This window comes from Mytilus edulis, chromosome 9, assembly GCF_963676685.1.
Source record: "Mytilus edulis chromosome 9, xbMytEdul2.2, whole genome shotgun sequence".
Classification (NCBI taxonomy): Eukaryota; Metazoa; Mollusca; class Bivalvia; order Mytilida; family Mytilidae; genus Mytilus; species Mytilus edulis.
The window spans coordinates 74,042,892-74,114,980 of NC_092352.1; the positions used below are offsets into that span (position 1 = coordinate 74,042,892).

Here is a 72,089-nt window from a genome sequence, read left to right on the forward strand (position 1 = left end):
CCACCTAGTGTAGGTTAGTATCACTATAATATAGAGCTTTATCAACGATCAAAAGTACCAGGTAGTGCCACCTAGTGTAGGTTAGTATCACTATAATATAGAGCTTCATCAATGATCAAAAGTACCAGGTAGTGCCACCTAGTGTAGGTTAGTATCACTATAATATAGAGCTTCATCTATGATCAAAAGTACCAGGTAGTGCAACCTAGTGTAGGTTAGTATCACTATAATATAGAGCTTCATCAATGATCAAAAGTACCAGGTAGTGCCACCTAGTGTAGGTTAGTATCACTATAATATAGAGCTTCATCTATGATCAAAAGTACCAGGTAGTGCCACCTAGTGTAGGTTAGTATTACTATAATATAGAGCTTCATCAACGATCAAAAGTACCAGGTAGTGCCACCTAGTGTAGGTTAGTATCACTATAATATAGAGCTTCATCTATGATCAAAAGTACCAGGTAGTGCAACCTAGTGTAGGTTAGTATCACTATAATATAGAGCTTCATCAATGATCAAAAGTACCAGGTAGTGCCACCTAGTGTAGGTTAGTATCACTATAATATAGAGCTTCATCTATGATCAAAAGTACCAGGTAGTGCCACCTAGTGTAGGTTAGTATTACTATAATATAGAGCTTCATCAATGATCAAAAGTACCAGGTAGTGCCACCTAGTGTAGGTTAGTATCACTATAATATAGAGCTTCATCAATGATCAAAAGTACCAGGTAGTGCCACCTAGTGTAGGTTAGTATTACTATAATATAGAGCTTCATCAACGATCAAAAGTACCAGGTAGTGCCACCTAGTGTAGGTTAGTATCACTATAATATAGAGCTTCATCTATGATCAAAAGTACCAGGTAGTGCCACCTAGTGTAGGTTAGTATTACTATAATATAGAGCACCATCTGCTTGGGGGTTTTAAAGCCATGAGAAAGTGCCACTCAATGGTGGTTACTCTTTATGTTTTTATACGAACGCAAACATTCTTTGGGGTTTGTATAATGCTATAACAAATGCTGTCATTGTCGTAAATAAATAAATAAATAAAACTTTAGTTAAAGTTAATGGATCTCTATGAAATTTTACAAGAAGGTTCAATATCACAAAATAAAGGTTGGGATTAAATTCGGGGGTTATGGTACTAACATTTTAGGAATTAGGGGCCAAAAAAGGACCAAACACATTTTATTATGAACCGTTTTGTGGACTTTGTATCTACAATCTCTCGTTTTTTTGGCCATGGGGTTGTCTTCCACTTAAAAAGATTTGAATGGTTCCCTTAGTATCTTCTCTGCCTTATTTTAATCTTTCAAATAGCTTCATCAACATATATTTTTACATTGAAATATCATTTATGTACTATAAAATATTATTAGAAAAATTAATTTACCCACAGTGCAAGCAGAAAACTAAATAAAAGGAAGACCAAAATTATGTAATATTATTGTTGAGCCTGCAACTTTTGTTGCAGAAAGCTCGACATAGGGATAGTGAATCGGTGGCGGCGTTAGCTCACTTTTTAAAAACTTTATATTTTAGAAGGTGGAAGACCTGAATGCTTCATACTTTGTATATAGATGCTTCATGTTACGAAGTTTCCGTCAGTCACATGTCCAATGTCCTTGACCTCATTTTCATGGTTCAGTGACCACTTGGAAAAAAAGTTCAAATTTTTTGTAATGTTGAATTCTCTCTTATTATAAGTAATACGATAACTATATTTGATATGTGCGTACCTTGCAAGGTCCTTATGTCTGTCAGACAGTTTCACTTGACCTCGACCTCATTTAATGGATCAGTGAACAAGGTTAAGTTTTGGTGGTCAAGTCCATATCTCAGATACTATAAGCAATAGGGCTAGTATATTCGGTGTATGGAAGGACTGTAAGGTGTACATGTCCAACTGGCATGTGTCATCTGACCTTGACCTCATTTTCATGGTTCAGTGGTTATAGTTAATTTTTTGTGTTTTGGTCTGTTTTTCTCATACTATATGCAATAGGTCTACTATATTTGTTGTATGGAATGATTGTAAGGTGTACATGTCTATCGGGCAGATGTCATGTTACCTTGACCTCATTTTCATGGTTCAGTGGTCAAAGTTAAGTTTTTGAGTTTTGGTCTTTTTATCTAATACTATATGCCATAGGTCAACTATATTTGGTGTATGGAATTATTTTATGATCTTTTCAGTTGCCCAGGTTTTATTTGACCTTGACCTCATTTTCACGGTTCATTGCACAGTGTTAAGTTTTTGTGTTTTGGGCTATTTTTCTTAAACTATAAGTAATGGGTCAACTATATATGTTGTATAGAAGCATTGTTAGCTGTACATTTTTGTCTGGCATGGTTCATCTGACCTTGACCTCATTTTCAAGGTTCGTTGGTCTTTGTTTAGTTATCTTGGTTAATGTTAAGTTTATGTGACAGTTGTAATAAAGCTTAGCTTTATACTTAGGACTATCAACATAATATCAATGATTAGTATAGAAGGCGAGACATTTCAGCGTGTGCACTCTTGTAAATTCTTTAAATGAATTCACAAGACTATATAATCTAAAAATCTGATAACCATAGATTCTTTTCAATAATAAGGCACACATTTATGAAGACAGAAAGGGGATATGAGTGATTACAATTTTTATCAATCTCTTTTCATGAAAACAATTGTGGTAATTAGAGTTCTGTTTTTTAGAACTAAACATTGCATGTCATGTGGCCTGAATATTCAATAAACTGAATTTAATAAAGTTTCCCGCTGAACCGTTTAAGTTCTACATTGCATGTCATGTGGCCTGAATATTCAATAAACTGAATTTAATAAAGTTTCCCACTGAACAGTTTAAGTTCTACATTGTTATACATCACTAATCACAATGCACAGAATTTGATATGACATTAAAATAAAAAACAACATACAGGCTCATACTGATTCGCACCATGATATAGAATTAAATATTTATAAAGCTTCCATTAGATTATCAATATTTCTTGCATATTTTTAAGATTCAATATAAAAGTGTTTTATAATGTTACCGTACTGGGGTACCACAAAGGTGTATTTTGCTGTTAACAGGCTATTATTTGAACTTGGAATATTTTTAATTATGGAATTTGCTTGATTTCTTGTTATTGATATTTTTAATAACTTCCATGTTTATTCTGTACTGAAATGTTCTGTGCTGCACACAACACTTTTGATTACAAAGAAAATAGTATATTTTCAATAGAATGTACTGTGCCGTGCACAACACTATCTAACCAAAATACATTGTATGGAAGTGTTATTAACCGCTCAAAAGATTATAATACCAAATAAACATGGAATTTATCAAAAAATTTAAACACAAGAAATTATGCAAATTCCATAATTAGAAATAATTCCAAATTCAAATAATAGCCTGTTTGTTTTAGATTCTCAAAAGCAATGTTCATGATGTTTGTGTTCTTATATGATAAATGGTAATTTGTTAAACTACAGACAAATATGTCTGATTAATAATGGGACAACTTATGTAACATGCCATATGTTTTGAGATGAACATAAGTCTTTGTAAATACACCACTGTCTAGGCAGTTTGTCATGCTCTTATTAAGCTTCTTAGTCTAGAAAAGACGAGACAGAAGAAATTGATCAGACAATAAAAAATCATAAGTTGAAGAAAAACTGAGCTTAGATATATAAAAAAAAATGTGGACGACATGAAAGGACATTTACAAGTTATAAGTGTTACATGTCAAAATATGAAAAAGAGGAAGAAGACATCAAACAGCAAATTAGTCAAATAAAAACAGACAATTATATGACAAAATATGAAATATAGGCAGGAGACATCAAAATTCAAAGAAATCCAACAATAACATGGCAAAAAATGAAAAAGTCAAAAAGTTTAAAATGAAGTTAGCAGAGCTATATGTTCTTAAAGGGAAGATTTTGTTCCTACCTCCCAAATATGATGAATATTATTTTTTCTCTTCCCAGAAACAATGACAAATGAAGACCTAGCTACATTATCTGATGTGAAGACATTGATAGGTCAGCTTTACTCTCAGCTTAATGTTGACCAGCATCAGTTTGAACAAGAGAAAGTACTTGTCCAGAAACTAGAGGAGCTTAAACTTCAAGTGCAGCCTTATGAAAAAGTATGCAGATTTTTTTTTTTACTAGAGAGTGAAAAAAGCATGGAACATTTATGAGATGTCAAATTGCAATTTAGCTATTTCCAAATTTATTTAAAAAATTAGATTTCATTGCATTTGTAGTTTTATAATTTACAAAATTTTGTGTACTTCAAAACACAACAATTATTTTTTTTTTTAGTAAAAAAACAACAACTTAGGACTAGAGAACTTACCTAATGATATTTTAAAGAATATTTAAAGCCAATGATTCACTCAGGTGCTTGGATTTTTTATTTTCAAAACATGACGTATTACTAATAGTTTCTTAAAATGGAAATTACTTTTTTTTCATGAATATTTATTTCAAAACATTAAAACTTTTGAATGAATCAAAATTTAACCAAAAAAATTGCAATTTTGAAATCCTTTCATATGGCAATGAATTTATAAGGAAAAATTCAAATATTTTTTTGCACAGTATATGTATTGAAATTTGTGAAAAAGACCTGAAAACTGATATCAGGAGAAAGGGAATATCCAAATAATATGTCAACCTCTGATATATATACTGCATTGTAAATTTGTCCAAACATTTCAAATATTCACAATTATTTTTTTATATGGTATATACCAGCAAAACTAGTTTCATTGCAAGAAAACTATAAAAAATAATCTCCTTTTTTAAAACTGTTTTTAAAAGCATCTATGGTTGCTGTCTACTCTATGTTATTTCTATAGGCAAAGGGGAACAACTTCATTTTTCTTTTAGAAAATGCAATGGTAGTTGGATTCTAAATGGATGAATACTCTATTGCAAAAGCATAGACACAGTGATTTTGCTAGCGTTCGTCACTTTCGTAATTTAGGAAAAGATTTTCGAATTGACGAAAGTATTTCAAACAAATTTCGTCACTTAAATTTTGAAAGTGTAAAAATATTTTTCCATTAAAATACTATTAATGTATCTGTCTTTATGTTTTTGACAAGTGTATTACCCCCTGCAGGTAATTAACATTTACAACAGGTGTTACAAGTTATGATTACAACTAATCCGCTTATCGCCATCCGATGGGTCACTAATCATTTAATTATTAATAAACCTCATAATTGACCATCATAATTATTTTCCCAAGGAAAATCAGTCAGTCTGCATTTTAACAACATCCAGGAGTATCGTTTCGTCATATGATCAAAATTGTTTCCCCCGGACAGTTCGCATTTGAATTTCAATATTTCTCAAACGATTACAAATTGAAATTCGTTTGTTGTAGATTCGTCATATTTATTTGATATAAATTTTCATCAAAAGCTTTCAACAATTTCCGTTTAAAATACAGAACTATATTCAAAACGTTCAATGTTTTCACGAATCAAACAGGTGCTTCCTGTACTGTGTGCTACGCACGCATGAAAGTATTCCTATGGCTATTTATAGACACCAAAAATGTAAAATACGAAATTATTCAGTATCAATTACACGAGAGACAAATATATATCTGTTATTAAAGGAATTTAAATCGAAAAATGATAATTTCCTGATGAATCCAGACTCGTTTTGAATTTAGTATCCACTTGTCACTTCCCGATTTCATTTCATTTTATAACCGAAAGTAGAAAACGTGATTTATTGACTATTCTTGATTTGTTAACAACCTCCATACAGTCATTAAAATGGTTTTAAAAAGGATTTTATACAGTTCCAACTTCATAGAAATGTTATCCAAATATCGACTTGGACGTTTTATAAGGATAATGATTATGCCGTGAGATATTCATTGCAAGCTAATTTCTGCTGTGATTCCTTGTTTAAAAAATATGGAATCCAACTTTTGTTGATCAGGGATGTCCCCTGGAACAAACTGAAGAGAAATTGTAAACTAAATTTCAGGACCCCATGTCAGAAACTATCATAATAAGGGCCAATACAGTCAAATCATACAATAACTGCCAATCATGCCTAAGTCCTTTAAAATCTGACAAAGTCAAAGATGAAGCTTAGGTAATATACATCATTGGTCCCTTGCTGTTACACAAAAATAGGTTGAATTTAATACTGTGCAAAAGTGACTAAAGCCCTCAAAATCCTAGCTAAAACCGTGTAGACATGCTGTGGCAAAATTAACAACATATATTACATATTATTGCATAGCAATATAATATTTCCCACAGAAAGTAACCAAAAGTTAGCGTGCAATAAATTCCAATATTGCACTAGTGCAATAAATCTTCAAAATTCATGACGTCATCAACAACAAAATCTTAGTTTAAACCAATTTTTACTTTCAAATATTATATTGCTATACAATAAAAGGGTTATTTCATGAATATTGGTGAATATTGTCCCTCGTAGAACATACATTGCACTCGCAAGCTCGTGCAATATAAAATTCTACTCGGGACAATATTCCCCAATATTCATGCAATAACCCTATAATATGAAACATAAAGGTTGCACTAAATAAATACAGACAATTCATATCACAATAGGAATTTCTTTTATGCTTAAAAATGTGCCATTCAAAAATTCAACCCTGACATGAATACAATGTAAATAATATATGTTTATAATACAAAAAAACAAAGATGAGAGATTAAAATTATACAGATTTCAGGAAAATCATGTATCTGATATCAGAATACGATTTATTATTATTTCTACACTCACCCAGTCCCATTATTCACATTCAAAAAAAAAAAAAACTTTCTGGATGTACAGTTATGAGTTTCTTTAAAGTTAAAAAAGAAAGTCTGTTTTGTCTCTAAAATAATACATGACATTATTTTTTCCAGGTGAAAGTAGATATAGAAGGTAAAGCTCTGAAAAGGACAACTGGATTGGCATGGGTAGGACTGGGTTTGATGAGTCTACAGTTTGGTGTCCTGGCTCGTCTAACTTGGTGGGAGTACTCCTGGGATATCATGGAACCAGTGACCTATTTCATCACCTATGGTACCTCAGTAGCCATGTTTGCCTACTTCGTCCTCACCAGACAGGTATTTTATGCAATCTTTATCAGATCTTAAATTATTGAAGATGTAACAAACTCAGTGAATCAAAAATAAATGTAGACTTAATATTCTCCTAAGACATTTTAGATGTGTTTGAATATCGTGGTGAGAAATCTCCTCATGCATTCCTCTTGGGCCTTCAAATTTTTAATGTTTAGTTTTTCTAATAAAGTTTTTTCCAGAAAAGTCCTATATATTAAAGTGGGTCTTTTTTCTGGATTTTTTTTTGATTGGGAAACCTGAATATATAATGGCTACATACCAGTGTCTAAAAGAAACCTAAGAAGAACAGCAAAATCAATTTAGTCAACTTTGCCTGAGGGAGTTGGAACATTTGAAGGTTTTTATGCCCCTATGTGATGAAGGGACATTAATTGTTGTCCTCATATGGCCGTATGTCCCAAAATTAAGTTTCATTTTTCTAACTTTAGTTTGCCTACACCAAATAATATGAAACTTATACAAATACTTATTACCAAAATATACAGATCAACTTTGAATTTGGGTGGTGTCAATTTGACCATTCTAGAGTTTTGCCACCTTTCAATCTGAAAAAATGCTAAAAATTTTGTGTCTTGCTTTATTTGCTTCAACCAAATTTCAGGACACTTATACACAATGCTCATTACCATAAAACACAGATCTAGTTCAAATTTGGGTGGTATCCAGTGTTCTCCCCAGAAATTGCATGTAGTATCATGGTAAACAGGGAAATTTGAAATACCATCTTGCTTCTAAAGATTATAGTTAGAATTGGTTATAAGGTCAGCCATGTAGTTGTGAGGAAAAATAAAGAACTGAAGAAGGCCAATGGCCGAAACGTCTCAAAAAGTTGGTTTATTGATACAATAATATATAGTATTTTCCCTATTGAAATTTTGAAAACAAGGATCTAAAAATTATAAGCATCACATCTGTAACATAATCTATAAGAAAACCAATTCAGATAGCATCACATTCAAAAATATAGTATTACATTACCCTGATGCTAAAAGGCCCTGGGGAGAACACTGGACTATCCCTCTATTCTGTTTAATGTCCCTTTTTAAATTATTTTTATTTTATTTCTTATTTTATCAACTGAGAATTTAAGAAAGGTATATTGTCATGGTTATAAATCTTGATGTCAAATTTAAAAAAAAAAAGAAAAATCTGAATTTTAAATTTCTTTCTTGTTTTATTTCAGGAATACAACTACGAAACATTACGTGATAGACAATATTTAATAGGACTTCATAAAAACGCAAAGAAGTCAAAGATGAGCGTAGAAACATACAACAAACTAAAGGAAGAAATCGCTAAAGTAGAATATGATATCAAACGATTACGAGACCCCCTACAGCTTAGAGTTCCATTGAGAGAAGTTGAATACAAACCAGAGCAATGAAGATATTATATTAGAAATATGTTTTATTATAGTTTATAAAATTTATAGCACTATGTAGAGGTATATTAAGCTACAGATCTTCTGTGCAGATCTTCTGTTGGTGGGTGTAAAAGGTTTATGTATTCTTTTATCTGTTTTCTGATTGAAGGTACTTGCAGTATTCAAATACTTTTCGTCATCAGTGCTTTCAGCCATAAATCATCTTTATTTGTAATACATACAAAAATTGGTGAAAATAGCATCGAATACATGTTTCCATTGGTTTTTGGTTATATATCAAATATTGAATTTTAAGTCCTCCAACATATATAAATGTAAAAGAACATTAATAAAAAAAAAACAAGCCATATTCAGTTTTCTCATATAAAAAAATATTGTTTGTAAAGACATAAAATAAGAAATACTGGGAAGCATGTATTTTGTAGTGTTCATCTGTCATTAAAAAAATATTATAATTACAAATGTTTTGCTTGAAACCCTTACCCAAATTTTTTTCATTAATATATCATAAGAATTAGCAACATAAATAAAGCACCAAATCTAACTACAGCATGAGTGATCAACAAGTTTTCCACCAGTTCTTCATATTGCCAGAATAAACATTCATCTATGAAAGAGTACATTTAATCAGGATCAATAAAAGAATACATATGACTAAGATGACATAGACTTTTCTTCATATTTATAGTCAACCATATCATTATTGTTATTTTTTCCACTTTTTTAGAGATTATTTATATCTTTAGTTTCCATGGTTACAATGGAGTAGGTTCAGTAAGACCCCTTTTTGGCCCCAAAATTAAGCAGTTTTGTAAAATTGTAAAAATGTAATCTTTTAGCTATTTTTTGGAAAGTAGAATGCTTCTGCTACATAGATATGTGCTGTTTTTGATGCACAATGCACATATATCGTGTACTAGGATCATAAAGTCATGCTAAATTACTGAAATCTTCACAATTATAGCATTTTAGTTAAATTTTTAGACGGTTTCCGTCCTAAATGAAAGTGGCCGCATTCGCGTTCATTCATAATATTGAAATGTAAGTTGTATTTGATGATAATACATCATAAAAACATATATAAAGGTTGAGGATGAACAACTATGCGGCCACTTTCATTTTTGACGAAAACCATCTGAAAAGTGACGTTTTTTGGCATATTTGAAAGATTTTTCATATTTAAGCTTCAATCGGAGCGTTTTTAATGACTGAATCAGTTAAAATCATTAACAGAAACTAATCGAATCAATTGAAATAGACACTTAAGTGTATAAATAGTGTCCTAAATATCTCGTTAGATGAAACTGAAACTTGGGGCCAAAATCGGCCCTTACCGGACCTACTCCTTTGTTTTCCTTTATGTTATTTGAAGGTTCTCTATGTAATTTATTATAGAAAAATTTTAATGTAGTGCTTTTTGTTCTCCCTTTTTTTTTGTAATAGTAGAAAATACAATGAGTGTAAGAACAAATCATAGAAAACTACTTGCAGTATTCAAATATACATTAGGAACAAATAAATGGACTGTACACCCTTCAGAAAGTTGTGTTTTATACTCAAATAACTGATCTTTCTCAACTCTTCTTTGAATGATGGCTATTGTATTCACTGTCCAGGACTGGGTTGTATTAATGAATGGATTGATGATAGCTCTTTACGGTCAAGGTCGACATTGATGAACTCTTTCTTTTTATGTTTTGAAATGTCAGGTTTTTGTTCATGGTGATAAGAAGTATACAAAAAAGCAACATATATATTGAGAAATATGTGTATCCTTGTGATTTAGTAATAATTTATTACATGTATTATCATTTGCAAATATCTATAGATAATTACTTTGGATTCATTTAGTATTTGTGGATTGAAGAAGAATTGTATTTTCATTGATAGGATTTTTGTGTTTTGAAACCAATTTTTGTAGATTGAGAACAAAATATAGATTATGGATACATGTACCAATTTTAATGGATTGAGTAAAATCATATTTTGTGTTTTCATGGTACAAATGTATTGTCAAAGTCTGCATGCAAGGCATATTTGTATTTTGTTGAATTTGTAGTTAACCTATACCTATAAAATCTACAATGAAATTGGAAACCCACGAATAAAAATGAATCGCATTACTTTGTTGGTTATTGTATTAACAGTGAAACTTGTGTGTTATTTTAATTCACTTTTATTTTCTGCTAATTTAATGTTGATGATGATCATTGCTATCAATGATAATGAATGAAATCAATTCTGCTTAAAATCTCAGAATTTTAATACTGAAATATTGTAATTAAATGTATACAAGGGTATATTTTGTCTGTACAAGGGTATAAATCTAAATTATATTTTTATTTGACATTAAGAATGAAATTTTAGAATAACATAATGAGATGTGATATGATTGCCAATGGGATATCTATACAACTGAGTCCAAATAACATAGATTCAAGCAATTATAGGTCAATTTACAACCTTTAACTGTAAGCAAAAACCATACAGTAAAGTTTGCAAAATATGAAACAACAAAAAACACAAATTTTAATAGACAGATCTTGTATTGGCAAATTGCTAAAGGAATAAATATATTCCAAATTGCTGGCATTTTAACATGAATTTGTTTATCAGCCCTCACATATATTTAATAGCAGCAAATACATACTCTCAAAATCTTTTGAATCTCATTTAAAAGTATCTGTTTGCTGGGCATTATATTTGTTTGACCTAGCAAACATTTTTAAAGATGTAAGGTTTATAAGTGAAAATATCTATATTTGAGATTAAGAGTAATCTTTTATTGTTTTTTACTTTTTTTTAATTTATTTTTATGATTGTTCAAAGATGATTGTATCTAAAACATGTATGTGTTAAAAGTTTCATGTTCCTTTCTGGAATTGAAATCACCAACATTTCATTGCTTTAAACTTATACAAGCTTATTCAAAATTTGTTAAAATCATCATAAATGCTGCCAAATTTTATTTTAATGATTCATATTCATTTCATTGCCTACCAAGCTTTTTAAGACACGTCATAAAGTCTATCCAGCATGTTGCTTAATTCCCCCATATAGTCCCTCCTTTTATTGTCCCTTGCTTTCGGTTAATGGTACAAATTTAAAGGAGGGAGAACGATCCTGGGTCAAATCAACCATAAGATTAAGGGGGTAAATTAGAAAAAATAAAGGACTTGAAATTGGGCCTAATTGATAAATAAATAAAGAGACCAAAATTATGTACAAAGTACGGTTACATATATTTCTGCCTTTTCACTAAAATAAGTGATCAGTTATTTGGTGGTAGACTTTTTGAGAAATCTGAATACATCCAAACCATATAAATAAACTGATTGACAGATATGAAGTATAAGTTTTTGCCAATTTATTCAAAACAATGATTAAAGAGTAAATGTCTATTTTGGATTACAGGATGAACAAATAATGAAAAATCGTAAGTTTGTGATAACCCCTATGAAATGCCTTGTAAGGGTGAATTATTGTTAGTAAACCACAAAACTGTGTAAGAATGCTTATTTTGTTTTGTTGTTTGGTGTTCTTGTTTTAATGGTATTGATGTCTAAATTTTGAATCTGTTCTTAACTCCCCATCTCACCAAAGTGTTGTAAATGTACTTAATTTACCAAAAGCCAGGCTACCTCGTATTTGCTTACTATCATTGCCTTATTCAAATGTCACGCTTTGCTTAGGGACAACATCAAAAGTTCAATGTAGGATAAAAAACTTAATTCACATAGTTTTATCACTGACACACCCCCCCCCCCCCCCTCTCTTAACTTAGTTTGGGAAAAAAAATAATTTACCTTTATGGATATATGTAAAATCGATTTTGGATTAACAAAACTTGCAGCAATGTTGACCCCACCCCCACCCCCAAACTATTTGATTTAAGTTTTTTATCCTACATCAATCTTTTGATGTCGTCCCTTATGATCAGATTTTTATATCCATGAAAGTGAAAAACATTTTGAAGAAGATATCAAAAAAAGGTCACAATATTTGGTAAAATCAGTCTTGTTTCTTTCTGTTGGTACATAAGAAGGGAAGCAACTCACAGGCTTCTAATAATTTATTTCTAGATGTTGCCTTCCTTGCATACTTGTAAGATTTGTTTTCTTTTATTAAAAGAGAAAGGTTTAACTGCTGTAATAAAGAATTTAGAAAATAAGGATAATTTGAAAATCAATAAATTAACAGTAATGAAAATTTCGGTAAAGCTTATCTATCAAAATACTAAAAGTATGTTCCCTATTGGAATTTTGAAAACAAGGAAAAATACTAGCCATTAAGGAAAATAACTCTTGCTTTACATGAACTAAGGGAAACAAATAATAGTGCTTTTTCGTGAAGATTAACTAGTGCTTCTTGTTGTGCAATTGCTTTTAAATAGAAAAAGATCAGAAAATGTGAAGTAAATAAATGTAGATGTTTTGTCTAAAACATATCAGACAAGTAATGTTAATGAATCTAAGCACCAATTTGCTTATTTACCATAAGTTTGCTCAAGTTGTAAAAAAGTTTTGACTAGTCTTTTCCAAGTTAATTTTTTTTTAAATGTTGAAACATTTAAACAATTAAAATAAACATTCTAATTTGCGATAATAACTTCTGTAAATAATGTATATTTTTAGTTCTTTCACTCTGTATTAATTCATTCTATTTGGGAGTTATCAATTTGTCATTTAATAACTTTGTATATGCCAAGGAAACATATGAATCTTGTTTTTTGTTGTTGTGTGCAGTAAACAAACTAAAATATATCAGAGGAAATAACTATTTTCAAGTTGCACATTGTTATTTAGTTTTCATTATTATGTGTATTATACATATGAACAGTTCTTACTTTGTCCCTGTACTTCTGTCTGTAATTCCTAGGGAAAAGTTAAGGTTATTATTTTTTGTGAAGTTAAACAAAAGTAAACCACATAATTTCACTGAATGTTTTTCTGGGATCACATTATCATATAAAGGCCTCGTTGGTTATAAAGAGGTATAAGGTAGTTTATCTACAGAATCACTAGCATCTCAACACTGAAGTTGTGGGTTCCAAACACTGCACAAACTGCACATGGCACACTGTGTGTTCAACTAACATCTAAATTGGCCAGTATGTTGGTATGATGTAATGAAAAACAATGTAGAATGACAATTTCAAAATAATTGATTTTAAAATGCTTGTAAATTTTTTTTGAAGAATAGGCTTACACAAGTAAACTTGCTTTGTAATAGAAAACGTATATCTAGTTTGTTATATGTTAAAAATTAGTTTTCATTTTAGAGTGCTTATAGATAATTATAGAGAGCTTAAATGCACTTGAGAAAAATGGGTTGGTGATGTTTTTTTCTAAAGAAAATTCTGAATAGGAAATAATCAATTTAAATGTAATGCATGGTTCAGATTCTCCACATACATCCTTACCCCACTCCCTATCCCATCAACTAGCATTTACAATTCTTCTTTGTTTCTTTGATATAAATAGTGTAAAATGTGAGAGCATTTATTACATTTTATTTAGAAATACATTTAGTCTTCTTTTAAGGACAAAGCAACATTTTCTTGTCAGCAATTTGTTAGACTTCATAATGCTGCCATTTCAAGTTTCATTTCCATTGATTTCCAGTCAAGAAAAATTGAAAGAATTGTCACAAGTTCTTCTTTCCAAATTGACACTATAACTCTTATATATGTCCTCTATTTGTATGCAGGATATGATTTATTTAAAAAAAAAAAAAACTATGGAAAAGGGTTTGGTGTAGAGAAATTATACTATAATAGCAGTTTTATTTATTTAACTGATATATGATTTAGTAGAATCTATGAAGTACATATATATTTTCATAGGACGCTTATAAGAAAGTTATTACTAATTATGATATGTTATATTGCTGTAAATGCTTTCCTGCTTATTTTTATCATAAGTTATAAAAAATTACCACCGCTATCACAAAGATATGTTTATCAGTCACCAGTTAAAAATATACGACTCCATGGTAATGCATTTTTAAAAGGGTACACCAAATTGAGATTTGATAAAAAGGTCTTAAACAATGAATAAGACTATTGGCATACAGTGTAGATTCTGATACTTAAAATTGAGCCACATGTTTGGTAAACATCCATCTACAACACAGAAAAGTATAGGTAAAAACAAAAATATTTCTAGTTAGAAACTAACCTGAGAATAGTAAGCAAGTTCTTTTTGACTCTTAAATTGTTTTTTTTTAATAAGTAAAATATAATTCATGTATAAGTATTTAATTTAAAGTTTGTATTTCTGCATGTATTTCTGTTTTAAGAATAATTTAAGGAATGTTTTCCATACTATAATTGAAGTTAAATGGTTAAGAAAAGCCTAGCATTGTTATGTGAATATATGTTAAAGTTGGCTTATTTTTGTGTAACAGTTTTTGGATTTTTTTGGTGTAATTAAGACAATTATTTTCCAATTTTATTTTGATGAACATTGTTACCTGTTTATCTCAGGTCTTTAAATATATAGTTCTTATTTATAAAATTGTAATTTTAAAAGAATTAGTCATGGTTTAAAATTTTCTGTATTTTTTCTTTGGATAATTCAATAGTAAAATTAAAATATTTTTGCTCACTGTTGATTGAAATTGACAAATTTGTTCACTGTTACTTCATTATTTATATCTGTTACGTTCTGTTAGTAATCTTTATTCTGTGTGATTTAAACAAATCTATCATTAAATAATATTTTGTAAATATTCTGTTTATAATTAAAATACCATACCTCATGATTACTTGCAGCACAGAATAGAGACACAAGAAAACGCAAAAAAAAAACAACTTCTGAAGCATTTGAATGATTTTAATTTGCATATAGCATTACAAATCAGATAAAATTGAGAAAGGAAATGGTGAATATGTCAAAGCGACAACCACCCGACCATAGAGCAAACAACAGCCGAAGGCAACCAATGGGTCTTCAATGTAGCGAGAATTCCCGCACCCGTAGGTGTCCTTCAGCTGGCCCCTAAAATATGCATAATAGTACAGTGATAATGGACGTCATACTAAACTCCGAATTATACACAAGAAACTAAAATTTAAAATCATACAAGACTAACAAAGGCCAGAGGCTCCTGACTTGGGACAGGCGCAAAATTGATACAGATATACATGAAAACATAACAACAATCAAGTAATTGCTCATTTTTGTTCTCCTCCTGACTACCTTGTCTATTGGTCAAATTCGGACCTAAAACCAGAGTCAAAAGAACTAAGAACTAATATGGTGCTACTAACCCCCTTTTCAAAAATCGATCCCAGGGTAATTGCACACAGTTCGCACCAAAAGATGATGTATTGCGATCTGTAGTCATAATTGAACATTTGCAAATATGGACTGCACAACTTAAGACTTTACCTAATAGAATTGGTTCTCGTTAAATGTAAGCATGCTTTCATACTCTCTTGGACTGTGAGGTGTATCTAAGTTATATGATTGAATAAGAGTTTCTGTAAAGTACACTTACCAAGATAAAACATCGGATATAGAAGGGTAATTTTCAAGGTAAAGTGTAACTTAGGACATCCTGAATTGTCTTTGAACATGATGTGTTTGGTTCCTGGTGGTACCATCCAATTATAATTTTCTTGGAGGAAAGTTATGCTTTATCCCCAATAAACGAAGAATTGTGTATGCAGGGATCTGAGACAAATAAAACACTAAATTTATTAAAACTTTTTGCGACAACATACAAATGTATATTATCAAACTTTATGTATTCCCGTGTATATAATAGCCATAAGCATTGGTCAAGCACCAAAGAATTGTACACACTAACAGTTATCATAAACCATGAAAAAATGGATAGTTCTGGTCACCTGCCTGATGACTTGATGATGATATATGATTTCTGATCAAGCAATCTCCAACTATTTTTTATACGACCGCAAAAATATTTTTGTGGTCGTATATAGAAGAGGGACGAAAGATACCAAAGGGACAGTCAAACTCATAAATCTAAAACAAACTGACAACGCCATGGCTAAAAATGAAAAAGACAAACAGAAAAACAATAGTACACATGACACAACATAGAAAACTAAAGAATAAACAACACGAACCCCACCAAAAACTAGGGGTGATCTCAGGTGCTCCGGAAGGGTAAGCAGATCCTGCTCCACATGCGGCACCCGTCGTGTTGCTTATGTGATTACAAATCCGGTAAATAGTCTAATTCGGTAGGTCAAATTCATGAAAGGGAAGGGGATTGTAGTTACGACGTGAGGAACATATCCGATATCATTTGTGAAATGGTTATTCCATAACGGTCAACCAACTCGTGATGGCGTCCGTAAAATTTACGAAGGGATGATTTCAACTTCACCATTTGGAACTCTTGATTTAATAGCTGCCTTGTGAGCAGTAACCCTCTATCAAGAAAATCATGATAGGAAATGCAAGCACGGGAATATCGTATCAATTGAGAGATATATACCCCGTATGCAGGTGCTGCTGGAATGTTGCTACTTAGAAATGGAAAGTTCACAATTGGAAAGCTGAAATCATCTCTTTTGTCGTAAAGTTTTGTCTTCAACCGACCCTCATTGTCAATTTCTAGATGTAAGTCAAGATATGAAGCTGACTTAACTGTATCTGTAGTATCCTTTATCTCCAATTCGATGGGATAGATGCGTTCCACATAGTCACCAAATTTTGAATTGTTTAGTGAAAGAACGTCATCTATATAGCGGAAAGTAGTTATGACGTTGGCGTCGTCATCCGAAGACATTTGGTTTTCGAACTATAAATTTAGTTTAAGTAAATAGAAATCTATGAAATTAAACACAAGGTTTATGACCACAAAAGGAAGGTTGGGATTGATTTGGGAAGTTTTGATCTTAACAGTTTAGGAATTAGGGGCCAAAAAAGGGCCCAATAAGTATTATTCTTGGTTTTCGCACAATAACTTTAGTATAAGAAAATAGAAATCTATGAAATTTTAAAAAAAATTGAATTATTGGGGTTCTTTGATATGCCGATTCTAACCGTGTATTTAGATTCTTAATTTTTGGTCCCATTTTCAAATCGGTCTACATTAAGGTCCAAAGGGTCCAAAATTAAACTTAGTTTGATTTTAACAAAAATTGAATTCTTGGGGTTCTTTGACATGCTGAATCTAAACATGTACTTAGATTTTTGATTATGGGCTCAGTTTTCAAGTTGGTCCAAATTGAGGTCCAAAATTAAAGTTTGTTTGATTTCAACACTAATTGAATATATGGGTTTCTTCGATATGCTGAATCTAACCATATATTTAGATTTTTGATATTTGGGCCCGGTTATCAAATAGGTCCACATTGAGGTCTAAAGGGTCCAAAATTGAACTTTGTTTGATTCATCAAAAAATGAATTCTTGGGGTTCTTTGATATGCTGAATCTAACCATGTATTTAGATTTTGGATATTGGACCATAATAGGTAAATGCCCAATTTGAAATTTTTAAGTTTTTAAGTTTAAGTTCTTAGACCACATTCATTATGTGTCAGAAACCTATGTTGTGTCAACTATTAAATCACAATTCAATGTCAGGGCTGTATCAAGCTTGAATTGTGTCCATACTTGTCCCAAATGTTCCGGGTTCGACCTCTGCGGTCGTATAAAGCTGCGCCCTGTGGAGCATCTGGTTAAAAATTAGAACCAAAAGAAAAAACGATCTCCAAGGAAATTAAAATTCAAAAAGAGGAAGTCAATGGAAACTGAGCAAGTCAAACTCTTCCAATAGAAGGAGGAAGTGATGAAGCAGCTGCAATGCATATTCCTGACTTGATACAGGTATTATACTTTCCATATAAATGACTTTCCATAGGCATTTAACTATACCTTAATTTATGTACTGGTTTTTTTCCCCTTAAGTTACCACATAGCAATAAATGTAGATTTAGGATACGATCCGATGAAAAAACAACCGAACGACACCAAAAATAACAAACAATTACTTCGCGAGTGTTTTGCCATGTTTCATTTGGTTATTCCCGTTTCGTTTACAAAAGTACTAAATGGCCGAAAAGTTCTTATCTATTATGCTTATGTAACTTGTACGTACATTTAATCTTGAATTTAGGGTCTTTATTGGATTGAATTTGAAATACACAAGCATGAATTTAGGTTTGTATTTTCAACATGTTCAATAACCACCTCGGTGGTCGTGGTTTCAAATCGCGACCAGGTCTAAGCAAAAACCTTTAAATTTAAAATATTGTGTTCGGATGAGTTTACATGTTTTCCTGAAAACTGTTACCTTGTTCAGAGTGTGTGAATAGTGACAAAGCATATGATTATTATATATTAAATTTACATGTTGTTGTACTGTATATGCATAATTGTGTGCTGTTGGACATTTAGCAATAATTCATCATAATCGTCATCAAGTGTTCAAACATATCCGATTCATGTGATTTTTGTTCTTCATTGAAAAGCTATTACGACAAACTGTCGCTAGGTTTTTTCATGTAAATATGATCGTGGTTTCCTTTCAGATGAACAAATTTGACGATGGGTTTTAAAGAAAAATTACAGGCCTCAGAAATGTAAAATACTATTAAAGCAAATCAAAGATAAAATCAAGAAATGTAATTTGACAGCCAATGTGGCATGCTGCTGCAGAGTTAATTTTGTACTGTTTCCGTAATGATCATAAAATATAAAATAATGTTAAACGCACGTTTTCAGATTTGTTCAAGTTCTACACAAATTCGATAGCCTGATTAAATATTGATTCCAGCATAGACAATTTTTGCCAGTGTTTTTATAACGCTACATTTTGTAGCTAGCTGTTGAGACAGTTATCATCATCATTTCGATCAGATGTCGAATTAGTTAACTAGGACGAAGGTTTGCTATCTTATTGTTTTTTTGTTGTTTTTTTTGCTCCCGTTTATGTCAGTATCTCATCAAATGTCAAATGATGTAATACAAGGACGTTTTAAAATTGAATTGTGTACACGTTCGATAGCCTGAGTAGAATCATAGATTTCCTCATAAACCAGCTTACTGATGTGACATAAATCGTTCCTTTTTAGACCTGTTGGTTTTCATCTGATTGACGCTTTGTCATTTCGGTATTTACTCTTTTTGTAATTACAGTTGATAAGATAGAAACTGAAGATTGGACCATTGAAGCGACCAGTCTGGTCTAAGACGTGATTTTATTTGATTTGTATCATTTTTATTGTTTCCATCGCTATTCCATTGTCCTTCTTTTCAAAAAGTTACAGTTGCAGAATTGCTACCGATTATTCTTGTTCTCAGCTGATTAACTTTTGATACGGGATTTAAACAAATCTGTTTGATTGCTACTAGTAGTCAATATATTCTCGTCCTCCACCGCTTCTTCTAATATGTTTAAACAAGAGCATTGTAAAATGGTAGAGAAGAGTAGATTGATAGGCAAAATTGGCATTAGAAGGATTTGACCATTACTATTTTAGGTAATTTTTTATCGAGCCTTCGACTTTTGTCAAAAACGCAAGTCATAGCGATCCTACATTCTGTCGTCTGTGTCGTTGGCGGCGGCCACAAATATACATTCCGTGGTTAAATTTTTGAATTTTCAATAACTTTCTTAAACTATCCTGGATTTTTACCAAACTTGAACAGAAGCTTGTTTATGGTCATAAGATAGTATCCAGAAATAAATTTTTTAAAAAAACCTATTTTTCCGTATTTTACTTTTAAATCTTAGTTTTTCTGCCAGTTAATATTACATTTACTCTGTGCTTAATGTTTTTGTCGAGCCTGCAACTTTTGTTGCAGAAAGCTCGACATAGGGATAGTGATCCGGCGGCGGCGGCGGCTACGGCGGCGGTGTTAGCTAACTTCTTAAAAGCTTTATATTTTAGAAGGTGGAAGACCTGGATGCTTCATACTTTGTATATAGATGCCTCTTGTTACGAAGTTTCCGTCAGTCACATGTCCAATGTCCTTGACCTCATTTTCATGGTTCAGTGACCACTTGAAAAAAACGTTCAGATTTTTTGTAATGTTGAATTCTCTCTTATTATAAGTAATAGGATAACTATATTTGATATGTGCGTACCTTGCAAGGTCCTCATGTCTGTCAGACAGTTTTCACTTGACCTCGACCTCATTTCATGGATCAGTAAACAAGGTTAAGTTTTGGTGGTCAAGTCCGTATCTCAGATACTATAAGCAATAGGGCTTGTATATTCGGTGTATGGAAGGACTGTAAGGTGTACATGTCCAACTGGCAGGTGTCATCTGACCTTGACCTCATTTTCATGGTTCAGTGGTTATAGTTAAATTTTTGTGTTTTGGTCTGTTTTTTTCATACTATATGCAATAGGTCTACTGTATTTGTTGTATGGAATGATTGTAAGGTGTACATGTCTAGCGGGCAGATGTCATGTGACCTTGACCTCATTTTCATGGTTCAGTGGTTATAGTTAAATTTTTGTGTTTTGGTCTGTTTTTTTCATACTATATGCAATAGGTCTACTATATTTGTTGTATGGAATGATTGTAAGGTGTACATGTCTAGCGGGCAGATGTCATGTGACCTTGACCTCATTTTCATGGTTCAGTGGTCAAAGTTAAGTTTTTGAGTTTTGGTCTATTTATCTAATACTATATGCCATAGGTCAACTATATTTGGTGTATGGAAATATTTTATGATCTTTATGTCAGTAGGGCAGGTTTCTTTTGACCATGACCTCATTTTCACGGTTCATTGCACAGTGTTAATTTTTTGTGTTTTGGTCAATTTTTCTTAAACTATAAGTAATAGGTCAACTATATATGTTGTATAGAAGCATTGTTAGCTGTACATGTCTGCCTGGCATGGTTCATCTGACCTTGACCTCATTTTCATGGTTCATTGGTCTTTGTTTAGTTATTTTGGTTAATGTTAAGTTAATGAGACAGTTGTAATAAAGCTTTATACTTAGGACTATCAACATAATATCAATGATTAATATAGAAGGCGAGACATTTCAGCGTGTGCACTCTTGTTATAATTTTAATAACTTTCTTTAACTATCCTGGATTTCTACCAAACTTGGACAGAAGCTTGTTAATGATCAACAGCTAGTATTTAGAAGGAAACTTTGTGAAAATTGTATACCTGTTTTTTGAATTTTACTTATAAATCGACTTAGTTGTCTTCAAGTTAACATTACGTACAGTTTGCATTTAAAGTTTTTATAGCATTTTTTAGATTCATAAACTATCCTGAATTTTTACCAAACTTGAATAGAAGCTCCCTTCAATCAAAAGATAGTATTGAGAGGAATATTTTTAATTATTGTTTGCGATTAAAAACTATTCAGATTCTTAATTTTTGGTCCCGTTTTCAAATCGGTCTACATTAAGGTCCAAAGGGTCCAAAATTAAACTTAGTTTGATTTTAACAAAAATTGAATTCTTGGGGTTCTTTGACATGCTGAATCTAAACATGTACTTAGATTTTTGATTATGGTCCCAGTTTTCAAGTTGGTCTAAATTGAGGTCCAAAATTAAACTTTGTTTGATTTCAACACTAATTGAATATATGGGGTTCTTCGATATGCTGAATCTAACCATGTATTTAGATTTTTTATATTTGGGCCCGGTTATCAAATTGGTCCACATTGAGGTCTAAAGGGTCCAAAATTGAACTTTGTTTGATTCATCAAAAAATGAATTCTTGGGGTTCTTTGATATGCCGAATCTAACCATGTATTTAGATTTTGGATATTGGACCATAATAGGTAAATGCCCAATTTAAAATTTTTAAGTTTTTAAGTTTTAGTTCTTAGACCACATTCATTATGTGTCAGAAACCTATGTTGTGTCAACTATTAAATCACAATCCAATGTCAGAGCTGTATCAAGCTTGAATTGTGTCCATACTTGTCCCAAATGTTCCGGGTTCGACCTCTGCGGTCGTATAAAGCTGCACCCTGCGGAGCATTTGGTTAAAAATTAGAACCAAAAGAAAAAACGATCTCCAAGGAAATTAAAATTCAAAAAGAGGAAGTCAATGGAAACTGAGCAAGTCAAACTCTTCCAATAGAAGGAGGAAGTGATGAAGCAGCTGCAATGCATATTCCTGACTTGATACAGGTATTATACTTTCCATATAAATGACTTTCCATAGGCATTTAACTATACCTAAATTTAGGTACTGTTTTTTTTTCCTTAAGTTACCACATAGCAATAAATGTAGATTTAGGATACGATCCGATGAAAAAACAACCGAACGACACCAAAAATAACAAACAATTACTTCGTGAGTGTTATGCCATGTTTCATTTGGTTATTCCCGTTTCGTTTACAAAAGTACTAAATGGCCGAAAAGCTCTTATCTATTATGCTTATGTAACTTGTACGTACATTTAATCTTGAATTTAGGTCTTTATTGGATTGAATTTGAAATACACAAGCATGAATTTAGGTTTGTATTTTCAACATGTTCAACAACCACCTCGGTGGTCGTGGTTTCAAATCGCGGCCAGGTCTAAGCAAAAACTTTAAATTTAAAATATTGTGTTCGGATGAGTTTACATGTTTTCCTGAAAACTGTTACCTTGTTCAGAGTGTGTGAATAGTCACAAAGCATATTATTATCATATATTAAATTTACATGTTGTCGTCCTGTATATGCATAATTGTGTGCTGCTGGACATTAAGCAATAATTCATCATAATCGTCATCACGTGTTCAAACATATCCGATTCATGTGATTTTTGTTCTTTATTGAAATGCTATTACGACAAACTGTCGCTAGGTTTTTTGATGAAAATATGATCGTGGTTTCCTTTCAGATGAACAAATCTGACGATGGGTTTTAAAGAAAAATTACAGGCCTCAGAAATGTAAAATACAAATGTACTATTAAAGCAAATCAAAGATAAAATCAAGAAATGTAATTTGACAGCCAATGTGGCATGCTACTGCAGAGTTAATTTTGTACCGTTTCCGTAATGATCATAAAATATAAAATAATGTTAAACGCACGTTTTCAGATTTGTTCAAGTTCTACACAAATTCGATAGCCTGATTAAATATTGATTCCAGCATAGACAATTTTTGCCAGTGTTTTTATAACGCTACATTTTGTAGCTAGCTGTTGTGACAGTTATCATCATCATGACGATCAGATGTCGAATTGTTAACTTGGACGAAGGTTTGCTATCTTGTGGTTGTTATTTTGTTTTTGTTTTTTTTTTTACTCCCGTTTATGTCAGTATCTCATCAAATGTCAAATGATGTAATACAAGGACGTTTTAAAATTGAATTGTGTACAAGTTCGATAGCCTGAGAAGAATAGATTTCCTCATAAACTGATGTGACATAAATCGTTCCTTTTTAGACCTGTTGGTTTTCATCTGATTGACGCTTTTTCATGTCGGTATTTACTCTTTTTTTAATTACAGTTGATAAGATAGAAACTAAAGATTGAACCATTAAAGCGACCAGTCTGGTCTAAGACGTGATTTGATTTGATTTGTATTATTTTTATTGTTTCCATCGCTATTCCATTGTCCTTCTTTTCAAAAAGTTACAGTTGCAGAATTGCTACCGATTATTCTTGTTCTCAGCTGATTAACTTTTGATACGGGATTTAAACAAATCTGTTTGATTGCTACTAGTAGTCAATATATTCTCGTCCTCCACCGCTTCTTCTAATATGTTTAAACAAGAGCATTGTAAAATGGTAGAGAAGAGAAGATTGAAAGGCAAAATTGGCATTAGAAGGATTTGGCAATTACTATTATAGGTCATTTTTTATCGAGCGTCAAAAACGCGAGTCATAGCGATCTTACATTCCGTCGTCTGTGTCGTTGGCGGCGGCGCCGTCCACAAATATACACTCCGTGGTTAAATTTTTGAAATTTTAATAACTATCTTAAATTATCCTTGATTTCTACCAAACTTGAACAGAAACTTGTTTATGGTCATAAGATAGTATCCAGAAATAAATTTGTTAAAAAAAACCTGTTTTTCCGTATTTTACTTTTAAATAGACTTAGTTTTTCTGCCAGTTAACATTACACTCACTCTGTGGTTAATGTTTTTGAAATTTTAATAACTTTAATTTCTTTAACTATCCTGGATTTCTACCAAACTTGGACAGAAGCTTGTTAATGATCAAAAGCTAGTATTTAGAAGGAAACTTTGTGAAAATTGTATACCTGTTTTTTGTATTTTACTTATAAATCGACTTAGATGTCTTTAAGTTAACATTACGTACAGTTTGCATTTAAAGTTTTTATAGCATTTTTTAGATTCATAAACTATCCTGGATTTTTACCAAACTTGAATAGAAGCTCCCTTCAATCAAAAGATAGTATCGAGAGGAATATTTTTAATTATTGCTTGCGATTAACAGCAAAAGTAGGCGAGACATTGGGTTCCACGGAACCCTTACATTTTTTCTATTACATAGCTCTTCAACTGTAATTATGGTTTCATACTTGGCTTTCAAATATTCGGCTTTGAATGTTCCTGGTGAAAGTTAATCTAGAAAAGCTCTTCGGGCGCATTAAATTTATACGTGTCATTGTGTAAATTGTACATTTTTGTATTGTTACCTTTCATTTTTGCTGTTATGCTTTGTCTACATGCCTTTTTGTGCTTCTCAGTTAAATATTTGTTTGTTTTTATAGAAATTAAGATTATAAAATAATGTTGACAGCTGTACCCAATTTTTTTACATTTTTACCTATCATGTCTGTTTCACACATCGTTGTCAATATAATGGAACTTAATGCGACTATAATACAAGTGAGAGGTTAATCTAGCTATAAAACCAGATTTAATCCACCATTTCTACATACAAAAAAATGCCTGTACCAAGTCAGAAATATGAAAGTTGTTATCCATTCGTTGGCTTTTGGTTTTGCCATTTGATTAGGGACTTTCAGTTTCAGTTCAGTATTTTTGGGATTATTTTTTACATATTAAGGTCTAATAATCTATGTCCAAAGATAACTTTTAATTTTAATCTTTTTTTTTTTTACAGTTTACCTTTTATTAATTGTTCTCCTTAATGTGAAACCAACTCAAAGTTTAGTTACTTCCCAGGTTTGTCTGAAGTGTGACAATGTTGAAAGTGTCAGCATGTGTGCTGTTACTGAAATCTGTAACAAAGATGAGGTAATTTATAAAATAAGTTATTTTCCCTTGTATAAGAAGGAATAATAATGCTTCAAAATAATATACTAATTGATTGCATGTTACTGTGTCTGAAGTTTGACAATGTGCAAGTGTCGGCATATGTGATATTGCTGAAAATTGTCTTAAAGATGTGATAATTTATAAAATAATTAATTTACCTTTGTATATAGAGAGAATAATAATGCGTCATAATATAATAGCTCATTGAATGTTGGTGATATATGCAACGTTCCGTAATCTTAACTATGTCAAGCTGACAGTTTCCAAAAGAGATGATTTCAGCTTTCCAATTGTGAGCGTTCCATTTCTAAGTAGCAACATTCAAGCAGCACCTGCATACGGTGTATATATCTCCCAATTGATACGATATTCCCGTGCTTGCATTTCCTATCATGATTTTCTTGATAGAGGGTTGTTGCTCACAAGGAATCTATTAAATCAAGAGTTCCAAATGGTGAAGTGGAAATCATCACTTCATAAATTTTACGGACGCCATCACGAGTTGGTTGACCTTTATGGAATAACCGTTTCACAAATGATATCGGATATGTTCCTTACGTCGTAACTACAATCCTCTTCCCTTTTATAAATGTGACCTAAAGAATTAGACTATTTTACGGATTTGTTATCTCATAAACAACACGACGGGTGCCACATGTGAAGCAGGATCTGCTTACCCTTCCGGAGCACCTGAAACCACCCCTAGTTTTTGGTTGGGTTCGCGTTGTTAATTTAGTTTTCTATATTGTGTCATGTGTACTATTGTTTGTCTGTTTGTCCGTTTCATTTTTAGCCATGGCGTTGTCAGTTTATTTTAGATTTATGATTTTGACTTCCCTCTGGTATCTTTCGTCCCTCTTTCCATTGATGAAGAAAGCCATAGTACTCAGATATGAATTTATTTGATAATCTTGGACTGTATATATTTGATTATTTGATTATCTTGTTTAAAAAATAATTAATGATTATGTGATTACATAAATGTTGCTATGCCAGCATATATATCGCGACTAAGCCTAACAAAATTTGCAATCGTCAAATTAAGAGACTGAACTATCAATCAATGACCAAAGGACGTATAGATATTTTTAACAAAATTATATTTAAGAAATAATTCATGGAAGCCATAGATTTGTTGGAAATTCTAACATGACGTATTCAAACGCTTTGAGTACACACCCGTGGTAAAATATGAATATATTGCCAGTGCTGTTCCGATTGTACTCCCACGTCATATGCTTTTTTATGAATGAGATACCCGACGTCATAGAACAATGACGTTAGAATGTAAGCATTTTACGGAAAAATACACGCTTGTGAATCCGAAAATCATCACAAGGAAACATACACAAATGATGCTAAAATGTGGCAAAAGCCCTTTATTGTACATCATATAAGACATATAAATAAATTATCATTCAAATTCATCCAAAACTGTCTAAAATCATTATTTTAAATAGTTTAAGCATGTCACTAATGCAGTTTGCTCCGTTCTTTTACGCTAGTTTATTAGTGCGTTTATTTATGGGAACGGCAAATATTTGCCTACACCTTGTGTCCTATCAGAATCGAAATAATTCATGAGGGCTTGAATATATCTAGATTTCTTAATTTACACATGGCCTGGGCCGTGATATTCGAATTTTATCCTGAGCGTTACAACAAATCTATGGCTTCCATGAATTATTTCGATTCTAATAGGACAAATACGATCATTAAAAAACTGAAGCGATGATGGGTATACCGTGTGTGTGGCTGTTCCATTTTACCCACTGTTCGATAAATATAAAACAAATCTAATAAACCTGCATGAATGATTTCTTAACTAACCGCTAGAAAAACATGTGATTACTTTATTTACTTCTCAGTAAACCCAACATTTGCAATTTTAAATTTACATTTTTTATCGTAAGCTACCGTCAAATTCACTGTTGACATGTTGTAACCCAACATCCGAAGCAAGGTTGTCGGCTCTCCGGACATTCCCGAAGTCCTGCGTTTATGAGCTTCGGTCCTTGCTTGGAAGTTGGTTGTAACCAAGGAGCCGCCATGTTGACTTGCTGAAATCAGTAAATGCGCGAATAATGCAATACAACAGAAAACAAGCAACACCTACCTCAAAACTTTATTCTAATGCAATTGTATCCGCAAAACGCAATAAAAAAAACCTTCAGCTTGACGTTTTCATTCGTATGACGTCATGTTTTGAAATGACGTTAATGCGCCAAAATCATTACTGGAATTTCGCGGAATTTTGATTTTTTTTGTTTTTGTCCATTTTTCCGTTCTCTAATGTGTAAATTCTTTTTGTTATGCGTCAGAATCAGAATAAATGTTCTGTAAGGTTTTATTCAATTGTAATTGTTAACACAGCGAAATCCACAACCGTTTATTCACGGGTTACGATACATGTGGATTTACGTGGGAGGCATATTTAAACAGCCATTTGTTTACATCTTGGAGTCTGCGCTAAGTATAGATATATCGAGAATTTTATCACGGTGTTGTTTACAAAGCGAAAGAAGCACGTCATATTAGAATGCGTTTTATGAGACAGAATGTTCGTTTACGCATGCCTTGGGCAACATTTTCATTTATCATCAGGTTAGCACATTCTGCCCTACTCCATGGAAATCAAAGGGTCATCCCCTTATTGTTTATTTATTCCATAACTAAATCTTAGTTCTTTTTACAGGTCTGCTACATGCATCATTACATCGATGATATGTTTCAAGAACGTTTTGACTTAGGATGTGTGCACCCTTCGGTAGGTAAATATATGTTCGAGAGTAACATTTATGTTATGGTGTTTCAAAATTAAGTCATCGTTTAATGTGACCTACCGAATTAGACTATTTACCGGATTTGTAATCACATAAGCAACACGACGGGTGCCACATGTGGAGCAGGATCTGCTTACCCTTCCGGAGCACCTGAGATCACCCCTAGTTTTTGTTGGGGTTCGTGTTGTTTATTCTTTAGTTTTCTATGTTGTGTTATGTGTACTATTGTTTTTCTGTTTGTCTTTTTCATTTTTAGCCATGGCGTTGTCAGTTTGTTTTAGATTTATGAGTTTGACTGTCCCTTTGGTATTTTTCGTCCCTCTTTTAAGTTAGTTCCATATTATTTCCCTTAGGCGCCATGTCAATTGTCACATAGATCGCTATGTATGCCCCGTCGCAGTGGCGGATCCAGAAAAAAATTTGGGGGTGGTCCCAAATGAATATTGAATGGTATGAAAAAGGTTAAAAAATACCTTCGACATTAGGGAAGATCATGAATTTGGACAACACCATGCAATGCACATATTCCTAGGTAAAGGAATTTAAAGACATGTAAAACTGATTTTTATTTAAGACTCTATACAATATCTTGCAATCAAAAATAGCACAACATACAACTGTCATCTGAATTAATAGGCAAACTGTAAAACAAGTTTAGCTAAAATGTTCCGAATCGGTAAAAATAGTTCTACGTAAAATTGTTCAAAATTTACTAATTTAACAAAGAGTTGTTTATCAGGCCATTCAACATCATGCGTCGCGGGTGTTTCCTTGCAAAGTTATCTATAATTTGATTATGTTTAGTTCCAAACTGTAGTGCACATGCATCAATGCATTAGTCCGTTTAAACGTGATTGTCCCATAGTTGTTCTCAGGTTGGTTTTTAAAAGTGATAACTCAATGTTGGATCTCTCACATTCGCAACTCGTCACCCCCATGGTAGCTATGATTTTTAAGATAACAGAAATATTTGGAAAGTCTGTTTTGCAAAATACTTTCAGAGCACCGACTACAGTTTCTGGTTTTGAAAGCATTGACCTCGCAAGTGTTTTGCCACAAACGCAGTTTGAACGGCATTGTAGATGGACTCGGCAAATCAGTATGGTAAAAGTATACAAAATGTTTAATTTCATCAAATGTTGCGCTTTGTACAAATGCCGGTACCAACTTCAGTGCTTGAATTGCTGTTGATGTTGGGGAGTGGGGGGGGGGGGGGGGGGCTCAAAGAGATACATAAACAAATTTAATTTAATTCATTCATAATGATTGTTTTTTTCAAAATGTACATAAATGAAATTTAAAACCGAGACTCTGTTAGTTGGACAATGCAATTATATATGGAAATTTCACTTAAAAATACAAAAATAGTTTGTATTTACCTTTCAAAATAAGAAGTCAACTTCTTCATATTGACTAGATGTTTTGACAATTTAATTACATGTATACAGGTGAAACGCATTGATCCGTATTCTATCATTGTGACACCTCCAGGTATCCAGGTAATCCATAACCAATTAGTGCGTTGAAAGGATTAATCTTACAGTAATCTGTAAGTGTTAATTTGTTAATTAGCTAGTTATTGAAAAAATAGACACTTTAAAAAAAGTTGAGGTTCGTCATGGGGGTGGTCCGGTGCGCCGTGGGACCACCCCCTGGATCCGCCACTGCGTCGCAGGGTAGAGGGCATTACGTGTACACATCGTATGTCTTTGTGAACGGACGTCTCGAAATGATTTCGATTCTCTAACTGTAGTTTTGACGTTAATAATCAATTAATCAATCTAACTTTAGTTTGTCTCAACCAAAATTATAAACAATGTGTATTACCTCAAAACACAGATAAAGTTTATATTAAGACGGGTCGCTTTTACCGTTCTAGGATTATGACCTTTGGCTATACAAATGGAAAATTGCTGAATTTCTCGTTTCCGTTTTCATGGTTTTTGCACTTACGTTTGCCTCAACAAAGTTTTATGAAACATATACACAATGATTATTACCACTTAAACTATTATCAAGATCAAAATTTGGTGGCGTCACTTTAATCGTTTCTGAGTTATGTTCCTTTATAACGTTATATTGAAGCGGGGGCATCATCTGTGTCCCATGAACACATTTTCCCATTATTATTTTTTTTGCATTGACTATTTGACACACGCAAGTCTGATAATATACAATTACTGTCTTTTGATGAGGTAAATGTGAGGTTTTATTGACTTTTGAAAAACTGATAATCACTGAGGCCGACGGCCGAAGTGAATATTATTCAGTTTTTCAAAAGTCAATAAAACCACATATTTACCGAAACAAAAGACAGTAATTGTTTTTTCCATATTCCGAGAGAAATGTATGTAATGGAAAATATTAATTAATATCAATTGTACATCAAACGTTTTTATTACCAAAATTATACACGTAAAAACACGCGAAGTTTTGCGCGGTAAATATTCTTTTCCGCAGCTAGGTAAATATGTTTATTTATTCAAAATCCCATTCATATAGAAAATCCTATTAAAGTTTTAGCAATATGGAATAATATAAGTTATATGGTTTGCTAATGATCCCCTACGGATCCATAGAGGGTGAGAAAAATCCATAGGGGGTGAGGCCGTAGGCCGAGTCCCCTACGGATTTTATTCACCCTCTATGGATTTGTAGGGGGTCAGTAGTGAACCGTATAACGAATTTATCGCACGCAGGACATTTCCAGCTGTGTTTTGTAGAAAATTAAACAATGAAATACAACACGAATAGACGACGTCACCATTAACAGTAAACGTGACGTCATGACCATCTATGCAATTTACTAACCCCAACCCTGGATGCATAGGGGGTCACCACATGACGGCGTTAAACCAATCACAATATCAGCGGTGCGATAAAAGATCACAGTCAGTCAGTCATCGTTTAAAACATTACATGCAATATCACTTTAGATTCAAAGGAAACAGCTTTGATTCTGAAAACGTTTTGATAATAACATGTACCCTTTATTAATACAACAAAAATGAACTAGAGTTAAATGGAAGATACTTCTATATATATACAAGTTTGGAACGTAAACTCGTGTTGTCTGGTCGGCTTATCTTGTTGATAACGTGTAAATTCCACTCAATGCTGATGTATTTTCTATTTGAGTAATGATGTAAACATTGTTTCGTTATCGAATAGTCCGTTTCTATGTATGTTGGTGTTTATTTTTGTAGCGGTTCTGTGTTTCTGTTATTCAGTTGTTTTCCTCTTGTAGTTGATGTTTTTCCCTCCATTCTGGTTTGTTACCTGGGTTTGTTTTTGCTTAAGGTTTATGTACCCTTCTGTAGCCATTTTTGTACGAACTTTTCAAACTTCAATTGTATCAAAACTACAGATATAATGAATAATAGAGATAGGCCATTTTGTACATATTCCAAGGGGAAACTTGATGCAAAGCATTATTTTTTACTGTTCCATTGCATTTAATAGAAAAAGAGGACTTTGTGGATTTTCTATAAAAATCTTGATTTATTTGCCACAAAGTCCTTTTTTTCTATCAAATGCAATGAAACAGTAAAAAGTAATGCTTTGCATCAAGTTTCCCCTTGGAACATGTACTAAATGGCCTATCTCTATTATTTATTATATCATTAGTTTTGATACAATTGAGGTTTGAAAAATTCGTACAAAAATGGCTACAGAAGGGTACATAAACCTTAATCAATTTATACAATAACTGTTGAACAGCAGTGGCGTAGCTAGGTGATTTTCAGGTGTACGCCCGAACCTCGGCCAGAGGTCTGTGGGTCCAGGTCATAGCACCTGTATGTAGTTTGTCCAACGGAGCGAAGCCCCCATAATCTAATAGATTATCGAGAGTGAAGTTCCATTCCCGTTATTATAAATTTTCATCAATAGCAACATACTTAAAGAATCAAAAAGGTTTGTCTTTTATGTTTAGTTTATTCATTGTACAGAAAATGTCCAAACCAGATACTTTAAAATATGTTTAAAAGGAGCCATGGGTGTCGTTAAAGTTAAAATGAAATAATAAATGTTCAGAGACTAGCAGGCACAATTCAAAAATGCATGAAGTGCTCTGCTCTGTTCTGTTCTCGTCTGGGATTTCGCCCCTAAAAAAGTGAATGCATTTATCAGTCTTTTACAGGATTAAAAAAATCAAAATATTTTCTTTAGATATTTTTACTTGTGCCAGGTTTTGGAGTTTCTGCACAACTTTCACGACAGATCTACAAAGGATTATCACATAAAAAACAATTCGACTGTCATATTGCATAACTTGAAGATAAGTCCTTCTGTCAGTACTGAAAGAATGAAAAAAAATGCTTTCAAAATTTTGATTCAAACATTAATTAGAAAAAAGCTTCTTTTAAAGTATCATACAAAATCCAATTAAGGTTTGACAAAGTAATTGATGTGTAACAAACCCCAGGCTGTATCATCTTGTGCAAACAGAAAATTTTAATTCTAAATATGGGAAAATTCAACATTTAATTTCATTATAATGCTCTGTATACTCTTTTTGACATTAATAGTTTCTATCAAAATATTTACTAAATTTTATCATCGGTATAAAGACATCATTCGTAAATATAGCTCAACATGCAGACTTCTAATACGTTCAGGTATTTCACATCCAATTTTTTATGGAAATATTCTTTATAAAGCACAAAGGTGTCAGTATTCACCTCAGAAACTTACAAAACCTTTGAATAGACTTATTAAGAAGGGATATAATTACGATACTGTTGTCAAGTCATTAAAGATTGCATATTTTGGCGTTAATATTGACTCACTGATAAGGTCTTTGCATCGGAACTAAACACATTTATTCTAAAAACAGTTGTTGTCATGACACGGGTTATGTTCTTCTCATATATGTTATGATGGTATGATACTAAACCCCTAACGGGAAGGATTGTGCCTGATGTTCATATGATGAAATCATAATCTTTCAGTCAGTTTAATTGAAGTCTGGAGCTGGCATGTCGGTTAACTGCTAGTAGTCTGTTGTTATTTATGTATTATTGTCATTTTGTTTATTTTCTTTGGTTACATCTTTTGACATCAGACTCGGACTTCTCTTGAACTGAATTTTAATGTGCGTATTGTTATGCGTTTACTTTTCTACATTGGTTAGAGGTATAGGGGGAGGGTTGAGATCTCACAAACATGTTTAACCCCGCCGCATTTTTGCGTCTGTCCCAAGTCAGGAGCCTCTGGCCTTTGTTAGTCTTGTGTACAATTTGGAAATTAGTATGGCGTTCATTATCACTGGACTAGTATATATTTGTTTAGGGGCCAGCTGAAGGACGCCTCCGGGTGCGGGAATTTCTCGCTACATTGAAGACCTGTTGGTGACCCTCTGCTGTTGTTTTTTTATTTGGTCGGGTTGTTGTCTCTTTGACACATTCCCCATTTCCATTCTCAATTTTATCTGTCCAACTTCTATAATAAGGTTTGAAAAAGTTATTGATATCTAAAAAAATATTTAATAACATATTGAATCTAAAAACTAACGTCGCCGACGAAATGTAGGATCACTATGTCTTGCTTTCGCGACATATAAAAATGTCACATATCGAATCTCCAAAGATAAATAATTGCTTTAAACAAAAAGAAAGTTGGCAGAATTCTCAGTAGAAAAGACTTTAAAAGACAATGAACAAATCTATATAATATGATAACATTTGGTTGAAAAGTAAATTTCGTCTCTTTTATTCGAAATTACAAGCAATTAAAAAAAGAATTAGAAGGCTGATGTACTCTTAATAAGTTCTTTGTATTCTATTTTCATTAAAAAAATATTTTTGTTTATCCAAATTCAAGTGTACGCCCGGGCGTTTTGACGTAAACGTAGCTACGCGCATGAACAGTGGTATACTACTTTTTATTAATAATAATGTAATAGTTGTTCTTGTACAGATATATGTGGTGCTCTAGGAATACGAGGAAGTCACATAACACTTAAAATGAAAGAAAATCCGAGGAAAACACTTGAAAATTACCATGACTGCTGTGGCTCAGTCTTTTTCAATGCTTAGACTCCCAAAACCAAATTAAAATGTTCTGGATTAAGATAAAAAATAAATTTGATCGAGAATTCCTTCAACTTCGTATTTGATTTTTTCTTCCAATATTTATCAGCCGAGCGCCACATGCAAGTCGAATGTACACAACATTAAGCCTCTATGTATCTTTGACTTGTTTTGACACCCCTGTCTTACAAATCCTCATAATAATACTGTAAAAGAACTTGTAAGACCGTAAAGTGCATGAAATGTTTTATATTTCAGATGTGTTCTCATTTAAATAACCTCACTACGCACCTTATTGGTAAAAGAACATATACTGATACAATATTAATATCAATATGTGAGTCATGCTGTAACGGAAGATCTCAATGCAATCGTCATTTAGACTGTAAACATCAAAGTTTGTCGTGAGTTTACCATTAATATTCATTTGTGTACCTTGAGTTTAATTTCTAGTAAAAACATTAACAATAAAATAGGGTTGAAATAATGTACTGAACTGTTAGCCATTCATGCTCGTAGTATGATTTCCTGAAAAGACGGACGAAGGATACCAAAGGGAGAGTCAAACTCATAAATAGAAAATAAACTGACAACGCCATGGCTAAAAAATAAAAGACAAACAGACAAATTATAGTGCAGAAGACAGAACATAGATAACTAAAGACTAAGCAACACGAACCCCATCCAAAACTGGGGGGGGGGGGGTGATTTCATGTACTCTGCTCCACATGTGGCACCCGTCGTGTTGCTTATGTTATTACAAGTCCGGTAAATATTCTAATTCGTTATGTCAAATTGGTTAAAAGGGAAGGGTATTGTAGTTACGACAAAAAGAACATATCCAATATCATCTGTGAAACGGTTATTCCATAACGGTCAACCAGCTCGTGGGTAATGATTTGTATTATCCATTTTTTATACAAATAACGAGTAATTCCTTTTCCGACTTGTCTACAGTTTTGATTCTTTTTCGTTTTATCAGCTGTCCAACATTTTTATTAGATTCAGGATTTCCAATTGAATATATGTTAGTATCGATTGGAAGACTTAATATTATGTTTTTATTCTATACTTTACACATCAAGTATCTTTTTACCCAGATGGCAATGCCAAAGTAAACATTAGCGTCACAGTCTTTTTCGTGCTTCATAGTTTAGCTATGCCAATGAGAACGGAACCAGGCATTACCAAGACAAGTATGATGAGTTGCAGGGTTAAACATATATATAATTTGTATGATGTAACGTCTATCATATATCCATTGTCCTTGACCTCTACAAATAGTAAAGTTTTTTTGTAATATTAATTTCTTTTTCATCATAAATAATTGGAAATTTCTTTCTTATCATAAATAATAGGACAACTATATTTAGTATGTGTGTACTTCACATCCTCATGCCCACCAGACATTTTTCATTTGACCTCGACCTCAATTCATGGATCAGTGAACAAGGTTAAGTTTTGGTGGCCAGGTTCATATGCCAGATACTATAACCAATAGGTGTTCAATATTTTGTGTATGGGATGGTTGTGATGCGTTCATGTCCTATTGGTAGGTGTCATTTGACTATGACATGATTTTCATGGTTCAGTGGTCAAAGTTAAGTTTTTGAGTTTTTGTCTTTTATCTTAATACTATATGTAATAGGTCAACTATATTTGGTGTATGGAAATATTTTATTATGAACATGCCAGTCTCGCAGGCTTTATTTGACCGTGACTACTTTTTCAGGATACATTGTTCAGTGTTAAATATTTTTGATTTGGTCTGTTTTTTTCTTAAACTATAAGCAAAATGTCAACTATATTTGTTGGATTGAATGATTGTAAAGTGTACATGTCTGTCTGGTAAGGTTCATCTGACCTGAACCTCATTTTTATGGTTCATTGGTCTATGTACAGTGTTCTTGGTTAAATCTTTTTCTATAAAGCAAACTATAAGCAATAGGTCAACTATATTTGATATATTGAGTGATTGTAACATGTGGAAGGTGTACATGTATTTTTTATTTCGTTTATCAAATCTTGGCCTCATTTTCTTCAATCATGATAAGTTAAAGGGATACTTGTAGTACAGCTTTATATTTAGGACTATCAACATTAAACCAATGACTAGTAAAGTAGTGAAGCCAACTCAAAGTTTAGTAACTTCCCAGATTTGTAAGAAGTGTGACAATGTTGCAAGTGTCAGCCTGTGTGATGTTGTTGAAATCTGCAACAAAGATGAGGTAAATATGCCATTTGCCATTGTATAAGAAGGAATAATAATGTGTTATAACATACTAATTGATTGAATGTTGGTGTTAGTGAGCAACCATTTATCTCAAAAGGGGTGGGGGGGGGGGGGTATGTTTTTTTTCTCTCAGAAAAAAATTATTCAACGCTATCAATAAAATTATTTTTCTATAGGTATGGGGAAAATCTGGACTCCGAAAAAACAGATTGTCATCTGCTTGACCAGAATATACCAATTTTTCATCAAATGGGGGATCATAATATTTTTTTAGAAACAAATCTAATCCCCACTTTTTTATTCTAAATGTAATTCCCTTATTTGCAATGTTTGGCAATCTTAACTTTTTTCATGATAGCTAGTTTCTATTGGTGGAGAACAGCCAGTTTCTATTTGTGGAGAACAGTAACAAGAGAGAACAGCCGACCAGGAAATCAAGCAATTCTATCGAATTAATGTAGTAGAATGAGGGTCTACAAGGGGTTACAGTATAGAGTATTATGGAAGAAAACGGACAAAGATAAAGGACAAAAAAAAAGGGGATAGAGGAAAATGGGCAAAACAATAAAGTATAGCGAATAATGGATTAATAAAATATAAAGAATTGAGTATTATTGGCCAAGTTGTAAATCATAAAGAAAATTGCTTAGAACATTATCATGATTATAGAATACAGGATCGAGGGACCCTATTGATAATTAAATTATATCTTGTATTTTATGGGACAGAATGTTAGTATACTCATGCCTTGCACTATATTATTTGTTCATTTATCACTTAGTTAGAATATTCTCCCCTACTGTATGGAAATTAATAGGTCAGCCCTCAATTTTAAAGATATTCTATGACTATAAATCATTTTTTATTTTAACAGGTATGCTACATGCGAAAATACATCAACGACATGTTTAATGAACGTGTTGACCTAGGATGTGTAGACGCTTCGGTAGGTAATTTTGTAATGTTGCGTAACATTTATGTTATTTTTTTCACAATTAAGTATAATTTTGTTGGGATTCAATTACCTTAGTCACCTTTACAAAGATCACAGCGATCGATTGATATGGCCTCGCCGCAGCGTATGAGGCATTAAAAGTGTAAACATTGTACCTCTTTACGTCCAGAAAACTATTTCCGTTCTCTAACTTTAGTTTGCCTCGACCAAATGTTATGAAACTTATACATTAGAACACACTTTTTTTGTACATGTATATTACAATTTTAGACGCAGCCTCATGTTGACAACTCGGCTAATATTGATAATGACGTGTGCATTGGCGAATTCTAGTGGGTGCCACCAGGTCATATCCCACTAAAAAATGTTATATTATGTTGTATTTTTCATTGGGTGAATGTTGTGAACAGTGTTTTATACTAATGTAATAGTAATTTTATACAGATACATGTTGTGATTCAGGAAGTCACAAAACACTTAAAATGAAGGGAAACTCTGAGGAGAAACACATTAAAGAGGGGTAAACCATACCATAGGGACAGCCAAACTCATAGATCGAAAATAAACTGACAACGCTCAAAAAGAAAAAGACAACAAACAAACAACAGGAACACTGAAGTGCAACAAAAACTAACACTTATGAATACCCAGAAACGAACTATTTGACAATCTGACAACTAATAGTACACGAGACATAACATAGAAAACTAAAGACTAAGCAACACGAACCCCTTCCAAAAATGGGGGTGATCTCAGGTGCTCTAGAAGGGTACGCAGATCCTGCTCCACATGTGGTACCCGTCGTGTTGCTGATGTAAGTAAAAACCCGGTAAATAGTCTAATTCGGCAGGTCACATTCGTGAAAAAGGAATAGGATTGTAGTTATGACATAAAGAAAATCCGATATCATCTGTGAAACGGATATACCATAACGGGCAACCAACTCGTGAAGCCCTTCGACAGTAAAATTTACGAAGGGATCAATGATTTCAACCATTTGAAACTCTTGGTTTAATAGCTTCCTTGTGAGCTGCAACCCTTTATCAAGGAAATCATGATAGGAAATACAAGCCCGGGTATATTGAATAAATTGGGTAATATATACTCCGTATGCAGGCGCTGTTGATATGTTGCTACATAGAAATGAAAGTTCACAATTGGGAAGCTGAAATATCTCTTTTGTTGTAAAGCTTTGGAATTTTGGGTCAGCAATGCTTCTCAAAATAATACTGTAAAAGCGCTTTAACTGTTTAATATTTCAGATGTGTTCTCACTCAAACACCCTCACTTCGCACCTAATTGGTAAAAGAACAAATTCTAATATAGATACATTCATATTATGTGAGGCATGCTGTAATGGAAGTTCTCAATGCAATAGTCATCTAGACTGTAAACATCAAAGTTTGTCGTGAGTTTACCATTGATATTCATTTGTGTACATTGAGTTTAATTTCTAGTAAAAACATTAACAATAAAATAGGGTTGAAAGATACCAGAGGGAAATGGCTAAAAAGTAAAACGACCAATAAACATTAGAAAACAAAACACAACAAAGAAACTAAAGGCAGCAATGCAAACAAATAAAAAAAAACTAGGGAGAGTGATATCAGGTGAAATAATCTACTGAACTGTTAGCCATTCATTCTCGTAGTATGATTTCTTGAAAAGAGGGATGAAGGATCCCAAAGGGAGAGTCAAACAAATAGATAGAAAATAAACTGACCACGCCATGGCTAAAAAAATTAAAGACAATAATAGTGCAAAAGACAGAACATAGATAACTAAAGACTAAGCAACACGAACCCCATCCAAAACTGGGGTTGATTTCATGTGCTCTGAAAATGTAAGAATATCCTGCTCCACATGTGGCACCCGTCGTGTTGCTTATGTTATTACAAGTTCGGAAAATATTCTAATTCGTTATGTCAAATTCGTGAAAAGGGAAGGGTATTGTAGTTAAGACAAAAGTAACATATCCGATATCATTTGTGAAATGGTTATTCCATAACGGTCAACCAACTCGTGGTTAATAATTTGTAATATCCATTTTTTATACAAATAACGAGTAATTCCTTTTCCGACTTGTCTACAGTTTTGTTTGTTTCTTTCGTTTTATCAACTGTCCAACATTTTTATTAGATTCAGGATTTCCAATTGAATATATGTTAGTATCGATTGGAAGACTTAATATTATGTTTTTTTTTATTCTATACTTTACACATCAAATATCTTTTTACCCATGTAGACCAGATAGCAATGCCAAAGTAAACATAGCGTCACAGCCTTTTTCGTGGTTAATAGTTTAGCTATGCCAATGAGAACGGAACTAAGACGTTATGAGGAGTTGCAGGGTTAAACATATATTATATGTATGATGTTACGTCTATCATATATCCATTGTCCTTGACCTCTACAAATAGCTAAGTTTTTTGTAATGTTAAGTTCTTTTTCAACATAAATAATTGGAAATTTCTTTCTTATCAAAAATAATAGGATAACCATATTTAGTATGTGCGTACCTCACATTGTCCTCATGCCCACCAGACAGTTTTCATTTGACCTAGACCTTAATTCATGGATCAGTGAACAAGGTTAAGTGTTGGTGACCAGGTTCATATGCCAGATACTGTAACCAATAGGTCTTCTATATTTGGTGTATGGGACGATTGTGATGTGTTCATGTCCTACTGGTAGGTGTCATCTGACTTAGACGTGATTTTCATGGTTCAGTGGTCAAACTTAAGTTTTTGAGTTTGGTCTTTTATTTTAATACTATATGTAATAGGGCAACTATATTTGGTGTATGGAAATATTTTATAATGTACATGCCATTCTCGCAGGTTTTATTTGGCCTTGACTTTATTTTTAGGATACATTGTTCAGTGTTAAATATTTTTGATTTGGTCTGTTTTTTTCTTAAACTATAAGCAAAATGTCAACTATATTTGTTGGATTGAATGATTGTAAAGTGTACATGTCTGTCTGGTAAGGTTCATCTGACCTGAACCTCATTTTTATGGTTCATTGGTCTATGTACAGTGTTCTTGGTTAAATCTTTTTCTATAAAGCAAACTATAAGCAATAGGTCAACTATATTTGATATATTGAATGATTGTAACATGTGGAAGGTGTACATGTATTTTGGTTTGGTTTTTCAAACCTTGGCCTCATTTTCTTCAATCATGTTAAGTTAATGAGATACTTGTAGTAAAGCTTTATATTTAGGACTATCAACATTAAACCAATGACTAGTAAAGTAGTGAAGCCAACTCAAAGTTTAGTAACTTCCCAGATTTGTAAGAAGTGTGACAATGTTGCAAGTGTCAGCATGTGTGATGTTGTTGAAATTTGCAACAAAGATGAGGTAAATATGTCATTTGCCATTGTATAAGAAGGAATAATAATGTGGTATAACATACTAATTGATTGAATGTATGCTGTTAGTGAGCCACCATTAATCTCACGGGGGTCGGGGGTGGTGGTGGTCTGGGGGTTGGGGGGTTTGGTGGGGGGATGTTTTTTTTCTCTCTGCTTCACCAAAATATACCAATTTTTCATCAAATGGGAGATGATAATATTTTTTAAGGAAAAAATCTAATCCCCCTTTCTTATTCCAAATGTCGTTCCTTAATTGCAACGTTTGGCAATCTTAACATTTTCATGCTAGCCAGTTTCTATTGGTTGAGAAAGCCACAATAACAAGAGAGAACAATCGACCAGGAAATCAAGCAATTCTATCAAATTAAGAACGTAGTAGAATGAGGGTCTACAAGGTGTTACAGAATAGAATATTATGGAGATAAAGGACAAAGATAAAGGACAAAAAATAAAGAAATAGAGGAAAATGGGCAAAACAATAAAGTATAGCGAATAATGGATTAATAAAATATAAAGAATTGAGTATAATTGGCCAAGTTGTAAATCATAAAGAAAAATTGCTTAAAACATTATGGAATACAAAATCGAAGGACCCTATTAATAATTCAATTATATCTTGTATTTTATGGGACAGAATGTTAGTATACTCATGCCTTGCGCTATATTATTTGCTCATTTATCTCGAAATTAGAATATTCTCTACTGTATGGAAATTATTAGGTCATCTCCTAATAAGAAAGTTATTCTATGACTAAATCATTTTTATTTTAACAGGTATGCTACATGCGAAAATACATCAATGACATGTTTAATGAACGTTTTGAGCTAGGATGTGTAGAAGCTTCGGTAGGTAATTTTGTAATGTTGAGTAACATTTATGTTATTTTTTTACAATTAAGTATAATTTTGTTGGGATTCAATTCCCTTAGTCACCATTACAAAGATCACAGCGATCGATTGTTATGGCCCCGCCGCAGCGTATGAGGCATTAAAAGTGTAAACATTGTACCTCTTTACGTCCAGAAAACTATTTCCGTTCTCTAACTTTAGTTTGCCTCGACCAAATGTTATGAAACTTATACATTAGAACACACTTTTTTTGTACATGTGTATATTACAATTTTAGACGCAGCCTCATGTTAACAACTCGGCTAATATTGATAATGACGTGTGCATTGGCGAATTCTAGTGGGTGCCACCAGGTCATATCCCACTAAAAAATGTTATATTATGTTGTATTTTTTATTGGGTGAATGTTGTGAACAGTGTTTTATAATGTATACTAATGTAATAATATTTTATACAGATCCATGTTGTGCTCCAGGAAGTCACAAAACACTTAAAATGAAGGGACACTCTGGGGAGAAACACATAAAAGAGGGGTAAAAGATACCATAGGGACAGCCAAACTCATAGATTGAAAATAAACTGACAACGCCATTGCTCAAAAAGAAAAAGACAATCTGACAAATAATAGTACACGAGACACAACATAGAAAACTTAAGACTAAGCAACACGAACCCCTTCCAAAACTGGGGGTGATCTCAGGTGTTCCAGAAGGGTTAGCAGATCCTGCTCCACATGTGGTACCCGTCGGGTTGCTGATGTAAGTACAAACCCGGTAAATAGTCTAATTCGGCAGGTCACATTCGTGAAAAAGGAATAAAATTGTAGTTATGATATAAAGAAAATATCCGATATCATCTGTGAAGCGGATATACCATAACGGGCAACCAACTCGTGAAGCCCTTCGACAGTAAAATTTACGAAGGGATCAATGATTTCAACCATTTGAAACTCTTGGTTTGATAGCTTCCTTGTGAGCTGCAACCCTCTATCAGGGAAATCATGATAGGAAATACAAGCCCGGGTATATTGAATAAATTGGGTAATATATACTCCGTATGCAGGCGCTGCTGATAGTTCACAATTGGGAAGCTGAAATATCTCTTTTGTCGTAAAGGTTTGGAATTTTGGGTCAGCAATGCTCCTCAAAATAATACTGTAAAAGCGCTTTAACTGTTTAATATTTCAGATGTGTTCTCACTCAAACACCCTCACTTCGCACCTAATTGGTAAAAGAACAAATTCTAATATAGATAAATTCATATTATGTGAAGCATGCTGTAATGGAAGTTCTCAATGCAATAGTCATCTAGACTGTAAACATCAAAGTTCGTCGTGAGTTAACCACTAATATTTATTTGTGTACATTGAGTTTAATGTTCTTGTAATAACATCAACAATAAAAAAAAAAAGGATCGAAAGATACCAGAGGGACATTCCAACTCATATGCCGAAAAAAAATAGAAAACGCCATTGCTAAAAAAAAAAGACCATTAGACAAACAAAGTACACAAAACACAACATAAAAGACAGAAGATAACATCACAAAAAAAGTCGGGTGGGGTGGGGGGATAATCGATTGAACGGTAATCACTCAATCTGTACTAGAACATGTTCCATTAATGATGCGTGTCATTATTTGTTCTGTATTATTCAATTTTTATACTAAAAATAAAGTCTGTATTCATATTCTGCAGGTCAACGCATATATCAAATGTTAACAGTATGTTCAAAATATAAGACATTAACATTTAGGGCTAACCTATAGACTGCTATAAAGCTAATGTATATTTTCGCACACCTAGCATAATAGTTATCACAGGTACCAGGATTATAATTTAATACGCCAGACGAGCGATTCGTCTACATAAGACTCTTCAGTGACGCTCAGATCAAAATAGTTATAAAGCCAAACAATCACAAAGTTGAAGAGCATAAATAAGCAACTAGTATTTTAGGCATGGAACAGTGAAGATGAACACATCCGTCTTAATCGCAACTTCACTGTAATGTATGAATGTAAATAACAACACAGTATTTGTTCAGCACGCCTTTACCGTTACCGCTATATATGTTGCATAGATAGTTGGATTAGTGGCACGATCCTTTGGGTGTTAGTATGAGTATAATGGGTGTGGGTGTATATTTGTATATAGCGCATTAGCCATCCTACTATGTAGGAGTGTGCCGATCTAGAACGCCGATTCATACCAGTCCTGTAGAATAAAAGAGTTTCAAATAAATATATGTTGGTTTCGATTGCACATGGTAGACTTGATGTTTATATATAACCAAACAAATTTATTCTGTATATAGATATAACTCTCCGTTTAGGTCACAATTTGTAAAAGAAAACCCATTTATATATGTATACTTTACACATTAAGTATCTTTTCACCCTGCTTCAATGTAGACCAAATGGAAATGCCAAAGTAAAGGTTGGTGTCACAGTCGTCTTCGCTGTCAATGTTTTGGCCATGCAGACTTCTATAAAACTATGATCAACGAGAACGTAAAAATGCATTACCAAAAACTAGGAGGTCGAATTGCAGGCCGGTAAAAAATATACTACAATGTCTGATATTATAAAATAATTTGTTGTATTGGCTACGAAACAAGTGGAAAGATCTGTCAGCTTCGCGTTTAAATCTGGTTCTTAATATCTAATCGACTGTTTAACATAATGTTGGTGCCCGGGCAGTTTGTTGAATATGTGATAACTAGATAGGATATGAGTCGAGTACTACTAGTAGTTACAATTTGAGACAACTGGTGAGGTTCTGAGATAACAAGTTGGAATCCTAGATCACTAGTTACGATCTGAGATAACCGGTTATGATCTGAGATAACTAGTTAAGATCTGGTATAACTGCTTAGAGTTTAACTAGTTATGTTCTGGGGTAACTGCTTAATGGTTTAACGGTTTAACTAGTTAGGATCTGGGATAACTGCTTAGAGTTTGGGAAAACTGATTAGTGGTTATGATATAAAAACACAGGTTAGCATATGAGATAACTGGCTAGGATCTGTGAAAATGTAGGAAACATAGATAAGAACTTGTGTGGGTGGGGGGATTGGTGATTGCACTAATGATTGAATAACACTTGGGTCTATTTTGAATAGTTTTGACTTATATTTTTTTTCACTTTCAGGAGTAATTGAAATGACGAAACGCCGACTTGATATAAGATATTATTTTGGAAAATTCAACAACTAAACATGTAAAAAGGATGTCTGAAGAAAGTTACATTTAATGCTGGTTTACTTTAATATATAGAGAATACATGCAAGCCAAATATATATATTTTTTCAAGTAATATCCGTTTTAGATTTGACTAAGTACCAATTTTACGATACCGTAAGGTAAAAATAATAGATATCAGAATATAATAAAATGTTGGATTTTTATTTTAAATTAATTCCACGTCTTAGCTGTCGGATTAAGACAAAAAGACATAATTATGTTAATTATTACATTTGTTTTGAAACATCGTCTTATTTCAATAGCTTCTTTGCAATTCGGTTTTTCATCCTCCATAGAATTTGGCTGTTTGTGGTAAGTAGACGAACCCTTTATCATTACAACTTCTTTTTTATCTACTGAGAGACCATTATCATTTAAATGGATCTACTTAGTTTAAGCATAATTTTTTTTTAAAGTGCACAAGTTACAATTATGCAATAGAAGTACAGGGATTCGGAAAAAAAAGAACTTATATGAAAATCAATTTCCCTACTTCGTCTTATATATAAAAATGACTATTATCCAGTTTTGTGGAGACATGTTACATATATTAGCTGTCATCAGTTTGTTGATATATTTGTGGAAATATGAATCCCTTATTGGTAAGTCTCTAATTGCACCCGGCTTTTTTAAAATGTATTTTCAAACAAAATAATCCATATCTTACATTGCACTTGAGTCCTGTTTACCGTCGGTGTAAGATAATTATTGTTGCTATAATATAGTCACTTCATATCTCTAACTTTTTTGTGAATCTTTCTGATGTAGGTGAACAGTGATGGATATAAACATCGGTTAGCTATTATCTATCCCAAGCAAACAAACCCCACACAAATGATTGTACACCTTTATTTATCAAAAGGGGGCACTTATTTGTGATAAGTGTTAGGGATGAGCCGCTAGAACCATGGAAGTAATATTATGCTGGAACATATCACAATTTTGATATTCGTGATATAAGTTAGGTCAACAAATTGAGATGAAATATATAACTGAATTATGAGCCTTTTCATGTTTGTTTTTGTATTATGTGATAATATCACCGTTGATTGCGATTACCAGACAAAATATTTCATGATTATTTGATTATTTGATAATCTATGACTGTATTTTTGATTACTAGTATTTTATGATCTTGTTTAAAAAATAGTTTATGTTTAATTGATATTACTGGCAAGCAATTTGTGGTTATGTGATAATTTTGACAACCTCACACGGGTCCCCAATTATGGTAGTATCCTTGTCACTGTCCCATGGGGGACTTTAAGTGGAATAAACAAATATTCTGCAGGGGAATCGTCAATAACATCTCATAAATAGTCGTTTCACTTTTCATTTATTACAGTTACCTTTTATTTATAGTAGGTTTATGTACGTCTCAGTCATTTTAAAATTCTTATCTAAATATCAATAAGGTATTAAACATCGAATCAGGATGTTATGCAGTGTTATTTTGATTGGTCAAAACGAAGTTGACAGGTATAGTTTATTTCATTTTCTCTTTGGTGACAACCTTTTTATGAGACTTTTAAGATCGGATAAACTCAGATGAAAATGAAAACACAGAAAGATGGAAAAAATCAATTTTCTAAAAATTAACCATGTAAAAATAAAGTGTGGTGCCATTAATGATGAGTAAAATTTCCACAAGGGACACATATGATGCAGGAGTCAGCAAGTATGACGGATTGTGTTAGTGAAGACCCATAAAACAATAAACAAAACCAAAACCTCATAGCATGCTATAAGAAACCCAAACATGATGAATGTAAAAAAGTTAAAACGAGAAAACTAACAACCCTATTTATCTAAAAGAAACAACAAACGGAAAACAAATGTTATAAGCCACAAGCAACATCCACTGAATTACAAGTCCCTGACTAGGGACATGCAAATATAGAATTTAACGAGGATTAATGTGTTTGCAGACGCTCAACCCATCCTATAACCTGAGACGGTGATGTAACAAAACAACATAAGAACAGACTATAAAAATCCGTTAACAAAAGACTTGATGCATCAGATCAACACAAATGACACATAAAAAACTAAAGATTTAAGACACAAAGTATCGATCTTAGAGTACTCTCATTTACTAAAACAGGTTCAAAGCCAATAACAACTAATGAAAAGATCATGGATCGAAGACAAACAAAAATGAACCAAAACACATCCAATGGATTGGGAGTAAAGACATCATAAACAGTCAGAGAAAAACGTAATCGCATACAATGTCAAGTTATAGGTAGTATTAACAGAATATAGGACCTTAATGTTTATAGGTGTAGCCGATAATATTTATTTGGATTTATATTCATTGATATCAAAATCAATATTTAAACCGATAACAACAATTTTAAAAAATATATAGTTTAGAAATGTCCTGACGATAACGGTAAGATTTGTTGAATTTGTCCATTAAACATGTTAAATAAAATTAATACAGTTTAATCATCTCATCACACACTCGGACAGTATATTTACCTTTCTCTTTATAAAAGGTTTGACAAAAGTTGCAGCAAATTAATTTCCAATTAGATTTTTCAAAGGGGATCTTCAAACGATGAACACTTGTATTTGATAAGATTGTGTGGAACTAGATGACACTCTATGCGCACGAACCCGAATGTAGACGAATTTATGATTTTATTCTTGAGAACTGTCGTCTAGTATTTACGTATTGATACCACCGGTAACAACATAAACAGCTTCGCGAGAACACGATTTTTTTTATGTCTATTAGTATTATGAATCTTTTTATTAACATATAAACTGATTACTGAAATTAAGGCGACAGAGATTTACAGTTGTTCAAATCTCGTAAATCGATTTGGAAGAGATAAAATAAAGTCAGAAAACAAAAACTTGACAAGTGGAAAGGTGCTATCATCATGTTTGACATAAATATTGACAATAAAAGTTTGAAGTCGTCCATCTGTGTCAATATCTAGGAAAAAATCAAATGTTTGTCTGTTTGTTCGTCAGTCTTATTCTTTTTTACTCATGGCTGCATTTTTTTTTTCGACTTATGAGTTTGAATGTCCCTCTGGCATATGACGCCTCTCTTTGATAGTATGATCGTCACACACACACACACACACACACACACACACACACACACACACACACACACACACACACACACACACACACACACACACACACACACACACACGTGTAGTAGTTTCTGTGTTTTCATAAGCTTATTATACATGCATTAACGATTTTGATATTGAAAGTGTATTTTCTTAGGAATGTGATATGTATCCGTTGTTTTATATCATTTACATTTTGGTAGTCTACGCAAGACTTTTCTAAATAACAAAATTACTTTATAATACATGTATATTCCATTGCAGAAAAAGATAAACAAAGAATTAACATTTTGTGCACAATATTTTATTACAATCAATTAACCAAAAAATTAAACGAAAGATGTAAAAAAAAAAACCTATGACAATAACTTATTCCAAAAAAGGAATAACAAATTTATTTGTTTTGCTATAATTTGGCGAATGACTGATAATAAGATATTTGTATGTTTCTTAAAATGTTGATAAATTCTGACATTCTCATACCTTAAGTATTTTTTTCCAGGTATTTCTGGTAAAAGTCAGATTATGTATGCCTTAGTTTTCACCACAAGATACATGGATCTGTTCATCTGGCCTACCGTCTACCGAACAATTGTGAAAGTAACTTTCATCATTTCTTCATATTTAACCGTATATTTGATTTACGTCAAATTCAAACATACCAACGATAATACTAATGACACATTTCGTGTAAAGCTGTTAGTCATACCGGCTTGTGTACTAGCTTTCTTTGTTAATAATCAGTTTTCTATCATTGAGGTGAGTTTATAAATGCATAGGAATATATCTGACCATTATCTTGAATTATGTTGTGCTTGCCTCATTTATTTGTTTACCAAGGTTTTTAAAGGCATAGCTTAAGGACAATCAAGTCTAACACAAGAATAAAATAAAAGATAAACAACAGTCTACAAAACACAAAAACTGAAAATAAACAAACGTCCAAACAAACACTTGAGGTGACCTCAAATCTACTTTGGTCAAAGGTTACTGGTCGGTATCGTCTGTATATGTGGAAAGGCTTCAATAACGGGTGCTCCTCTGTTTAAAAATAACAAAAAAAATTTAAAACAACTGTTAGAAATTGATAGTATATAAATAGTAGAATTAAAAAAGCTTCAATTGTTTTTGAGATATAAACCATTAACAATTCTGCTTGAAATGATTCTTGCTTAAATTTTCCTACATTTACATTTGCACCTTTTTCAAAAATATTGGAAAAAGTATACCCAGTCATTTATAAAATTTTCAAAAAATGGTTTTAAAAACTCGATGTAATAATATTATCAAAAGAAAGTAGATGTGAGATGAAAATGTGTTTTAATGGCACTAAAAAGTCCAGAGGATTCCGAATATATGACAAATATCAGCGGACTTAGTAAGATGCGACTTTAAGTTTTACTAAACGAAAGGTTATATGAAGTTTGGACTTAACACTAAACCGCACTTTTAACATGGGTGAACTTCGGATATACACAAACATGTAGTATATATCTCGAAAACAGGAAATATATTCCCCCTCCCACACCTTTTTTAGATTTCATTTATAAATACATTTTTATTATTATTCCAAATTATCAGTCAAAATGTGTTCTACAAGGATAACCAGTCCTTAATCTTTCATTTGATACCTAAATCATTAATATATGTTCTACATTATTTGATATTTACACCTATCCGTAAGAACTATTTTGTATTAAATATGTACTATTGTGTTCATTTTGACTGGGCCCGAGTTAAAGGGGGTACATCTTACAAAGAATCCTACCTGACTTATTTGATCCAATCAGACAGAGCCGTCTTGAACTTGCAGTTAGATTAGTGTTTACTCCGTGTTATACGCCTTACTGTGACTTTGAGACGAAGAGCATCAATTAAGCGTTGTTTCTTTGCTTTCTGGGTATTTTATGTTGTACATGTAATGATTTCGTGTCATAGGTGTATACCCCAAATCCTTACTTTTCTATTATGAATACCAAGGATGCATAGCGGCTTGAATACGAGAGGAATTGTTTGACCGAAAAAGGTTACTGAGGTTCTAGATGGTGTTCCTTTATTTCTGTATTCTTTTTTTATGGTATTCATCTCTTTTGTTTATACTTTTTGCCCATTATTCTCTATTCCTTATACTTTTTGCCCATTATTCTCTATTCCTTATATTTAAGCACCTCATTATTTTTTATTCTTTACTTTTCTGTCTATTTTTCTCTATTATTCTCTCATTAATCTCTATTTGGTAAACCTCCATCCGAACTATGGAGCTGGGATATTAGTTTCTTAATAATGGTTGAATTAAGAATTGCTTAAACAAATCAGTACCAAAGCACTGCCTATTGTAATTATTGTAATTATACCGCACAATTATGTGGTTGTATTCTTTCCAGTTATACATGTTATATTTGCAGAGAACTCCGCTAAAAACCGGAGCTAGGGGCCGTCTTAAACTTGATGTGAGTTGAGATGAAGACCAGCAATAAAAGCGCTGTTCCTTTGCTTTTTGTGTGTGTTATGTCTTTTTGCTGTGCAGGAACTGATTTTGTGTCATGGATGGAACCCGATATTCTCTTTTTTCTATGGTTAAATGATCCTGTTTCTACTAGCTTACATCTTTATTTTTTCAGATTCTATGGACATTTTCTATATACTTGGAGTGCGTGGCAATGCTTCCACAATTTTGGATGATGATCTGGAACGGTGAAGCAGGAAGATTTGTCTGTTTTTACCTTTGTGCAATGGGATCTTATCGTGTTTTTTATATTATGCACTGGATCTACATAGAAAACTCAAACGGGGGAAATTTGAACTTAATTTCGTTTATCTCGGGAAACTTACAGAGTTGCTTATACTGGGTATTTTTGACAGTGTATATAAATAAACTGCGTGAATCAAGGTACGTATATAAAAGAGTGAATCAGTAAGTAAATGTCACTGGTATACTTGTGGCTAATTACTAAAAATACCAACACATGTGGCTGTTATCCATTGGTGATGGTGATTGTTCGTCTCATTTTTTTTTCAATGAATAGTTTAAAACAGAAGTTAACGGAAATATTTAGATTATCCCAAAATCAGATTATGGAGGTCCTCATTGATGGGTATCCTAAATTTAAATATTGGTGTGTCTGAAATATTTCTGGACCTCCTTAATTTTGACTTGATTGCCTTATATATATAGTAACCGTAAAATAAAAATATAGCAAGGGAAAGGCTGAAAATACCCATGAATGAGCATCTCCATGTAGAAAGTCACTGAAGAGAACCTAAGGTTCTCAGAAGGGATATCAAAGTTACCAACTAGTATACTATATTCATTCACTTCATTTGAATTCTGGTAAATAGTAGGCATTGTTGGTTTGGGGAAGGGAATTTATAAACAAAATATATACAATGAAAATTGCATTTTTGGAAAAAGCATACATAGTACTTGAATACTTTCATTTTTCAAATTCTAAAAATATATGTTTGTATATGCAATATGCAGTTAACTTTACCAGCAACTTAAGTTCATTTGATAATTTGTTTTGAAATATTTTTTAGGAAACAGAAAATAAAACCTTCGTCAACACTTCAAGATGGGCTTATAATGACGTTATCACCACGATGGCCAGGATTTGGAGTTCAGAGAGATTTGTAAAAAGTTACTTGTTACCCATACATGAATAATATGGTTCGAAACTTTTCAGCTAATCCGGTGTAATTTTACATAGAAGTGTATTTAGTTATGAAGGATCAAATCATCATGTTCATGAACACAACAAGCATTGTAGTCAAAGAGCTGTTGTAGACTTCCTATAGCGCTCCAGATGTCTTGTGTGTACCGTTTGATTTAATGACGCCATACCGCAATTTTTGATACAATAACTAAATATTCTATTATGACGACCTATATATGACATATATCATCTGCAACCAGAATAATCACAGTATATCTACTTTTTAGTGAAAGCGCAAAAATACTCAAAACTGGCTGTTCCACGTAACTTATAAATACGGCCGGTTATCTCAATTTGATACATCAAATTCCGTATTGTACGTAGGCCAAGTTACAGATACAATATACCTATTTCTATTCTAAAGCAAAATAAGCAATTTAGTACATTTCAATTTATTTTTTGGTGTAAAATTCCATAAAACAAAAATTCCGCGAAATGATGTTATCGTCTTTGCATGGCAACTATAAACCAGGTGACGTTAAATGCTTTCATACTTCTGATCTTCCTCATCAAAATTAGAAATAATGTAAACACCGGGCGTTGTAAGGCTAGCTTCTTGTATGCCATATAATGCAATTAAATTACATAAAAAGAGCATTTATATAATTAGTTGAATATGTAATTATTTTTTAAAATTTATTATTGAATAATCTAATAGTACTAATATTATCAATAGGGTAAAAACGTTATAGCAGTATCGTTTGTATAGGGCTTTCACGGTTAACAAACTTGCCGAATTTGTCCTTTAAGGTTCGAAATAATTATTTTCGTTTAACCATGTGTTGTGCATTAAAATTTGTATTTTACCCCTTGCTGTCGCTCGGAATAAAATTAAATCTTACAAAATGTCAAACCCATGCTTAAATAAAAACAAGTCTACGGCTGCCATGAATTATTTCTAGAATAGTCTTAGATATTTGGATAATATTTTGACTCTCAATATTGACGACTTCGGTTTTGTACACTGCAAACTTTATATATGTATTCTGTTGAACTTAACTTAAATAAAGCTAATATTAAAATTTTTGTATCTTAATATCTATAACGGGAAGCTTTAGTCTTACATTTTACAATAAAACGATTTTTTTTTCATTTCATTAAATGAAATATTTGTTTCAATCTAATTAAAATAAAGATCTCAGATTACGCTATACTTCATGTGTACTCACCGTCTAAAAGCGAATACAATTTAATTAAAATATAGATCTCCGATTACGTTATACTACATATGTAATAACAATCTAAAAACGAATATAATCTAAATAAAATATAGATCTCTGATTACGTTATACTACATATGTAGATTGTATTCGTTTTTAAATGGTGAGGTTCCCTTGGTATCATAGTATGGGGTTTATATATCTCAATGTGTACGATTCGCTTTGCTCGTGTATATGTAAATAAAGGCAATAGTGGTAAACCGCCGTTCAACGTATTTGATTTTAACGAAAGAAATGTCTGTTTTACTGATAAATTATTACACCAGGGTTACATTGATATCACAAACTTTTCAAAACTGTTTGACTAAATTGTATCGTCGGCAGAAGTACATCATTTGTAAATATGAATTAAGGTGCAGACATCACATATGCGTTTTTCACATCCTATCTTTTGTGCTTGTATTCTATACAAAGCACATAAAAGTAGTCATTCACATCAAAAGCAAACCAAACCTTTAAACAGACTTAATTGCAAGTGATAAAGTTACGATAAAGTTATCAAGTCATTAAAGATGGCAATCTTTATTAATTAAAATTGATTCACTTATAGGTCTTTACATCGGAAATTAGCACATATATTTTAATAACCAGTTGTTGGCATGGTAAAGCCTATGTTCTTATTGTAAAATTTATAATGACATGATATCATAAACCTAACGGGAGGAATTGTGGTTGATATGATTTTTCTCGCTGCTTTGAAGACCCATCTGTGGTCTTTGGTTAGGTTGTTGTCTTTTACAAATTCACCTTTTCCATTCCCTAGCATACTCAGTATCTATGCCATACGAACTTTCTCTTTGAAAATAAGAGCACCTCTTAAATTATTTTTTAATATTTTTGATAAATAAATGTATTGCATTTCGCAGGTTGACACTATGTTTTGCTCTATTTATTTTTAATTTGAAAGAAATTATGTAAAAAAAATCAGGGAATCAGAGCTGCGTTTCCTTTCAGTGAAGTCACTACATGAAGAACAGTTGAATTTTAATTCTGTTTTTTTACAACTGTTTCTAAACATTAATTTATCATATTTTTTTAAAAGAATTAAGTTAGTTGCTGTATTTTGTCTGTTGTTTTGTTTATATTTTATGAATTATATTTCCCATAAAAACGTTGTAATCTGTTTTTGTTTTTAATTTGCTTGTTTTTTTTCTACAACCTTATGTTGTTTCTGTACATTGTTTGGCATATATATGTTTGGAGATCTTTGGATGTATAATTGATTTTAGTTATAAAGGTTTAAGCACATGCTCGGAACTGTCTGAAGGGCAGTGAATACCGTATCCGGCACATTCTTCATGTTTTGTCAAGCAGAGTACAAAAATAAATACTTTCATCTTCAAATCTATGAACTCAATTTTAACACACAAATGGGAAACCACATTACATAATACCATTTAGTAGTTTTTGAAGATTTGCGGCTTATTGAACCAATTTCTACCGTCATGGTAATATATACGGCTTATACCAAACCTTAGCACTTTTTTGTCATGCTTTTTTTTTTTTTTATCACTAATGGTTTTTTACACCGAGTGCTGTTTATATCTATATATCATATATATCAACAAATTTTAAGCAGGATGTTTACTACAAAATTTAACACGGTATCACTGCAGTATTCTACACATTAATTCGTGTACATTCTTTTTTTGGTCGTTGGTAGATTTTATTCCGACTCTCGGTATGTGCCGTTTATTTCCTTGTTCGTTTTTTTTATCATTATAATTTGGGTTTTATTACGGCATATAATTATTGCGAACCCAATGATAGTTTTCCAAATAGTTATCTCCTCTTCGTCAATCAATTTTACCTTTTGTAAGTTCACCTGTTCTATTGAATGAATACAATAGCTATTGTTCTCCGTGTAGTTGATTCACTGGAACCTTTAAATTTCTTACAAGAGAAATCTATCCCTCATTGGTTAATTTACCTGAATAAAAAAATTCTCTTTCAAATAAATGAAAATACACTTGTACTTATTCAATATACCCTGGTTGTTGTTTTTTTATTCTTCATTCAAAACGGAGCTCTTTTTTGTTTTCATGACATGATGTCAATGGTGTATTTATTAGGACATAAATCATTATAATAGATGCCCAAGGTGTATGAATGTGTGTTTTTGTTTAATTTTTCAAATTCTGTAAACCAACTTCTTTTCACAGATAGTTATTCATGTTATCTTATTCCTGTTATGTTGATTTTAAGAAGATACATAGCTCAGAAATCAACATAACATTGTGATTTGAAGATAGATTTCTAATGTTCTTTTATAAGGGAAGACCAACAATTAACATTTGTACAATGATTTATTTGTACTCTTATAATAAGACCCAACAACACAACATTGCTTGTAAAAAATAGTAGGTTTACATATTTGCATAATTTTTTTCTATCTGTATTTCTTTCAGCTGGATAGCATTAAATAAATAGGGGTAAATGCAGTGTAAAATTAGGAATCTTTTAAGTGATTTCAAATCTTCAAACACTTTATGGAAGTTTTGCCATCATAATAATGAATTTTGCATTTCTTGTGAAGTTATGAATTGTAGAAGCAGTTTGGCCATAATTCAGCAGAGTTATGTTAGTTTTTTTTCCAGTTTTGTTGAATTGGATATTGTCTCGTGTGTTTTTGTTCCATATGCTTTCATTTACATTCACCTCTTATTAATAGTTTAATCAAAGAAAATATATGAATATAAAACCAATAGAGCAAACCAATTTATTAACTTTATAATAACTGTTTCTGTGTAATTGAGTTTTGAATGCATGTCACTAAGACTACTGTTGTATACGGTTTATACATCAAACTTTTTACTTTATCACTTAAACTTCCTAATTATTTTCCATTGAAATTTTCATCAGAATCACTGAAGCTAAATATGTAGGGTTTCAAGTTACTACACTCCAGAGGTATCTACGATTTTTTTAGTATATCCACTAAGTGCAAATTAGCAATTAATCTGAATATTGTACATCTACACCATCTAAACCTTACAAACTAATGAATATATCTTCGTTTGTTGCCAGCTAACAAGTACTAGTTTAACAAAATGACTTAAGAGTTATCTCCACTTTGAAATTATCACTAACATTTTAAACATCAAAACTTTTTATAAAACAAATAAAAGTTACATAGGTGGTGATCCTTTTGGTAGTGGTGGATTGGTAGATTGTAGTAGTACATTTGAGGATATCCGTATGGCATAAATGGGTACATATAATTTGGTTGATATAAACTTGACTGTGCAGACATTGCTTGACCAGATGAAACTGGACGGGTTATGGTACAAGTGGTAACTAGAATTTTTAAAGCAGTTGTTGTTTTCCTAGGACTTGCACTTCTGGTTTTAGCAGATTCATGTGTGACATTACTGTTATCATCAAAAATGTTTAATGACGACTTTCTTTTAAATGTGCTGACAATTCCAAGTGCTTCAGGGAGTTCCACATTACCCTGTTTTTTGGTCATGTTGTGGGATCTTGCAGTTGTAGAATTCCTTAAGTGTTATCAAATCTCTCATCAATAAGTTTGTGCACAATGAATATTTCATTGGATTGATTGCTATTGGATTGATTGCTTTCAATCTAAGTTTTATTAGGCTCATGAATGAGGACTGCGACCTCTCTGCAAATGTATCCATTTGTTCTTTTTCACTTTTGACCGCTGTTATGTCACGGTTCAAATCTCTGATTTCTTTTCCGTCTCCTTTTTCTTTCTACTAACCTCTGGTTTGTGTTTGTCTCTCCTACCAAAATATACCCATGAGGTACATATTTCTTTCATACAATGGGATCTTTCCTAATTTCCATCCGACGTATGGCCTCGAACATGAAAAATTGAACATGTCTGGGTTTTATAAGGCCCTTCAGGCTCGGGTTAGGGAATGAACTTTTCAATATCTTTCTGAGCTGCAAGAGTTTTCCCAAATTTGTCATTTGATTCTTTCAGTTTATCTGCCTGTTTCTCTTGGATCTTTGGTAGACTTCCTTTGTCTTCATCTCCTCTGCTTGGTTATTTGTTATAATTATAGCTAATCACAGGGTTTTGTGCTGGTAGCAGTTTTCAAATTTTTAACTGCAACTTCAATCTTTGTCCTATGACCTAGGGGCATACTCTCATGTGGGAACATGGTTAACAGGTCTTCCATTGTCCAGTGTGCAGATAGTTTCAACATGTGTAAATCCATGTTCATTAAATGTGGCAGAGTACTTCTTACAGTCTGGACCAAGTTGTAAGAAAACGTCTTCAGATGTCATTTCGAAACTCATTATTGCCAAAAATGGGTCTTACTTTCCATGAGAACAAATTTTCTAATGCCAATTTTTTTTTAGACTTGGTTTATTAGAAATTAACAGGACGACTCAAATTTAAGATGGAGGTGTTTTCATAGTATGTGTATCTTATGAAGGTAAATGTTTTTACCTATCTTCACCTGTAAAATGGAACAAACACTAGAACAGGTGGACAATACCATCATCAGTTAAAATAAATGCTAGTTGCATGAATTTTAAGAATGGATTTTAAGGAAAAACAAGACAGGCCATATGTAGGGGAAAAAATACCTCAAATTGAAATAACTATATATATATTATTAAAAACAATTGTGGTGTTGAAAATGACTATAAAGTAAAGCAGCCTTAAAGGGACGTCATGACCGATGAAGTGTTAACAAGTGTGGAATTATTTTTATTAAAAGTCATCCAAACCATCTTTAATTTATCCTGAAATAAGGAGAAAACTTGTTGTAAATGGTGTTTGCCATCAACAGATTGTTCCATCTGCCATCAACAGAATGTTTCATCTGACATCAACAGAATGTTCAATCTGCCATCAACAGAATGTTCAATCTGCCATCAACAGAATGTTCAATCTGCCATCAACATAATGTTCCATCTGCCATCAACAGAATGTTCCATCTTCCAAATATCTCATATTCTTGTGTATGTGAACTAGGATACTCATATAAAAAAAATGGTGATATATTATCACCATAATTTCTATTGCCAGATGTTTTTATTACAACACTTTCATAAAAAAAAATGAAAAGTACTTGGATTTTTCAGTCAAAGGTTCTAGAATAACAAAGATATCTTCAAATGCAAAGTATAAAATTAATCTGTTGCATTCAAGATTTGGTGTGGACCATCTTATATTTGGAACTGATTGGTTTGTTTTTTTTGCTGAGGCTATTGATATCCATAACGATAAACTAGCCAATGAACATCAGCCCATTTTTGTATCTGGAGACACAATCATTATGGACAATTGTGTTTTTCATCATTCACGTATAGTCAACACTGACTTACCTCATCTGCTAAGACCTTCTGAAATTACCTTGAAATATCAACCCCCTTATCACTCTCAACTTAATGCTTGTGAATTTTGCTTTCACGTAATAAAGCAAATATTAAGATCAAACAGTGATTTCAGTTTTACTTCAATTTAGATAAGGAAAATATTTTAGGAATTATATTATTAATTTGATTAAAAAACACTTTAATTTTGAATCTTGAATAATTTTTGAAATCTTGAAAATTACTTCGAAATTCATTTTGTAAACTAACCCAACTAAATACGGTTAGCCATGCAAACTTGGCTGAGGTTCATTTTACTATAATGAATAATAAAGTATGAACTAACTTATCCCCCCTTAGCCAAGCTAACCCTCCTTAATTAGGTTAGTTTCCATCAAGTATTTCTTATCTATTTTCGAGAATTCAAAATTATTCCAGTTTTTCAAGATTACTTGTTTTTATAGGATTTTATTTGTATTTCCTGACTTATAATAATAGGGTAAATTTAAAACAACTGTTACGCCAAGAAGATTTCCATTTTTAACGCTCGGGAATTCGGGATTTTTATCTATCGAGATTTGTATTTAAGACAACAACAAAAAATAGCATGCGTTGTTTGATAAAAGTTTGATCGGGTATGTAGTCTTTGCAAGAATGATCAAGTATCTTTAACATTTATATGCACAAAACAAATTACATTCAATATGAAAATAAGATAAAGTATGAACAACAATGACAACATATTTTATGAAAATTAAACTACTGTAACATTGTGTAAGAAAATCAGTGTTAAAAAGGATATCGGACTTGACTGTTTTCATAATATCTAATATTGGTTTCTGGTTGACTTTATTGAAAATCAAAACGGGTGCCGATAAAAGAGCAGGGACTGCTTATCCTTCTAGTTAGAGAACTTGCATTAATTCCTGGTTATATAAGATATGTGTTTGTGTTCTTCAAGGGTTTTGGTTTGCAGTTTCCTTTGTTGTGTTCAAGTTGTTTGTTTATCAAGAACCCAGGTTTTTATGCGGAGCAAACACTACTTACCCTTCCGGAGCACATTGGTTTACTCCTGTTATAATCTGTTTTAAACTAAAATCACAAGATTGTATAAATCAAATACAAGGAACAACAGAATGACTAGTTGCACTAAACAGTTTACAATTATTAATTAATGTACCATATCTTCTTTTTTATATTAACCAAAGAAGCATCTTTTATTTTATCGGAATTTTAAGATATTGTGAAATAAAGGACGGGAAATCGGGATTAAAGTCAAGGGAAACGAGCTACAGGTGAAAAATAATGTTTATCCAATTCTTAAACCAATGCATGTACTTATCATAAAACTTTGTCTTCTGTGCACGATTTTATCATTTCTGACGCAAAAATATCGTATAATCGTCATTTTTTTGTGTGTCTCTGTCTGATTTAACAAATATGACAGTTCATTAATTGCCGTGTTTTGAAGTTTACCGATTGTCACATCATAGTAAATAATCAACAAAGAAGCATGGATATTTAGCACGTCTATATCATGTACAATAAGAAATAAGGTTATTTAAATTACAGATCCATGCGTAATGCGATCACCCGATTTTTACGGGAAGGGTCACGCTAAGGTCACTTGCATACGGAAAATATTTCTGCGATTTGCTTCCTGGAAGCAAGGAAGCAAACAATTAAAAAAAAGTAAACTTCTTCTAAATGTGGACAAATTATAAAGAATATTCTTCATAAAAAAGTATATGAACATAATTTTTATAATAAAAAGTATCCATTTAGTTATAAAAAAACACATGCATCAATTTTATTTAATTTGGGGTTTCATATGACTTTAAATAATTGAAATTAAAAACACTCTTAAAAAGTTCTTGGGTTCACGTATTGCATTTTTTACACTCTGTTTACATTCTACCTGGATAATTATTATTGATCATTATTATCTAAAAATAACTTTCACAATATTTAAAATGGATCCGGCTTCTTCCTTAATTTGAAACATGATAGCTTTAATCGGAAATGTGAATATTTTCCGGTTTTGTGGGGACATGCTGCATGTAGTAGCTATCATCATTTTGTTGAGCTATATATGGAAATCTCAATCCGTTTTCGGTAAGTCAAACCTTTGCCCCCTCAATGTCCTCATTGTGTATCTTTTCGTTTACTCGTTTTCTTATGTTTATCGTTAATGTACAGTAAAATAATTATCAATATGATTTAACATATGTTCAGGAAATCTGAGCAGGTAATAGCTGAACAAATGGAATCAGATTATAGTAGGCTATATAAAACATACGAAATTTACAATGTACAATATAAATTTATATATATATGTAATATTATAATCTGTTTATATTCTAAAATCGACTTATCAATGCATGGTCAACGTTATTCAAGAGCAAGGACCTTGCTTCACTTAATAAAATGCAGACAATACATCTTATAAGATATATCACGTTAGAAAAGCCACTCTTACATCGAGAAAAACGAAAGTCTATAAATAAAATCAAGGGAGCTAACTCAACTTATATAACTTCAGTATAAATAATCAATTATTAGTATTAATGTCATTAATACTTAACATTTCTTCCAATGTAATTTGAGGTATTGACGCAGAGCCAGATATAGTACTACATGCTCCCTCTTCCATTCATTATGTTTTGTGATTAAATGTCCCATGAACTACATCTTGACATTCCCTTTTATTCATAATATAACGATAGCATATAGATATAAACCAGAATTTAAAAAAGCTTTTCGTTACTGAAATTTCACAAGATTTTGAACTTTAAAAAAAACCACATCTACATTTATACAACACACACAAGACAATCATGCATTTAAAACACAATTTAAAGATCAATAAAACTGAAGTTATAAAAACTAGTCTATGTTAGCCTTAGCAATACGTTTTTAGAAAACAATTTAGAAATTTTGAAGTGATCTAAAAATGGTTTGGTAACTCGTTTCATATTTTACATTCGCATATCTTAATGAATTTAATCCATGCATTGTAGTTCTTATCGAGGATCAGGGACTTTCTATACTACTATAGTAATTTAAGTCTCTGCGAGGATATAACTCCAAATTTTGATTTCTCTTACTTTTAGTCAGTCATGTTAAGTATTTGTGGACTGATGTACATGTATTTCTTTTCTAGCTTTTACCAATGGCTGTGTCCATATTCTGCGGCTTGTGATTTGTTTGTGTCCTCTTGGTATCTTATTACATTTTGGTTAAAATTTGCTATCAAACTTAAATGATTATCACGACCGAAAACACTCACACCATCTCCAAAGTAAGGGATTGGATATGAGTCTATCATTATAGATAATTTATCCTTCGGTAATCGACTTGAAGCAAGTCGCCTTTCCTATCGTCTAATCGCAAAAAAGTTTAATACAGTCGTGACTTTGAAATATAAAATTCTATCGACCTTAATTCAAAAATTTTAAAAACAAAATGATTGATACATTTTCATAATTAAAGAGCCATTTGGGATGCTTTTTAAACTGTCAATAACATCGAAAATATGTCTATATATAATCTTTTTCAGGTATTTCTGGTAAAAGTCAGATTTTGTTTGCCTTAGTCTTCACCACAAGATATGTGGATCTGTTCACTTCGTTTATTTCTGTATACACCAACAGTTTAAAAGTAGTTTACATCATAACATCATATGTCACCCTATATTTGATATACATCAAGTTCAGATATACCTACGACAAAAGTAATGATACATTTCGTGCAGAAATACTCATCATGTCTTCTGGAGTACTGGCTGTTTTCGTAAATCATTATTTTTCACCATTTGAGGTTAGTCTTTAAATGCATTAAGCAAAATTAATTTCATATTTTATATAATCAGACAATTCTTTAAAATCCACATGTTCTCACATAAAACGTTTATCCCGTTATTTGAACTAAAGACAACTGATTTATGAATGCTCAAAGTTGCAAAATTAAACGCGTTGAAAGTATGTTAAAGGATGAAATAGAGGTGTTAACTGAACAACTAAAGCAAGTCCAAAACAACAAACTATCAAGGGTTTCTTATGATTCGAATTCGACATTATAAATCAGTACAGAACAAGCTCACATATATGTCTATAAATTGCAAACGTATCAACATCATATTACAACCACAGGAACCGTCTAATAAGTATGACGAAACAAGACCGTACAGATATGACTAAAATTATGTCAGATATTTGATCATAACCTACTCATTATTTACCTTTAAACATTTATTTTGACATTGTTAGTAAATAATACTTGTTTATGTTTCGATTGTTAGTATATTTACCAATGTTCGTCAGAATGTATAATATTGTTGTTTGTCACTAAAAACTTATTTAATTTTACAGTTCTGTTGGACTTTTTCAATATATTTAGAGTCTGTCGCTATCCTACCACAATTTTTCATGATCATCAAGAACGGCGATGTAGAGAGAATGATTGGTTATTATTTGACTGCCATGGGATCATATCGTGCACTGTATATTATGAACTGGATGTATAGATACAAAAATGAGGGATTTTATGACTCTATAGCAGCAAACTCAGGATTACTACAGAGCATCTTATACATTATGTTTTTGATATTGTATTCAAAGCGAAATGACTTCCGCTTACGCGTAGTAAGGTATGTATAACCAAATGAATGCAGTAACATTATTTTATGTTACGAATATCTTTTATATTATAATTTGTCATAAAAAAAAAGATAGTGAGTCAAAACGTAAGAGACTAGTTGACACTGTAGACAGAGCTCCACAAAGTAAACCCTGTCAGTTGTATAGAAATCGAAAGATTTATTTCCATATTGGGAACTAAGAACACTCAGTATATATGACCCTTTTATCATATCAAATTCATTGAACAATATTACCTTGCATATCCTAAATTACGTTAGTCCGACCACTAAAAAGTTTCCAAAGATACCAATAATAAAATAGTATACGTACTTTATACACCCTTATTGGGTATCCTATTTCAAGTCTCATCGATAAGCACGGCTCGCGCAACCTCAATATCTTATATAATTTAAGAGGAACACTACTACAGGGCACATGTATACCCTTCCGGAGCACATGCATGATGTGCTCAGTCTTATGTTTTGTTATTGTCGTCTGCCGTTTCGAGTTTTGACGAGTATTCATAGCTTATAATCGTAGAATTGAAACCAAAGCATGTTGAAATTTAATAGAAGGAAGACATTATTTTAAAAATGTTTTAATATAGTTGAAATGTAAAGGCTACATTTTAGTACGTATACATGCATGCTTTTGCTTTTAAGAAGCCACGATAATTTAAGAAAAGAAAAATTCACTATTGAAAACGTATTTAAACATTATTCGTGTTTTTTAATTCGTAAAAAGCTTATACTTTCACTTGAGCATCTTTTTATTACTATTATTACAGCAACATACATGATATACCAGTTAAATATCTAACTTAATTAGAACTACTCGTTTCTATATACATATCTATTTTTCAGAAATCAACAGAAAAATACACTTTTATCAGAACCGACATTACTGCCTCAACCATCACGATGGCCGGGAATAAGTATGAAAGTGTGATTTGTAAAGAATGTATCTTGCCAGGATCGTAATCATCAGATCGTTGGTGATTACTTCGACAACAGTTAAAGCTAGCTTCACAGATGTTTCAATGTATATAACAACATACACCATATGTGCTGAAGAGACAAGACTATTTTCATTGTTGAGACCATGCGTTGACCTATAGTAACTTACTACCACATTGCTTGGTCTAATAATGGTTTCATTGGAAATAAAATCACATATCATATTTCATTGGCGGATCCAGAAGTTTTCATAAAAGTGGGGTAAGGGCATTGGCTGTCTAATAGGGGGAACGCTTCAGTCATAATTCAGTGATTGCCTATGTAACTCAATGATTTTTTTCCCACAAAAGAGTGGCGGGCACCCTGCTCCACCTAAATCTGCCTCTGAATCTGTATTGCAATCAGATTAGTCTGAACCATGCTTGAAATTAAACCGATCATCTAACACAATTTGACACAAGCAATCTTACTCAAGAATGCCGAGACGTTAGAATGGCATGCATAAAATAAATAAACTCATCATATTAGATGCCAGGTTTAAATGTTGTATTTACGCCAGACGCGCGTTTCGTCTACAAAAAACTCATCAGTGACGCCGCTCGAATCACCGAAAGTTAAAAAGGCCAAATAAAGTACGAAGTTGAAGAGCATTGAGAACCAAAATTCCTAAAAGTTTTGCTAAATACAGCTAAGGTAATCTATTCCTGAGGTAGAAAAGCCTTAGCATTTCAAAGTTTTGCTTTAAAAATTAATTTGTTATTATGAAAATATCAATGATAACTCAAGTCAACACAGAAGTGCTGACTACTGGGCTGGTGATACATTCGGGGAAACAAATCTCCACCAGCAGTGTCATTGACCCTGTGGTTGTAAATAAACTCATCATAGATACCAGGATTAAAATTTTATATATCCTTAGTATTTCAAAAATTCAAAAGTTATGTAAACAAATAATTTATAAATATGACCATATCAATGATAATTCATGTCAGTACAGAAGTGCTGACTATTGGGCTTGTGATACTCTCTTGGAATTAAAATTCCACCAGCAGTGGCATCGAACCAGTGGTTGTAAATAAACCCATCATAGATACCAGGATTAAATTTTGTATTTACGCCAGACGAGCGTTTCGTCTACAAATGACTCATTAGTGACGCTTGAATCACAAAAAGTTAAAAAGGTCAAATAAAATACGAAGTTGTAGAGCATTGAGAACCAAAATTCTTAAATGTTTTGCCAATGCCAATCATGTCAAAGGTGTCTTTAAATAAGGGTAAAATTGTAAAATCATACTGCTTATCTCGGATAGATACACCTTGCTATTTAATGCAATTTTAAAATAATTCAGAATGTATACTATACTATACCTCTTTAAGGAGATTTAATGGAAACCAAGATGAACTAATGTCCCTCCGAAAGGCAATTCATTGTACATTGAATATCTTTTCCGAACCATAACAATCAACTAGTGGTCGGTGAAAGATTTTCAGCAATGGTGCAAAATTTCGATCGGACGGTGATTTGAGTGGGGAAAACCATGGTGATTGATTGGCAGTTCGCCAAACCGCACCTGTTCGATTATCGTAAATAATTAGAGGTACTTAATCGATCAGTAGACGATTAAATCTCTTTATAATCTATATGTCGTGTTATATGTTTTTTTCTAAAGGTAGATTTTTCATCATTTATACTAAATTAGGTAAGTGTGTGTTTTTTTTTTTTTATTGTAATGGTTCTTTTAAGATGAAAACAATAAACAAGTTAAAACTACGGTACTAAATTATTATCTGAAACATTTTAAAGCATAATCGATTATTACGCCGTACGGTCACCTATAGTTGTTAATTTCTGTGTCATTTTGGTCTCTTGTGGAGAGTTGTCTCATTGGCAACCATACCACATCTGCTTTATAGTAGCATCGACAACCTTTAAAAGATATCGACCATCGACCATCGTAGATTATAGTTACAGTAATGCGGACATGTCAAACTCGATTGAAAAGACCCTATAGAAAAAGGAGAAAATCTTTGCAACAGCTGAACAATAATAGTAACAAAAGGAAAGCAACTCAACAACGAAAACGGCAAATGACAATTGACCTTCATGAGGCTTGAGATATCGATTGAAACAACCATCTTACACAATTTGGCACAAGCAATCTTCCACAAGAATGTCTATACGTTATATTGACATAGAAACGCAACACCATTTAAAACAAAACATAGCTGTTGCGTAAAAGGTAATTAAAATATTTAGAAGTCAGTCAACAATGAAACGCAATACATTGTACATTAATTTACTTTTTTTAACAAAAGCAAACTTGGTGGTCGGTTCAAGATTCTAAGCAATGATACAAAATTACAATTGTACAGTGATCTGGGTGAGGAAAGACATGGGTTACATTCAATATTGTAGCGGCTACATAAGGCGCCGTAGATTTAGGACTATTGAATCAATAGTCATAAATCTACGTAGCCCTTCGTAGCCGCTACGATATTGAACGCAACCCTGGTGTTAGGCAATTGGCCAATAAGAAACCTACTCGGAAAGTCCCTAATCAAATGGCAAAATCAAAAGATAAAACACATCAATCGAATAGACAACAACTGTCATACTCCTGACATGGTACAGGCATTTTCAAATGTAGAAAATGGTAGCTTGAACCTGGTTTTATAGCGCTAAACCTCTCGATCACTTGTAAGACAGTCGCATCAAGTTCCGTTATATTTACAACGATGCGTGAACAAAACAGAAATAATCGGTAAAATAGTCAAAATATGGTTACATCAGTCATCACTGTGTTACAATATAAAACAAACAAACATTTACAAAAAAGCACAAAAAGCATCTATCAAATTAAAAAAAAACACTAATTGTTTCGCGTGTTTAACGACAGAAAGTATAAACGTCATATATGACGAAATTTTGACGTTCGTTCAATGTATATTCAAAACAATTATAATTTCACAGGTTACAATGTACCAAATGAAATTACATGGGCGCAACATGACATAGAGATAAAAATAGATGGTTCTCTGTGATTGGTTGTTATATCATTTATATATTTTTATTCTGGAAAGCATTATGAATGAAGTTTCATGCAAGCACAAATTTGTCCTTAAATGTATATGATGAAGGGCCGCTGCGAAATCGTAATGTATCGTGAAAACCCCCAAAATTCACAAAGAAAAGCCATATGGGACCATATATATTTGAGTGCGGTAAAATCACAAATAGATATCGAGCTTCAATTAGACAACAGCAGTTTTTCCATAATTAGTTTATTGAAAACGCCTTTTAAGGAGATAATTGCTAAAAATAGCATTGCCGGCCATGGGGTCACCATTTAGAACTTTATATTCCACAATACCACTACGCGAGTAAAATAATTTTGTCGTTTGTCGTACAAAGTATTATCAAATTTATAATAGAACGGGATCTTTAAAAGAAAAAAAAGTCACGTTATAAGAACCAAAGAAACACAAAAAGTCGCATACACAAAACAGACCAGCAAAAGTGAAAGATACATGAATTGACGGGATGTATAAGTACCGAGCCACGTCAAATGGATATCACATAAAACAGACCAAACAGCAAAAGTAATATTAATCATTGAACAAAGACAAATAAAAGAACAATATAACACGTAGTAAAGACGACAAACAACGTCAGTACGCAGAATCTATATAGCAAGACCATCATATATCATTTGTGAAGTTGATACGGAATATTTATTAACAAGGTCTTGGTACCTACAGACGAACTTCTTTTTGAAAAAGGACGAGACATTCTTTGAAATACTCCTGGTTCATCAACTTTCTGCTCAGACACTGATGACGTTTTACAAAGTCTGAGTTGAAGCTGCAAGCTCTTGAATATCGAATAAGTTTGGAAATGTATATCTTTTGGTGGTCGGTTCAAGATTCTAAGCAATGATACAAAATTCCAATCGTACAGTGATCTGGGTGAGCAAAGACATGGGTTGCATTCAATATTATAGCGGCTAAAATAATGACACTCAATAATGATTTGAAGGAGTTTGAGTAAATTTATCGTGTGTACACCAAAGTTAAAATAGAATAGCAACCATTTGTTGAATATCCATTGTTTACCGTAGATATAATCAGTCATTTAATTTGTGTAACATTTTGGTGTAAATTTTAGAAATTACTTCCCAGAATGTATTAGATTCTGAAACGGCGTGGATTTGTCGTTTGTTGATACCACGACCAATATGTGATTGGGCAAGAGATAAATTAGTCCTGGCAAAATGTGGTCTGGTCAGTGGACACATATTACTAGTATAAAAAGTCCATGCCGGTTACACAATTTTCTAGAATGTTTCCAGTCCAATGTCAGTGATAGTTTATGTCCGAAGACTTATTTTCGTAGGAAATCATGTCCATGTCATTAATATTCCTTGTTAAAAAAAGTCTATATCCTTTATTTTAATAGGAAATTAGTTTTGAAAGAAATCTTATTCTTTGTTTTCTTGTCTTTTCATTATCATGATTATTGTAATATGCTTTTTCTGTGTGCCCTTTTGTGCTTCTTGGCTACATATATCTGTACTTATATATCCAGTCATTGTATTATTGTTATATGGTAATTTCGATATTCTCGTCTTTCGTTTTTGCTAATGTGCTTCGTCTGTGTGCCTTTTTTTTTTTTTTTTTTCTTTTTCTTGCATGTGACGTGGCTCTGTACTTATACATCCCGTAACGTTGTTGTGTCGTGGTATTTGTTTGTTTATATATCTGTATCAGACTGTATGTTTTAAAGCGATTAAAATAATAACACAACGTTGACTGCTGTACTCCTATTTTTGACATGTTTACCTATTATGTCGGTTTGGTTTGTTCACACATCGTTATCGATATAAAGGAATTGTATACGACTGTCATAAAAGTGAGAGGTTCAGTTGGCTATAAAACCAGGTTTAATCCACCATTTTCAACATGGGAAAATGCCTGTACCATGCAAGTCAGCCGGAATATGACAGGTGTTGTCCATTCGTTTGAGGTGTTTGCTTCGCATCCCGGTGCGGAGCTATTAGTTTCAGTCGACATACACGCTATCTTGAATTAAGTGCTTATAGATTCTGATTGGTTGCATTATTATGTGGCTGAGATAGAGTAACAGCTATAGGTCCGAGAACACAATTAATTCGTAGTGCATTTCTTTTAGAACATAAATGAAAATAAAAAAAATCCCACCTGCGCTTTCTCAAAGAAACTTTTACAGTGTGTTGTACTACTTTTGGGACAAATTATATCAAATTTATAGAAAACTTCATCGCCTCTAACTCAAAATATGGCCAATTTTATGTTTAGGGCGTCTTGAAATCTTTTGACAGCTTCCGAAGTGCTCATTTTCAACCTTTTTCAGCTGGACCAAATCACTACTTTCCTTTAAAATTCTGGACCCAAATTTTTTTACAGTGTAATTTCAACCCCCTTCTTGCAATTTGAGGCAGTGAACATGGAGAAATAAATTTGGAAGGGGTATAAAAATTAATGGCAAGTAACCCACTGTCAACACTAGGGACTATATTTGTGAACAACGAAAATCAAGGGACGACAATGGTGGTCTCGGACCTATTGGGCTTAAATAAGACATCAAATGCTGCAAAATTAACTATATTTTCTTCAGATCCCATCAACTGTCATTATAATTCATGTTCGTTTTATTATCCTTTTCATATCAATCAATATCTATCTAAAAATACCACATGCATTTCCAATACTAATTCAACAACCACATGCACCACACATATTACTTAAATTTTGTCTATTTTTAAAATTGCGTTATTTAAAATTCTATGTACTAGTTAAAATTTAAAAATAATAGTAACAGAGTTAGAATAGGATAAAACTAAAAATTAGTTAAAAACATGAACTTGTATGTACGCTATATATTTTAAAATTTTAAAATGGATAAAAATACTAACTTATCAGCTGTTTAAATTTCTCTTAGCAAAAGGAAAATGATTTGAATTACTAATCCGTATTAGCAATGGGTAAATTTATGCACTAGTGTGGTTTCATAATTAGTTTATATGTACTTAAAATCTAAAATGGTAAAAGATAAGAATAAAAAACTATAAACATTAGTTTTAAATAAAACAGTAGAGTTTGTCAATACAATTTTGGGTCTACAAGATTATTTCCAGGGGTAATTTATATTCATATGCTCTAGTTATGATTTTAACTATTAAGTACTTTGCTATATCACTTAGTATTTAATTAAGTATATACACATAAGTAGCATAATACTTGTTACATGTTACATTCGCACGACTGACAGCCACTTGCAAGTTAAGCACAGAACTCAACTGATTGTTCATTTGTTTTCCAAAAGTTGGGCTCTTTTAGCATGCAATGCATAGATCCAGTCTTTGCAGATTCTTTCTAAGTCTCTCTGCTGAGACACAGTTATAAGATTGTTCCTAGAACAGTCTATCAAGAATTCGAGAAGGTCCTCATCAGAATTAATTATACTGCAATGAGGGATATGATTATCCTCCAGTAGGGATTTTAGTCTATTGTGATGAATTTTTCTCACACAATTCAGACTTTCACACCTGACTAGGAAGTGTTTATAATCCTCAGGTCCTACCATGCACAATTTGCATTCAGCAGATTTTGTTTCGTCAAATCGGTTGGTAATACTTTGGGTTTTGTAAGTTCCTGTAAGTATCCTGGATTTTATTATCTCTTTGCTAACATCTCTTTTATGATCTCTGACACTGCTCCAACAGAAGTTTGGTTTTTTAAAGTTCCAGTTGTTAATTCCATGTATTTGAGTGTTGTTTTGCTTCTAGCAATTTCGGTCCATCTATTTTTCCAGGTTTTGTCTATGACGTCGTGAGTCAATCGTTTCCAATTTTTCTCTGGATTTAGTATAATCTCATGTGCGGATGGAAGATCATAAGATTTGAGGGGTTTGTCCACGTTTATGTACCAACTATTTGATTTATCGTCTTTTGTTGCTAGTAGCTGTCTAATTCCAATTTTACACTCAATTGAGTTGGGATCTTTTGGTATTCTTAGAAATAGGGAAATGACAGCTTTATGTACGAGTTGCTCAATAGTTTCTGCTCCGAGCAAGATATAGATAGCAGCATCGGCAGTTCTTTGTGGTAAGGATAGAATTTGGTTATATGTTTTTTTCTGAAAAGCTTCTAGTTTTTGGATATCAGTTTTAGTAATGTTGAGAATTTCAATTCCATAGAGCATTCTCTGTATAACGTATGTCCGCCATAGTTTATACGATAATAGTGGATTTATACCATTTATTCCATGTAATCCAGCACCTAATAGTGAATACATTGTAGCTCGATCTTGCAGCAGAGATTCTTTTCTCTACGTTTGGATTATTTTTCTCTTGTCTTTCAATACCTAAATCTTTGATGGTTTGCTTTTCATCTATTTTTTCATTAAAAAGTTGAAGATTTATATCTTTATTCTTCTGGTTATATGGTTCAATAAATGTTGTTTTTAAAATACTTGGTATTGACTATACAAATGCCATAAATGCTCCATTTTGTGAATCCTTATACAAATTTAAGAAATATATACAAACCAAGCTATCAATATTGTTTATTAGCTGTTGGAAAAAACAAATAGATAAATTTTCAGACAGTAAACTGAAAACCTACCTTTTATATAAAACAAATTTTGGTTTTGAAAAATATCTAACATTGATCAAGAATTTTGAACTTAGAAGAAGTTTTACTAAATTACGTGTATCTTCTCATAGATTACAAATAGAATTAGGTAGATATCAGGGTATTCCCCGAATTAACAGAATATGTAATAAATGTTCTTCCAATACTGTCGAAGATGAGGCTCATTTTCTATTTGATTGTAACAAATTTGAGGATGATAGAAATTGTATGTTAGCTAATATTGCACAATATAATTCTTATTTTAATCATATGAACAGTCAAAGCAAAATTATCTGGTTATTTAGTGTAGAAAATGTTGAGTTACTTAAAATAATATGTAATTTTATAT

General features: G+C 32.3%; 4 protein-coding genes across 4 annotated transcripts in view; all 4 read left to right on the plus strand.

The window, feature by feature from the left end:
- LOC139489003 (calcium uniporter protein, mitochondrial-like) overlaps positions 1 to 8,869 on the plus strand; it is a 52,031-nt gene extending 43,162 nt beyond the window's left edge. The window contains exons 5-7 of the mRNA XM_071275023.1: positions 3,991 to 4,151; positions 6,921 to 7,124; positions 8,326 to 8,869. Of these exons, the coding sequence (XP_071131124.1) occupies positions 3,991 to 4,151; positions 6,921 to 7,124; positions 8,326 to 8,526 (566 nt within the window). The 3' untranslated portion in view covers positions 8,527 to 8,869. The remainder of the gene's footprint in view (positions 1 to 3,990; positions 4,152 to 6,920; positions 7,125 to 8,325) is intronic.
- Positions 8,870 to 22,881: 14,012 nt separating this feature from the next.
- On the plus strand, positions 22,882 to 45,159 carry LOC139489004 (uncharacterized). The gene is made up of 11 exons (XM_071275024.1): positions 22,882 to 22,953; positions 25,525 to 25,658; positions 28,375 to 28,446; positions 34,753 to 34,898; positions 36,584 to 36,722; positions 37,602 to 37,673; positions 38,945 to 39,090; positions 40,908 to 41,046; positions 41,835 to 41,906; positions 43,097 to 43,242; positions 45,060 to 45,159. Exons 1-11 carry the CDS (start codon positions 22,944 to 22,946, stop codon positions 45,067 to 45,069), a joined length of 1,086 nt encoding a protein of 361 aa, XP_071131125.1. The 5' UTR covers positions 22,882 to 22,943; the 3' UTR covers positions 45,070 to 45,159.
- Positions 45,160 to 45,473: 314 nt separating this feature from the next.
- Positions 45,474 to 52,234, plus strand: LOC139489005 (ER lumen protein-retaining receptor 1-like). The gene is made up of 4 exons (XM_071275027.1): positions 45,474 to 45,753; positions 48,749 to 49,005; positions 50,868 to 51,136; positions 51,784 to 52,234. The coding sequence occupies exons 1-4, from the start codon at positions 45,663 to 45,665 to the stop codon at positions 51,878 to 51,880; spliced, it is 714 nt and encodes a 237-aa protein (XP_071131128.1). The 5' UTR covers positions 45,474 to 45,662; the 3' UTR covers positions 51,881 to 52,234.
- An 8,145-nt stretch (positions 52,235 to 60,379) lies between these two features.
- On the plus strand, positions 60,380 to 64,599 carry LOC139489006 (ER lumen protein-retaining receptor 1-like). Its single transcript, XM_071275028.1, has 4 exons — positions 60,380 to 60,589; positions 62,034 to 62,293; positions 62,845 to 63,122; positions 63,978 to 64,599. The coding sequence occupies exons 1-4, from the start codon at positions 60,478 to 60,480 to the stop codon at positions 64,060 to 64,062; spliced, it is 735 nt and encodes a 244-aa protein (XP_071131129.1). The 5' UTR covers positions 60,380 to 60,477; the 3' UTR covers positions 64,063 to 64,599.
- The last annotated feature ends 7,490 nt before the right edge of the window (positions 64,600 to 72,089 follow it).

Coding starts and splice junctions, on each gene's coding strand:
- LOC139489006 (XM_071275028.1), top strand. CDS start 60,478: ATGATAGCTTTAATCGGAAATGTGAATATTTTCCGGTTTTGTGGGGAC. Junction 62,294..62,844: donor ATTATTTTTCACCATTTGAG/GTTAGTCTTTAA, acceptor TTAATTTTACAG/TTCTGTTGGACTTTTTCAAT. Junction 63,123..63,977: donor TTCCGCTTACGCGTAGTAAG/GTATGTATAACC, acceptor TCTATTTTTCAG/AAATCAACAGAAAAATACAC.
- LOC139489005 (XM_071275027.1), top strand. CDS start 45,663: ATGACTATTATCCAGTTTTGTGGAGACATGTTACATATATTAGCTGTC. Junction 45,754..48,748: donor GAAATATGAATCCCTTATTG/GTAAGTCTCTAA, acceptor ATTTTTTTCCAG/GTATTTCTGGTAAAAGTCAG. Junction 49,006..50,867: donor ATCAGTTTTCTATCATTGAG/GTGAGTTTATAA, acceptor TTATTTTTTCAG/ATTCTATGGACATTTTCTAT.
- LOC139489004 (XM_071275024.1), top strand. Junction 34,899..36,583: donor TGTAAACATCAAAGTTTGTC/GTGAGTTTACCA, acceptor CTTTATATTTAG/GACTATCAACATTAAACCAA. Junction 41,047..41,834: donor AAATTTGCAACAAAGATGAG/GTAAATATGTCA, acceptor TTATTTTAACAG/GTATGCTACATGCGAAAATA.